The following is a 72,089-nucleotide window of genomic DNA, read 5'->3' as shown; positions in this document are numbered from 1 at the left end:
CAAATTCTGCTTTTTCATTTTGATAATTCCATCAGTGTCAACTTTTTCCACTGCTCACATTATTGTGTGATGGAGTTGAGCCTAGTCAAGGATGATTCTGCTTAAATTATGTAATAATTGCTTGAATTTGGCAGCACAAGCCACATACAGTTTCTTCAGCATCTGAACTTCAACACAACTCTTTCTCTTTAAGTTGTCATTGTTTGCCTTTCCTGATCTTCATTCTGACCTACCCCAGAAGTAAAAGAAACCTCATACCTGTGAATGTAAGAGTCATGAAAAAAAAGCATAATTTCTCAGCAATTACTTAAAACAGTTTAAAAGTTTTAAATTCACTGCTCCCACTAGCATTTATTACAGGACTGAAGCTGATTTCAGAATGCCAAGCTCCAATTATCACCTCTTCTTGAATAAGTTTTCACAAACCCACCAAGTTTAACAAAGGACTTCAGCTTAAGTAGCAATGCCTGTAACACGTTAAGTACGCTATCTGAATTTTTTGTCCATGGTATTAGAAATTGGCAAAGTCTTGTTCTTAATTCCAGCTCAGGGATATCTTGTACACTGCTGAGGCAGTGCTTTAAGCAGGATACGTCCTCTCTGCAGCCATGTTAAGGGAATGAGAAGGAAGAGGAGATCTGAAGCTACTCATGTTCTACATTATCTGCAGTGCTCAATTAATTTTGAGTAGGGAGAACTGGAATTTTAAATTTTTTCTCCACTTTCCATTTATTCCCCTCCCAAATCTTCCTTCTTCTGGTTCTATGAAACCATAAGAAGATATAACTGATGGACTGGTAGAATATAAGTAGATGTTCAAGTTCCTTTGAAAAGAAATCGTTTTTGCCTTATTTATTTAACTGTCATATTCTTGTACTTCTTGTTTTTGTTAATCTTCCTCCTATATTGTCATATTTAGCTTCTTGAGGCATAAGGGAAAGAACAGACCCAGTAGCTCTTGCATGGAGAAAGGAAAGCAACTTTCTACTACTTACAGCATTCAGTTCTTTGTAGCTTTTCTATTCAACTCTATTTTGTCATTCATTTGATTACTATGTTATGTTTGTTTTACCTGGTGTTAAACTGGGAAGTTTGAGATCCAGCTGTTTTTGGACTTTTCCGTGAAAACAAAGAAAGTAAATTGGTATTCTGGGAGTAATGTTTTCGTGCCATTATTCTAAAAATTTTTCCCAGGAACATAATTCTGTGAGTTGAAGTTAAGTCCACCTACAGCTCTGAAACTAGTGTCTCACTTTGTGATGGGAGGGCGGGTTTCCTGCAGATTATAGCTCAGGGCAGAATGCACACTTCCCCCCCTCATACGTATGTAGGAAGTTATGAATCAGCAAGCATAAATCCAGAATGCCTTCTTAAGGCCGGCTATTTCTCATCCTTATGAGTCAGTAGCACCTTTTCCATCCAGTTTGACTGTCTCTCCACCTACTCTTATGGAAAATAAAAATAATGTGAAAAAAAGGAATTCAAAGGATTTAATTCAAAACCTCCACAGTACTCCCACACAAAGACTGCCCTTGCCATTTTAGACATACAATCACACATGAGAAAACTCTGAATAAGGTAAAGTCTCGTATACTGTAGTTAGAGTGGACATACTGGCTACTTCAGAGAGCTCTCATGTTTCTACAACAGTCCCATATGTATTGGCTTTCTTCTGAAGACTATGTCTTTCTCATCTCTAGCTTAGCAATAAGAATTTTTCCTATACCCAGATTTGGAAACTGACAAACAAGCTGACCAACATGCACAGCAAGAAGACTTGAGCAAACTGAAACAATGGTGAGGCTACCTCTCCTAAGCTCTACAAACACCATTATCTCAAAGTCTGAAGTCATATCAGCACAGAAGTGGTTATGGTAGGAGATGTGGGGTCTGTGATTTGAGGGTCTGCCAGGAAGTGGTGGTGGAATAAAGCATCAGTGACGTCTACTGCAAACATACTCAGCATCTCTCCAGATGGGTACCATTATCCAACTGTGCTTGATGTAAATAATAATGAAAATCAATTATTTACGTGACTTGAGAAATACATGCCTAACACTCTGCCATGTGCTGGGTGAGGTCAAAAGAAAACTTTGCCACTATAACTACGTAAACATACAAGCTGTCTGGGACAGATAAAATGAAGCAGACCACCCAATGTGAGAGCTAGGATGCTTTGGAGCAAGAGGAGTTGCTGTAGATGCTTTGGTATTTTAAATGAGAACAGAATACACTACAAAGTATTTGGGAAAGAGTAATAAAACAAAAGTTTCAAATGTGTGTGGGGGTACATATGGTGCAGTGATAAGGTATGTATTAGTCCCATATTACCTATTAGATTCTTAAAGATTCATCAAAAACATGGTTTTGCATTCTTCTACATTTACTTCTGTGAAAAATAAAATAAAGAATCAGTGAGGTGGCAAAGCAGAGTTTTTATAAGGTCAGACTAAACAGTATTAAGATTGCACACAGGTTACTATGAAATTGAATTATCAATAATTCCTTTTATTCAGAACCGCTCCAAACAGAAGGCTCTTCTCTAGAACCAGGTCAGCAGCATGAGATGAGAAATCTGCTCTTGTAGATTGTTACTTGCACTGTGGAGAAATTTAGATGTGTAGTGGCTGAAGCAAAAAATATTGGAAACTGCAAAGCTGGTTTCATTTTTGAGGTACTTACAATTTGGTCATGAAGGAAATATTTGAACTCTTCCTTGCAGTACAGAGTTCTTCCTCTGCCTCTGCCAGAGTCCTTACAAATGGTGATGAGACAGACTTTGGCAATATGTCTTCAGACTTTTGTTATTTGTGTTAATCCGTGTGAACCTCTGTGCTCTCTCAGACACAGATAAAGGGAGCTGGGTTTCCTATCAAAGATTGCTAATTAGTCTAAAAAGCCAAGCTGCAGGTATCTGAGTGCTCCTTACTGGTGGATGGTCTGACCTTACTTGGAGACACAATCCATTAATAAATAAAAACAATACTTTGTTTCTGTGATAATGACAGACACAAAAAATTCTGTGAGACAAATAATTATTCTGCTATCAGAGATGGTGAGTGTTATGCAGTAAATAAGGCTTGAGGAAAATAACTGGAGGAAAAACGAAGTATTGAAGACTTACTGTTGAAATGGCAGTGGTAGCTCAGGCAAGGACAGATGATGCATCATGCAAATAACAGCAATATGCAATCAGCTGGCTATCATGTTGCTTGCGGTTGCTCAAGCAAATCATCTGACCCTACTTAACTTTCTGAGTAGGCTGTTTTGCTTTTTCACGTGTTCTTAGAATATAGTTTTTGTATTATTTTGTAGATTTTGAAAAATGGCGAAGTGAAATTCTAACATCTCATGTTATGTTGGCTTCTGTAACAGGAAGACAGACAGATTAGTTCCAGAGGCAGACATCTTCAGGGCCTCTGGAGCTAATGGAGTGAATGGTATCTAGTAGTTAGTGTTTGAAACAGGTAGTTTTCTCTGGCAAATTAGCTTTAGGAGGGTTGAAATCTGCCCTCTGGTTTCTAGTCTTGAGGAGATACTAGTCCCAGTGCTTCATTCATCCTTCCATGTCAGATGTCATTTTGTCAGACTGCCCCTCTGTCATCTGTCACACAGCAATGAAATGTAATGGAATAGTGGTGAGAAGATTCAACTTCTACTGCCATACCACCAATGTATGCCTCTGATGCTGTGGGCTATTATAATAAGCTAGGAGGCATTAGAAGATCTCTACAACATAATCACAGGGCTGCAGAATCTAATTTTTTTAAATTCTTTTTTTCCTCTGTGTAGTCTAATGCACACAGGGACACATGTAAGAAATAATATAAGGAGAGCAGTAGGACAAACGAAGATCCATCAGCATCTCTGCTATTAAACATTTTGATTTAGGGCCCTAGATTGCTAATCTGAGGGCCAAGACTTGGTGCATAAAATGTCAGGTTGCAAACCACTGCTGTATAAAGGATGCAAAACTAAACATTTTTAGCATGTGAAGAGAAAGATTAATGTCGTTGATGCTGTAGGGAAGTTTCAGTCTCAGACAGCTGTTGTCATTCATCCCACTGTTGTTAGCAATAGAGATTTACCTATATCCCCTAAGAGGAAAAGAGTCTGTTGTATGTACATGGTAATTAATATCGAAGTAATGAAGCATATATATCTCTCTTTCTTTTGTGAACTGGCTAAGAACACCTTGGAAGAAATGCAATTTCTCTATCTAGTAACAGAATACATTTTTTCTGCTAGCTGCCTTGGGAAGAAAAATGAGATCCAGCGCAATTAGTATGGATGCCACAGTTCTCTTCTAGAGACTGGAAAATGTTAATAATAAACAGAGATGTGTTAGTTTGTACCATAAAATAAAGCAACTGAACACAGTCTTCCTCCCTTAGACAAACAGTGTTTAAAAATGGTTGCAGCCACTGTCAAGAATGATTTCTTGTTGAGTGATTCACCGCCATAAAAAATTAGTTTATCTTACCAACAAAATGTTTGTTTCCTGTTATAACAAGAATTCAGTATATCAGCAAGAAAATTGAATCATTTCACTTGGCTGTAATGAACAGCTGACTTATACTGAAATCACATCTAAGTACAGCAATCAGATACCTTGGCAAACTGGAAATGATGCTTAAGGTGAGTAACAGAAACTAATAAATTCTGAATGAAAAATTGATTTCATCGAACCAAACCAAGCACAAATGCTAGCATCAAGAAATTGACAGGTAATGGTCTGTGCAATACACTGGGTGATGATCTGGAAAAAACAAGCCCATGAGGAGCTTGAAGGAACTGGTCATGATCCCTGCTTTATTCCTATCAATACTTCTATAATTGGATGACACCAAAACCTACATGTTTTGTCCAACTCTTGTTAGGGTTCTGGGAATCAAAGTTAACAAGAGGGAAAAAAAGCAATGCCTACACAAAATGCAAGAGAATAAAAACAGTGTCATCAGTCTATCAGTGGTTTTTAAAGCATTCATTTGAAACCCTAAGCACTGCATGAAGCTATAAGAGAGATAGGGAGAAAGACAGAGGGAGAAAAGGAAAAAGCCAAAAGGAAACACAAGGGAACTGGTGAATCAGTGCCTGCTTTCATTTCTCTTCTTGTGATGGCCTTTTCTGATAAATTTGTTAGGTCTACATGTGTGAACGATGATGACAGGGAGAGAGAACAACTACAGAAATCAAATAAAATCAGGGTGCAGAAGTAGGTGAAATTGTCTGAAGCAAAATGGACAGAGACAACTTTTTCTTATAAGGTTTGTGGTCTTCCATAAGCCAGATAAATCATCTGAAGGGCATTATTAGAAGAGACAAGACTAGCTGCCTACGAAAAGAATCCTTGTGTTACCTCCCCACTTTCCAGAGGGAGAGATGATGCTTAGGTGTAATAGTACTGTATGGAATATGAATATATTCTTAAGGATAGGGCAAAAAATAAGCAAGAGCAATCCCATCTGAAGGATAGTTAGGGGTTTAACAGTAACAGTGCATCCATGTTACACTTTAAGATATCTCCTGGATGGAGTCCTGTATTGTGCAGCTGAATGCTTCCAGTTTCTTGATGAACTCAATAACACAAAACATATTAAGGAATATAATGCTGTACTAAAATGAATAATGTGTTCAGGGAAAAAGAGGGATGCTGGATGGTTAAGACAGGTTAAGAAGGTTAATTCCTTCCAACGTGGAAGGAATATAGACCAAAGCTCTTCTTTTCAATGTCTTTTTACAACTCCATATTAAAAATATTGTCTTTTCTTAGCTGACTGAAAAAAACACCTTTAGCAACTTTCACTACCTGTTGCTTCAGACCTTTGTTGTGGGGAAATCTTGGGGACAGCTCTTCCCTCTCTCTCCACTGACCCTGTGCTTTGTTACGGCTCTGCTTGGTACTCCAGCCCTGTGGGTTGTGAGCAGGCAGACAGCTCACCTGGGGAACATCCCTGCTGAAAGGAGTAATCTAGAGGGACTGGAAAGAAAATTACGTGAGGAGAATTAAAGACATAGGAATAAAAATAGACCAGCACAGGCAAGACTGTTTGGAAGAGGGGAGTAGGGTGGACTTGTGGAGAGATGGATAAACTATGAAAATCACAGCATGCTGGGTAATATACAGATACATAGGAAGAAAGGGCACATTTTTGGTGTTTGCACAAAGACTATCTTTAACCTCACTATACTCCTGTTAAGTCACATGCTGGAAGAGACCAAGAAATCCTCTGTAGCCTTTACATAAAAGTTTGCAAAATCACAGCACAGAGAAGACAGCAGAGTGACTAATCTCTCAACACCACCTCAAATCTGTCTCATAACCAAGTTCCTCTTCTTGAAGAGATTTCTCATCTCATTGCATGGAAGAACTTGCCCACATCTGTGATGCTTTCTCTGGAACAAGAGAAACAGAAACAAAGGATGACAAACTGGTCAGAGCATGACCTAACCAGACAATCAGTTTTGTAAGCACAAGGGTAAATCTGAATCATTCACATGAACAATCAGCCCTCGCTCTTCAATATTAGTCAGTGACTAAGATCACAGCACTAAGACCACTAATGTTCTAAGAGCTGTTAAGCAAGCTGATTTGCACCACAGTCCAGTCAGTCTCAAAAAATGTTATTTCATTCTGAAAGACTCCAGGTTATTTCCTTTGTCCTAACCTTCCATATCATTGCAGTTATTACAGATCAGTGGTGGTCCATCTCTAGCAATATCCATTCTATCTCAGGGTTATTCTGGCTTTTCCCAAGCACTTGTTAGAACAGCATATGACATAACACATTGCCATGCTCTGTCACATGTGATCACTGGCTACCCTAACTGCCACAAGGATCTACATTTGAATGAAGTACACAGTCTCTGTATGGCAAAGAGATTTCCAAACTCTTCCTGGTCTTATCAGGGTAAATGAAGTTGAAATGATGGGGGATGTTGAAAAAGTTCAGTTGCCGTTGGATACTCACACAGGTCACTAGATACCAAGATCCATGCTTTAAAGTTTTGACCACTTAGGAGCCAAACAAGCATGAACATGGTAGCAGTAACATGCTCTCCAGGAACAATACATCTGAGTGTATCTTCCTAGAGCTGTGATATGCAGTTATGTTATAAAGAAAGTTCCATTTCAGGAAGTCACAGAAATAAAATTAAGGAATAATAAGACCTGCTTTGATGGAGTTACTCATCTTCTTTAATAGTGCATGTGTGATCCTCCAAGTCTCTGCCAGGCAACTGCATTTGGTAGCTACTTAGCATAGATATGACTGAAAATGTCCACTGTTGTTGGCCTACAGGCAAATTTTCTTAGCTCTTATGGAGCTTTATGGTTATGGACAGAGAGCCATGAGCTTTTAGTTCTTATTTCTGATGTGCATTATGTAAGACCAGATCTAAAGTGAGCTAACATCATGTGACACCTTAGTTGACTTAATACAACCTGAAAAAAATGTCCTACATTCTTGGGATTACTAAGAAGTTCTGGGACTTTCAAGAAGCAAAAAACAATTCATGATTTAATAGCTGGGTTCTTTGGTAGTGGTACACTCCATGGTCAGTAATGTCAGTCAAATCTGTAATAGATTTCATACTTGCTAGGGATTTAACTGGGACCTTGTGTTGTTTCTATGCCCTATGTTAGCACATATATATACTTGCAATGGAGACAACCTTGCTTTTACTGAAAGGAAGGAAAGTCAAAAGTTTTGCTTTCCCCCACTGAAGTTGTGTCAATAAAATCAATATAAATTAATGTAGGTAACTATCTCTGGATGTTGTCACTTTTTCTTTTGGGGAGCACAGGTCATGGAAAAACCTCAAGGTTCAACTCTCCAGTTTCCCCCCTACTTTTTGTTACTCTCTGGTCTCATATACTTTAAGGCTTAGCTCTAGGTCATTCTGTGATTCATATTCTTCCCTTTTCCATAGAAAAGTGTGCAGAACTTGGGTTCCTGGACAGGATTTCTTCTCTGTCTGCAGGCTTTCATGAAATGGATGTCTATATTTTGTCAGCAGCTTTCGTGAATGTTTGGCAGGACAGGAGTGCTGAGTTTGAAGACTGTTGTTTCTCTTACACACTATTGAGGAGGCTTCCTGTTGTGGTCTTCTGCTGTACTAAAAGTGGGAGAAGCAATTACTTTCTGATCATTCCCTCTTGGAAGCAGTCATAGAAATGTTCTTTTTTTATTGACTGTATAGGGGATGGATTACACACAGCCTGGGTATGTAAACCTGTGCTTCATTCACCAGAAGAGAGATTTCTTTTTGCTGAAATTATTCCAGGTAGGATAAAAGAGTTGGCAGGAAATGGCAATTGGTGCCACAGAGGTAGGTGCTTCAGCTTCAGGCATTTGGAAATGTGTACAGAACCAGAAAAGATGCTTCTCTTCAGTTGACTGTCTATTTGTTAGCAATAAGAAGAATCCAAATGTCCCACTTTCCTGCAATCATTTATGAGACAAACAGGTTACAAAAGAGAACAGGTTTCCTCATTGACCTGGGAAGATTTCCCTTTTGATTCTGAATACATTTACTGGCTTAATCCTAAGCATGACATTCCTAGGAGTAGCAAGGAAGTTGAATGTCACTATGTGCTGTAGCACTCATTGTCTAATACTACCTCCAGCTTTGGCAAACCTATGATGCTCAGAGAAAGGCTGTCCTCTCCTTCATTCAGCAAAACCTAGGACCAAGTAGGGCACTAAGGACAGTCAGGACTGAAATTCTTTTTCAGTCTACCATGGTATGACTGAAGCAAAGCATTAGATGCATTAGAAATCGGGTGCAAATAAGTAGCACAAACATCCTTCAAAATACAAACATGCTGGATGCTCATGAACTCAGGTAAAAAACATGAAATATCCAGGGGTCATGAGACTGTTATTGCTTTGTGATTTTTGTCTAGTCTGTCTGTTATCTTAGCTTTAGAAATGTTTAATAATATTCTGGAGCTGACAATGCCTTGATGGAAATTTAAAAACAGAAAGGGCAAGTTATCTCAACCTCAGAATATGCCAGCAGAACTGCACTGCCTTACGATCATCTGGCTGTCTATAAAATGTCTTCTATTTCTTTCCATTGATCTTCATGACCTTTTCTTTGACATGTTTTTAGGCATTCCTTTTTCCTGGATTTTCTTCAGCTTCAGATTCATAGCTTTTTAAACTCTCTTTTGCTGTAAGTTTGCCATTCCCTTCCTCTGGCTTTGCATTTCTATTTCTTTATGGCTCTACTCAGAGATTCCATGTCAGGGAACACATCACAAATACAAGCTTGCAGACCACAGTTACTGTTCCAAATATTATCTTCCATAACAAGATATGATAAGGTCGTGAGTAGCAATCTCAAAGCTTCTGTTACAGCTCAGCAGAAAGCTCTAAATACAGTACTAAAACTTCTGGCCACTCAGAAGGTTAAGTTAATGCAGTGGATGCAGATACCAGTGTTTTGAAGAAGGAAGCTTAGTAAGAATCTTTTACACCTTTGCACTGCAGCAGCAAGCTCCCTTTCATCATGCTCTGTTTCAGCCACCTTCAAGTTATAAATCTCTCAGGTTTCAAAAGTGGTTGCTTGTGTTTCATCCTCACCGCTTCATTCACCAACATCAATCTGTCTATATCTCCTAAAAAGTGAAGGTCAGGAAAGCCAGGGAGCAGGGGAGTTAAAGTTGTGCTTTAGCTGTGAATCTTCAGAGATGGAAAAGCAATTAAGTTTGCCAAATTTATAACTTGTATGAGGCGTTCCTTTTTTTTTTTTTTTTTTTGAAAGCTTTCCTACAACTGCAAGCTCTGAAAATCTACACAATTGCCATTAAAGTCCTCCTTCCTTCCTTCCTTCCTTCCTTCCTTCCTTCCTTCCTTCCTTCCTTCCTTCCTTCCTTCCTTCCTTCCTTCCTTCCTTCCTTCCTTCCTTCCTTCCTTCCTTCCTTCCTTCCTTCCTTCCTTCCTTCCTTCCTTCCTTCCTTCCTTCCTTCCTTCCTTCCTTCCTTCCTTCCTTCCTTCCTTCCTTCCTTCCTTCCTTCCTTCCTTCCTTCCTTCCTTCCTTCCTTCCTTCCTTCCTTCCTTCCTTCCTTCCTTCCTTCCTTCCTTCCTTCCTTCCTTCCTTCCTTCCTTCCTTCCTTCCTTCCTTCCTTCCTTCCTTCCTTCCTTCCTTCCTTCCTTCCTTCCTTCCTTCCTTCCTTCCTTCCTTCCTTCCTTCCTTCCTTCCTTCCTTCCTTCCTTCCTTCCTTCCTTCCTTCCTTCCTTCCTTCCGTCTTTGCTGGGGGAGAGAGTTTCTCTGTAGATGATCGATATAAACCAAATGTGGCAGCAAGGACATTTTCCCCTACTACTTTACTAACAAGTTTTTGGGATGTTTCTCACAAGAAATGGTCTATGGGATGTGTAAACTTGAGGCATCATAATAGCTCTCCAAAGCCTGAAACTAGGGCTGGTTATCTTGGTAGGATGGGCAATAAGATCTGACAAGAGCTGTAAGTTTTCTTGTACCTCAGGAATCTATCCATGGAGAGTTATTGCCGAGAAACTCAGTAACATCCAATCATTCAGTCTTCCCATTTAGGGAGAAAGAAAGACTGGTTTACTTTGTTTTACATTTTGATTTTCCTTGGAGTGGAAAAATAAATTTAAAAAAAAATCAAAGCAGAAGCATATCATTTCCTACAGAATAATTGGAAATATCTGCAAGTAATTCTGCTTTACTAGTTCTTCCAAGGGCATGTATCTGTTTAATTTAGTATGGCAGCTTCAATTAAACAATCCCTGGTAGCGTGTTGTGGTTAATTGCTTACTGTTTACCAGAGCCGTTTTTTCCTTTGAAAGAGGATCCTTCCTTTCCCCAAAGCATGCCTGGTCTAGATTGAAGCTAGTGCTTTGAGTCTGATTACTTAAATTTAAGTGCCCAAAGCAATAAAAAAAAAAAAAAAAGAAGTCAAATAAGTGAATTAACACTCCTGGCCATCTGTTTAGCAGGTGACAGACAGCATACGTTATTTTCTGACTTTATTAGAGAATTATAGCATGTTAGTGATTTAAAATGTGCTATTACAGACTTAACAATCACTATCAATAACTAATAAGGTTTGTACACTGGATAGAAAAAGAAATTTGTCCACCTGGAGAGTTCACAATAGACTTTGGATTTAGTGTGCTTTATTTCTTTAGGAAAAGAATCCACATATTCCCCCTTGTCCTTTCTCCTCCTGAAGCAGTTGCACTCCTAATGTGTTTAATTTGCACATCCATTTTTATTTTTTTCCAAATTAGTTGGAGAATTTATGGAAAATGCAAAATGTGTTGGGGAAAAAAAAGTCATGAAACGAGAAAGAAGAAATTGTACACTTGCCTTATTTTTAAGCATTCTTGGGATGTCTTCAAGATATATTTAAGGAAATAGGAAAGGCTGCCAAGATCAGGGAGCTGGGCAAAAATCCTGGAAAATCAGCCTTGCTGACTCTTCTGGAAGAATATGAGCAATGACTGTTGCTTCTGGGAATAACTGCTCCTAGTGATACATGCTCTTACACATTCCCATGTCACTTCAATGCTCCTGGCTTGCTAATGTCATGGCATCCCCTGGACAGGAACTGGTCACAAGGACTATGGCCAGTGTGCTGCCCTCAGACATTTGTTGCTTTAAGCAGCTGACAACTTTACCTATTCCTAGTGGTAATCCCATGGCAACTAGTTGGATGCTGGTTGAATGTTTCTTTAAAATGCACAAAATCATTTAAAACTGTGCTGGAGAGATTTTCCAGCTCATTTTCATTCTCTCTATATAAGAAGGGTTAGCAAAATTTCACAGGCAAAATTTTTCTTTACAAAAAAAATGGACTTTCAAGTTGAAAAACAATCTGTGACATCACCTTAAGCAGAGAAAAATCAGGTAAAATGCATAAATTCTACCTCCTCAACTTGTATATTTTCAAAATGAAACATAGAAAATTCTTTTCAAACTGTGGTTAATTTTTGTATTCCTTTAAATATAAGGAAGTTTGATAATCTTGTAAATATTAGATTTTTGGGGGAGGAGAGTGATTTCTGAGATCTGTGGGCTGTGAACCAGAAAATCAGCTCTTGGTGCATGTCCAGAAGGCACAGCTTCCATCCTCCTCGGTTCTGAAGTTTCTGAAAATTTGTTGTGCTCAGAACAGGTACTAGAGGTCAGTCCAGGAACTGCATAATACTGGTCTGGACTCAAACAAGGCTGGTGTCTACTCTTCACTGAAGACCATTGCTATATTCCCGAAGAAGGGAAAAGCTTTTACATTGGATATCCAGAGGCTGTCTCTTTCCAAAAGATGGTTTTGTCATAGCAGTTTTCTTCTGGTCCAGACCTCAGCAGCAACAGTCTCAGAGTTTTGCTGACAGCCATTAAGAGAAAGAAATGAATACAGAGGTTTACATAACACTGTATAGCAAACCTGTTTTTATTTATGTATCTGTGTTATTTGTGTGAAGTTTTGTTATTTATATTGTTTGTGTGAATACACAAAGGAAGAAAATAAATGCCTCTCCCACTTGCTACAGATTTAGGCTCAGTCTTGCATAGAGAGAGTCACATTTCCAAGACCAGGATCTGGGGCCTGAAGAGTGATGTAGATGCATGCAGAGCTGCCCTGGATCACACTGTTACAGTCAAGTGAAGGTGTTACTCCATGTGTAGCTATTCCATCAGGACAAATGAATTTCCTTAGGTTGTCCAAGTCCTCCCCAACAACAGTCACAACTCCAGGTTTGCCAAGTATCTTTAAAAAATGAGTCCTGTTAACTCTTGGGCAAGATGCATTCGTTATTTCTTTGTTATCTGTAACCTGCTTTATGTGATGGAAAGCAAATCAGCATAAAATACAAGTAGGGTTTAAGAAAGCTACATGACACTATGAGAGTTATGTTGAGAAAAAAACACTGAGATGTGATTACAAAAGAATTCCTCACTACCTGTCGGATTGTGACCATGGAAACGTGCTGATGCAAAGCCCTGTGATGTTCCAGCATGCTCTTTCAAGCCATTCTTGTTTGATCTACTTCTAGGAGATTCTGAAAGACTCTTTAGGTTATTTTAAACCCAAGGCCCCTGTCTAATTAATGTTAGCAGTGTCACAGAAACTGAACCAACACTCTGCCATTATTCTGATCAGAACCAAAGCTTCATAGACTTAATGTTCTTCTTAATGAAGTCTTAGTAATAAAATCCCACGTACACTGCATGACACTACTTCTCCTCTGTGTCTATCTAATGGATCAGTATTTTTTATTTGTCCATTTCCCTCATAAATTCTTGCCAAAATAGCAAGCTATGCTTTGTCATGTACTACAGGCTTTGAAATCAGCGTTCAGTTTCAGAAGTAGAGAGTGAACACATTCTGACAGAGACCTATTCCAAAAATAATGGAACTTTCTATTTTTCCTGTGATGAATTGGAGATGGTATAGGATGACATTCATCACATGTCCACAATGAAAGGAATCCGTAAGAAATTTTGGCTTTATTAGTTCCCTGGCTGTGCTTGCTGTCAAGCCAACCTCAGGTACTGTTTCAGAAGCTCTATCATTCATGACTTCCCTTTTCCCAGGAGAGAGCTCTCATTATCCTTCAAAAGAACAAAAACATACTTGAGAGATACAATAGAGGAAAAGCATAGCAAATGCTGAGAGATGTCTAACTATGTATATTTTTGACAAAACAGATTAATTGACATATTTGATAAATAGACGATCCTTTATTCTTGAGCTGTAATGGCAACAATAAAAAATACCCCATAGAGAACATTCACATTCCAATCTTCCTGTTTCCTGATGTCTTTGTTCTCTGTCATAGCTGGTGACTGCACAAGTCAGTCTGGCTTGCAGCCTTGCCACAGGTACCCAGGTTTCTGTTGACTGTTCTCCCTCTTGAGTTTAAACTGCTGCCAAATTTCAAGACACTTGTGGAGCCAGGGAGACATGACCCTGGCAAAGGAGCAACTCCAGAGCTTTCAGCAGCAGGGACAAACAAATCCCCTTGGCTTGCTGGTGTTAAGAAGCCTTGCAAAATCTTACCCTTTCTGTCAAAAGCACTACTTGCTCTTGTGTTCTGTCCTGCTCCTGTAGAAAGATGAACACATTTCAAACACACTTTGTTAATATTTTTTTCTTGCTCTTCCAAAGTCTGGAGGAGCTATTTCTTCCCAACGAATTTTGAAGGAGACTCAGAAGTTTTAACGGGTTAAATTTTGCTTATGCACTTGTAACACATAACTTCTTCATAGCAAGATCCCACTGGCTGGGGAGGAGAAACAATTGTCTCTCCGTCAGATTATCTAAAACCTCTACAGCTCCCTCCTGTTTTGCCAATAGAATTATACTGAAATATTTCCATGCTGTATCACTCTGAATGAGATTGTGTTTCCTGGGAAGGATTCATATTTCACAGTGAGTCTTGTCAGCTTGAATTAGCTTTGGGATGAAAAGAAAATATAACAGAATGGATGTATAGACAAATAAGAAGAATGGTATGAAAAAAAAACCAAAAAACCCAAAGCCAAAAAACAACCAACAACACCTTAGAAGATGATAGAGCATAACTGAGAATATCTCATAATTTCATTACTGACTTCTTTGTTAGGGTCAAACAACGTAATGACACCATTTTGCCTAGCACATACTAGGCCTCAAATAGCGTGTCTGATTGTGGTCCTTCCAGTTTAATTGGAGAGTGTACAGCAAAAGTCTACACAGGTGAGGTGGAGAAATCGATCTAAGAAAGGTTAAGCAAATTGGCATTGTTCAGCCCTGGAGGAATGAGGGTTTGGGAGACCTAAACCCAGTCTTGCAAAACCTAAATGGTAGTTATAGAGAAGACAGAGGTAGTCTCATGACAGACACAAGGAGACAGGACAAGGGACAATGGGATTAAATTGTTTCAGGGGAAATTCTGTCTGGTGTGAAGAAAGAGTTCTTCACTATGAGAATAACCAGATTTAGTAGTAAGTTGCTCAGAGAAGGTATAAAAACTGCAAGACGTGGATTAGGAGAGACCCAGGTAGCCTAATCTAAGGTCCTGCTTTTAATGGAATGTTGCACTGTAACCAAGTCTCTTGCAATCTAATTCTATTTCAGTCATTAGAATATAGAGAAAGATGAAAACAAAACAAACAAACAAACAAAAGACAGCAACAAAAAAAGAAGACTGTACCTCAATTTACAGGAAGAAAAAGATTAGTACTCTTTGTTGGTTAAGAGTTTTTGGCTGTGTTGGTTTTCTAAGCATTCTCTTAAGCAACACTGCCAGGTTTACTATAACAGTAATCATCAAATATATTCAACTTCTTAAATATCTCTGCACCTTCTTTCTCTGCTTTAGTGTGTTATCAGCTACAGTGTTAATGTTTGTTCAGATGTCTGCTAGCCCAGACAAAGCTACAGCTTTGACTAAATTGTGGAAAATCAGGAAAACCCTAACAAATTACCTTAGGGCATGTACAGATCAGCTCTTTGGCATGTTTTTGATAAAACAGCTCTGTATGCAGAATGCAATTCAGTCTAGTGCCTAGAGACCAAAGAAAGCTCTGGTTAACCTGAGTTCTGGGAGCAATGCCCATGTATGTCCTCACAGCTCAGCAGATGAATGTAGCAAAGGCCCATTTTATACCAGTTACGTTGCTGGTATCCAAGCTTAGGTCACCGAAGGTCTACTTTGTTCAGGGTAGGTAGGAAGGAAAAACAAACTCAGACACTGTAAATTTGTTGATTTCATCTTGACCAAGATTTCAGAGGAGCAAAGATAGGATTAAAGCTCAGTACCACTGATACTTGCTCTTGTGACTTTTAGGACAAAATTATCTTCTGTCTGTCATATAAGGTCTTATCTGTTCATCCAACTGTTAGGGTAATCAGCGCACTTTAGATTCAAGAATATAAATTCTCCAAGTACAAAACCTATACAAGAACACTACTGGTGCCCCTGAGACAGAAGTTGAAATCCACCTACTAAAACACACACACACACATAAACTGCTTGTCCTACTGCATGACTACACGCTACAAATATAACTTCCAATCTGAAACTGAGACAATTTATTGCAGACGTATTTAATTTTGCAAGTCCCAGTTTCATGTTCATTCAAGACATGACAGGTGTACTCTACTTTATAAGAAGCTTGGGGCTGTACAAGTTGTGCCAAAAAGAAGTAATTAAATATTTAATGTTTCCTGTCTGTGATGTAGTCCCCTTTTTCTTACTTTAGATGCTCCAGGTTTAGAGAGAGGTGAGAAATATTTCTGAGCCATCAGTAAATATTCTGTTGCTGTTTCTGACATGATAACATACACCTTCAAAGACAAGCTCATGCTGGAGTGCACTTTCTGCTTGCTGGTTTATCACCCTGGTGCAACTGAGATGGAGTCACTAGACAAATATTATCAGCATTCCTGGTACCGTGCCTGTTTCTTGTGATAAGTCCTTGAGGAGGAAAAGAAAGTACTCTAATGTTCAGGCAACAGCAGAAATAGGAGAGTTTTTTTAACGTAGATCAGACACTGATATAAAACCTGGCAAAATAAGAAATAAGTTCTCTGCTTTGTGAAAACAAAGGGGAAAACCCTAGGGGAAGTTAATTCTAAGTCCCTAGTGACTCTGGTTACACAGCCAGATGTGCATTGCCCAGGCTCAAATATGCCCTGAGAACTTTTCTTGTGGTTATTAATGAAGCAAGAAAATGCTATTAAAATACTCAAAATACAGTTAAAAGGGTGTTGAATGTCAGTAACCTGTAGAAGATAAAACTGAGAACATTAAACATTCTAATAGTAAGATTTCAAATATATTTCAGAATTCAGTTCCAGGTGCATTCTATAGTCAGTGCTATAGCAGGGTTTTCATGATTTTTTTTTTTTTTTTTTTTTTACTGCCTTCAAGACTTTTGGTAAGGAGAAAAGGAGATGTAAGAAGCTCATGCCTGGATGATGACGATTTGTTAGGATATAACCACGCAAAAGTAGATATGTCTCTCACGTGATTTGGATAGGAGAATGGGTTTACTATGTAGAAACAGGTGGCTCTGAGGCCTCTTACACCTTTGTGTTTTGTGTCTCAGAGGAAGGATTTACTTGGGATTGGGTTTTGTCTTGTCTGTAGGTCATGCATCCCCAGGACATGTGGTTCAAAGCTGTCAAAATAACAGTTTCTTTGATGCTTTTTGCTTATTTAAGGTTTGGAGCATAGAGAAAGACATGAAGTTTCTCTAGGAGGAATGTGCACCAGAACCACTCTAGAGCTGAACCGATGTGTGGGGAGTAAGGTTCATCTTCAGAGAGGGAGTAAGCTCCACTATTAAGCCTGTCCTTCTGCTTTTACAGGTCGCTTTATGGCCCAGGGGACCACAGGACCTGGGGAGGCCCTGTTCCCATCATCAGGAAGGAAGGAAGGAAGGAAGGAAGGAAGGACGGAAAGAGTATTAAAGATACTGGGGATGCCTTGCATTCCCCAGGATTTCCATCAGATCCTTTGCCTTGTTTGTTGCTAATTCAACCTGAGAAGGTCCTCTGCTCCTGCCACTGCTACATGGAAGAGTTCCTAGATACTGTTTCACCTCCTGCTCTTCAAACCCAAAAGCAGCTGATAGGTGACAGCTGAGGGGAAGAGAGAAAAGAAGCCCCTCTGCTGAAGTCCTTTTAGGAGCACTGCAGATCAGTGGGTTCTGTGGCTGTGAGAAACGATTTGCCCAGGCAGCAAAACATGCCTCTTATTCTTGAAAGAATAATGCTTTGTCTCCAAAGGAAAACTGCTCATACTGTTTAAAATTAAAGAAAAAAAAATTAGAGAATGAAAAATTATACATGAGGCATATGTAAAACTGCCTGGAAGATCAGAGAGAAAAAGGGCATTTTAAGATTAGGTGCTCCAATCTCAGTAAACCCTCTATCTATCTGTCTGTCTGTCTGTCTGTCTATCTATCTATCTATCTATCTATTATCTATCATCTATCTATCAATCTATTTATTATGCAGGCACATCTGAGGCAAGAGATAGCTATTGTAAGAACTACAGGAAACTGATTTTTTTTCTTTATGAGGAAATATTAAACCCCCCTTTTTTTTTTTTAAAAATAATAAATGTTTATGGGGTTATCTGAAACATTTGTCTTACTACATGCACTACTTACTGCTATTACTGTAATATGATTAGTTTTTTTATTTAAATCACTGGGCAAAATCCAACACATTCTAAAAATGCACCATGCCAACCAGCAATTAAAAAGACTGTCTTCAAACTAATACTAAACATGCCAACTCCAGATGCCACTGTGACCATGATGTGATGTAGCCTTTCCCCCATGTAAAGGACAGTGTGATTTTCCCTGGACAGCCGTATGGGACCTGCTGGGTCAAATGAGAGCAGTTCCTCCCACTAATGAAAGCTTGCTAAGGCAAGATGCAGCAGGACAGAAGCAGTGAGACAGAGGGGCACAAGGAAACAATGAGCTGATGCATCTTTGCATGAGAGGCAGCAGGGCTAAGGGCTTGTCACCATGGCTTCACAAACAGTTGAAGCCAGCAGAAACCAGAAGCGCAGCCAAAAGAGTCAGCCCTGCCCTGCTGTTTTCTCCAGCTGATAATTCCTGTTTCCATATCCCCTGTGCCACCTCCCTTAACCAGCTACTCCAGCCCAGTACAAGCACTGATGCAGAAAACAGCTATCTGAGCAAAATATAGTTATTTTTATCCATGTCAGCTTCCTGATTCTTCACTGTGCTGCCACACAATTGTTTCTGTTGGCAAAAGACAGGGGGACAAGAAAGGGGCTCAAGGGAGTGCTCTATATGGGTGGTGGAGAAAAGTCCTTTTTACTGGCAACGTTTTCTATTGCAGGCTGAAGCTGATGGTGAAATGGCACAATAAGTGTTGTAACAATTTTTAATTTAATTTTATTTTATTTTTTATTTTTTTTACAATTTAATTTAATTTAATTTTTTATGGGCAGAAAAGGGAAGGTTTGGGGGTGGATAATGAAACTGCTGGTAGGATGCCTTAAAGGAGCTCCACCCTGTGGAACACCGTAGACAGAAGGGAAAGTCATGAATATTTATTAAAAAAATGTAGCATGTTGAGGATATGCTTGGGTACCATGGTTAGGCTAGAGAAGGAAGTTTTCTTCAAAATGAATGAAGCATATGAACCAGACATGGCCAAAGTAGTGTAATAGAATAAGTTTAGATGATGAAGAAGAAGGAACAAATGGAAGGATAAGCTGAAAGGAGTGATAGAATCAAAACATCACTGCTTAAAATGGAGCACTGAATCTTAGCTTTTTAGAAGCTGAAAGTGCTTCTCTATGTCTAAGTGCAGAGGACAGCCAGGCTAAAGCGATCATCTGCAGACATCCCATATGAAGGCTGTATACTCTCTAACTATTATCACTTGTTGATGGAAATGTAGAAGTGATCTCCAGTACAAACCCTTGTTTGTAGGCTTCATTTGTCAGTAGGATCACAGTATAAGTCACACCTAACCATCATCTTCTTCACATTGTGTATAGATACCTAAGAAAGGTTTGCTCATTGGCTATACATTTATATTTTTATCTAGAGAAACACATCTAATAATTTTTTCCAGTCTCTGTGTGGTCCTCTGCTTTGAGCACTCAGTGGTTCTGGTGGAGATCTTTACTGCAGAAAGAGGGATTTCCTGAAACAAGGATGCCGATCACTGGTATTCAAGGAAAGGGAAGCACTGCTGATAGAAAACAAAAGAGGGCAATTATACTGCACACATTTTGGTACCTCAGTGTCTTAGTCATGTGCCCAGTCCTGGAGCAGAGACGTCCCACTGCCATTTTCTGATGTGCAAAGGAAAGTAAATATACCCCAAACATTTTGCAAGTTTCCGTAATACAATTTTTTATGTGTTAAAGAGCATTGTTCTGAGAAAGCTGTTCTCTTACACTTCTGATTGGGAGTCCGAGGCACAGATGGGAGAAAAAGATATGCTGGAGTCAGCCAGAAGCAGAATCCAATTCTTCTGGATCCTTGTCATGTGCTTTATCTGGTAAATCACACAGCTTCTTAAGGTTTAATCTGCAATTCATTGTGCATCTAGTCATGGCTCAGGGTACAACTACCTAATATAAAACAGAACCAGTTGGGTATCTCTATTATATGCAACAGTGGGATAATAGTTCATAGGAGGCTGAGTGAAGTACTGAATGCACAAGCCATGTCTTTTACGACTATTTGTTTGGCCTCATTGGAAGCAGTAGGACTATAAATTTGTAGAATATTCCTGGGTTCATTTGTATTTTTATTTTTTATTTTACAATGACAATTCAGATTTGAAAGACACTGGGTTTGTTTGCCTGCCAAAGGATTTTTCTTTTTTTTTTTTTCCACTGGAAATCCTTTCTTCATCTCCTCTGTGTGAAGCTCTGCATGAAAAGAACACAGGGGCTTTAGGTTAGCATCACTGTTTAGGCATGGGCCAGTGATCAAACATCTGTTTGTATGGCAGGCAGAGTGCTCTATAATTTATAAACCTAATACCTTCTCCAAGTGACCAAAAGACCCCAAGTTAATTTTAATCAAAAGAACATGCAGACAGAAGAGTAAAACACCTGTACAATTCTATTCTGCTGAGAGTGTTGTACAAGTAGTTTGGACTGCAACTCACTGGAGCCCATTGACTCAAGCGTGATTTTTAAAGGGAGGTCCTGAGCTCTTTTCAGCATGGTACTCATCCAGGGAAAGCAGAGTCTGGATGACTGGAGAGGCATTATTCTGAAAATGCTTTGGGTTACTTATCTATCTCCCCAAAAATAATCTCTGTATCATAGTACAAATCTTATTTCTATTCATAAACAGAGTTATTTTCCCATTGAAATCTTCCCTTGTGCTTAAGCACTATTATTTCTCATGGAAAACTGCAAAAAGCATTCAAATACTGTGATTATGAGGTAAAACCCATTTTAAGGGCAGAATGTCTTTGTACTGTTTGACTCAAACATCCTTGTTAACGTATATTTCATGAAAACACCGACTTTGTATAAATTCAGTATTTTTCTCACCATAGTCATCCCTGTCTCAGCATTCACATGTTCTCTTCTGTTGCTGCCAGTGCCACTGCTTTTTGTCCCTTCTGAATGTGCACTGGAGGCAGCAGGATGTTGTGTTGCCGAAGTATTTCCATGGTAGAAATGGATACACTGAGGCTTCAGCTGGCGAACAATCCTGGTACAAACAGATAACAGGTTGTTAAAATACAGAAGTTGGGAAGTGAAAGATGTTGCTAATTTGCTCCTGAGACTGTCAGTGCAACCTCACTAGCCACAGCCAGAGCAACTCTGGCATGAGAATTAGTTAGGATTTGTTTGCATTCTGGAAAAAATGTAGCATGGAAATTACAGGTACATCTTATTAATTTTCTTCCCAAAGACTTGAAAAGAAGAGACTGAAGTGTTAACACATCTGTATTTGTATATCCGAAACAGTTTTTGGTTGCTCAGACTGTACAGATAGAAGAAGCCTCAAAGGTGTCCCACCAATGATAAAAGAAACCTTTTTTCATCACAGCACTACCAGTGGGCCTGTGGTTGGCTGGGGCTAGTTTACTTCAGGGTGGAAAGTTACAGTACAAATCAAACTCCAAGACAGACAAACTTTTGCTATCGTGTGGTAGCCACCTACAAACATAGATTTTCTTAGCACTGGAGGCAAAGACATCCAGACATGTATCCAGGTCAATTTGTCTGAGTCCTGAGAGGAGATGCGAACAGCTGTTGCTATCACAGTGTGTGTTGGAACTCAAGAGCAAAATTGCCTTGACATAATAAGCTTTATACTTCTGTTAGAAGTCAGTGAAATTATGATATAAATCAATAGAACCATTAGATCTCAGCATAGGCACATTTAATTTTGTTACTTCTGAGTGAACAAATACACTGTATGTGTAACTAGTGTGGGATCTGTAATGTCAGTGGGTAGATACTGTTCCAATGACACAGGGGTTTTTTAAGATGCCAAGATCTTCCATGTGAAGCTGGTGGGAATAAAGATTATGCTTCTCCCCAGGTGAAAGGAGGTCAGAAAAGGAGGAAGAGAAATGGCTTGTTGGGTTGGGTTTGAACTGAAGAACAGACTCAGATATGAATGAGCAAGTAGATACTTCCAGAGAGGCAGGCAGTGTCCTACAGTGCACCAGTTCCCCTTCAGCCTTCGTTCCCCTCTCAGTATGTGTGGTGGGTGCCCTCTTGCTTGCCAAAGGCAGCTCAGGCAGCAAGTGGCTGCCTCCAAGACATGTTTCTCCTTCCGAGTTGCTCCGACATCCTTGCCTCCAACCACACTGATCTCTTTAAAGTCTCACTGGTCTGCCCAGGTGAGGTTTGTCACAGCAAACACTTACTGCAGAAGGGCTGGACTGAGAACCAAGTCACATCATGTCACTTCCCACTTCTGTGATGGAGAATGGTAGCTTGTGGTGTTAGTCCCTTGAGCATAGTTCTGGGGACTGGCCTTAAAAAAATGTTCAAAGCACTTCATAGCAGCAATTCTTTCTCATGCCCCCTCACCCCCCACCCCCAAATAATATAAAATACTTCAGACTGGAGCCTTACATTAAAGAAATAAAAATAAATGAATGTGGTTAGACTGCCTGTAGATTACAATGGCAAAATTATCATGGCTCCTATTCATAAGGCATTTGCAGTGTAATTTGGGCAATTTCTCACTGTTGGGAAAATCTGACTCTGCTAAGAATTATGGCTCTCCAGCATCGTGGGACTAACATTTGCACATTGATAAAGAACAGTAAAAAGGTGCTTTTAAAATAGCTAGTTAGCTTCCCATTGAGCATGTGTTACTGCCACTGAAACTTGTAGTATTTTGACCTTTTACTGTATGATTGCTGCTCCAGGGCATGCAGCCAGCATAGGGATTTTGAACACAATCCTGACAAACACTGGATGTGTAGTTCTTAATCTCAAATGTGATGTCCCCCCAAAATAACCCCTCAGAAGTCCATCTCTTTGAGTTTCTGTAGGGTTAATGTGATTTCATTGATGCATTTTATTGTCTCCTATCATGACCTTTATTGTTTTGAGAAATACCCTTAAGGTAAGTAATGTTCCCACACAAGAACAATATGTCTTAGCTATAGATCATAGGAGAGTAGTTCTGTAAGAGCGAAGCAGAGGCAACTTAAACCACTTTATATTTCAGATTCAAATCCACGTCCACTGGCAAGTGACAGCTTTCTGTGAAGTTGGTGTAAAGTTTCAGTTACAGGGACACTCCACGAAGGGAGAACTTCATGCAAAGGCAAATATCGTCATATACAAACTCACTGTATTCTTTCAGTACTTAGCATGAAGCTGAGAGTTTGTTTCAGGATCTGTGTCCTTCGATGTTTAAAATGATTATCCCAATAGTTTGTATTGGTCCTGGAAGAAAGACAGGCAGATTTTTGACCTACATGACAACAAATATACCAAATTAGGGCAAAGAAGGAAATATACAAGTTTTTCAGAGTACCTGGTAAAATATTTGCAGAATCTCTTGCATAGGTAGTGCAGGGAGTTTACCTTGTCAGAGGAGGGAAGTGGGATAGAGAGAAGCAAGACACCACAGACACCACAGTGCTAGAATTCTAGAGTTGAAATCCACCAATGCAACTTCAAAACATGATCTTCAAAAGGATATACTTGTATTCCTGACTAATGAGTTTTTAAATATATTTTTCAATTCCTCACTCTTTAATTCTTGTAGAACTGTTTTAAAAAGAGTATTTATAATGTATGTATTTTCCATTCAGTCTCCACTTTCAGTCTCCTAGGAGTCAGTGAGGCCAAACTTTTCTTCTTGCTTTACATATGGTTGGCAGTAAATGAAGCAGTTTCCATTGTGATGAAAAATCTCTGTATATAACCTGTCACCCTGAGGAAGAAGCACATTCTGTTTAATAAGAATTTCTTTCATGTGATCCAAGAAGAGTCCGTTTAGAACCTACGTGTGACCAAAAGCAAAGAGTGGAGGAATTATTTGATTATTTTATGTTCTGATGAAAATTTTAAAACACACCAAGTGTGTAAGCTTAGAAAGCTTCTTGATTTTGTTTTTCCGTATTGCTTAACAAAGAAAACACAGATTCAGAAAGTAATCATCAATCGCAGCAAAAAAAGAAATGCAATTAATTTTGTGGGCACTAAATTTTTGTCCATGACATGGAAAGTAATATAATAGCTTGATTAACATCGTAATAGAAAAGACTTTTAAATTAAAGAAACAACTAAATCTGACTATCTTGATACTTGAGGATAGGGTGATATGTTGAGGACATTAAAAGTTTATATGAGTTCAAGAAGCAATTGGATACATCTACTTCATTAAATAAAGACTGTATTATTACATCTACTTCATTAAATACAAAGAAGACTGGATTATTACTAAACACAACGTTTCTGGTTCAAGAATTCCCTGCACAGCAGATTTCTGCAGGTTGGGAAAATTGTGGAGAAGTATTACACAACCTGCTCTTAAACTCCCAACTGTGCATTCACGATAGGTTATTGCTGGGAATTAGTTATTTAACTTTTGTCCAGTATCATTTTGTTCTGATCTAATGCAGTGTTCTTAATTTCTATGGAGTCCTGTAAGATCAACTGCCTCAGTTCTCAAAACCCAATGGAAGAAACAAACTACCAGATTTGCTATTGTCTGAAGACAAATGAGATCAAAATGCTTGGAAAAATAATCATTAAAAATTCTACAGATCATGGCAGCTGATGAACCATGCTACTCCCTTGGGGAGCTGCATGTCCCTGAGCCCAAGAAAAACCTATAATGACCAAACACCTGAGAAAATTATTTCCTTTGGACATTTTGTGACCCGTCTCAGAAGCTTGTTGGAAGGAGAAATTCTGTTCCCACCACTGAAAGGACTGCATGCAAATGGAAATGTATTCAAAGCCACAAGAACAAATGTTCATCCTTTGCTCGCCGAAGCTGAAGATTCCATACAAAAGGAACATCTGGTTGATCCCACTAAACCATCTTCTCAAAACATAGCAAAGTTTTACATAGAAACTGGCAGATAGGTGGGAAAATATATATTAGGCTGATGCCTACTATAAACATTCACACAACAACAAAGTTAGGGAGGCTGGTATCAGCCCAGGAAGCAGACAATAGCTTCAAGTCTACCTTTTATTCTTTAAAATAAGTGTTAAACTTCTGTCTAAGACGACATCCAGAAAGTAATTCCTCAGAGCTGAATGGGGTTGGTTGTCTGGAAAGCAGGGAGATTTACTTTGCTTATTTTTCTTTTGTTGTCTCATATTCAGAGCTACGGTTTCTGAGATTTCTGCAAACTCAGCAATGAGGCAGTGATTTGCTGATTCTGTTCCATCTTTATTCTCATCTGCAACACAAGGATGAGTCATCAGTCAGTGCCCTTACAGGCAGACTTTGGAGGCCTGCTAAAATGATTTTATAAGCACTTTGATTACTAAGGAAGTATATGGCAACTAAAGTATTTTTCTGGAGGAAGTGACTGTTTGGAAAGAGATTTTTGTGTTGGTGTGGGGATGGGGCTAGACACAGAGCTAGCGAGAATTCCTCTGGTAGTCTTGACTATATAGCACAGCCGGTAGTCTTGGAGCTGAGGAGGAAATGTCTTCTTTAAGTCTGCAGTGACACAGTACCATGTAGTTCCTCTACTCTGAGTTACCTTTAAGAAACAAATTAAGAACTGCAAGAAAATGTTGGATGATTATGATAAATTATATTAAAAAAAAATCCTGACTTTTGTTTTGAAGGTTTATCAGAAATACTGGAAAGAAAACTGAATTAAGAACCGGGACTGACAAATGCAAAAAATTTTGCATTCAGTTACAGTATGGTTAATACGGCTTGTATCTTTTTTTTTTTTTTCTCTGCTTTTCTGGTGTTTTTGTTGCTGTTGTTTTTGTTTGTTTGTTTGATTTTCTTTTTCTCTGTCCTCTGAAAGCTTCTTAGCCATTTGAAATGTTTCTTCTATGCCTTTATTCTACTGTCAGGAACTAACCCTGTACATATTGCTCAAAAACCACTGAGTAGGACAAGTATCACATTAACAGAAGACAAGCACTTTGCAGGAAATGGTTTTCCAGTGCACTTTGCTGTGTGCACCTATTTCTATAAACCAACAACCCACTTACTGAAGAACTTGAATAGAAATGGAAGGCGACAAAACTACATTTAGATTCAGCTATACACAGCAAGATGGCCCTTGGGATTCTGATTCATGACTGAGTTCCTATGTGTAATGATATTGCAAATAATAAATAATCATTGCCCTGTCTAAGTCTGCCAAGGGGAATCTTATTTTTATTGAGGCAGAGGATGTTTTGCAATTAAAAACAATTACTCTAGGATGTGGAAAGTACTTCTCTCTTGAGGACAGTAAGGCTGCAGGCTAATATATGCCTCTCTTGAGAGACTCCTCACTGCCTGCTGCTGTAAGTACTTGGGGATAGGTGAAGAGAGAAAAAGAGGGGCAGGAGACTGGTGTGTGGCTAAAATCTAAATACATCCAATGGAACTGATTTTATGCATCATTGCAACAGCAGATCTCCAGTTAGTTTAACTCATTCTTCAGCATTTGAGTAGAGCTGTGTGGAAAAAGGTAAAGCCATTCCACAGATGATTTCAGTACTTTGCTGGTTCTGATCTGCTGTGGAATAAGGACTGCTAGTGTTGAAATCCTCTAAAAGGAAAAGAAGCTCAGGTCCCAGTGCAGATTGGTGGAACTTGTAGCCTTTTACAGCAAAGAGGTTGTGTGGCTGGAAGCAGCAGGCAACCATATACATTCCTGATAGAAACCTGCAGATTTTGAAGTTCAACCCGGTTGCGTTCTGAACTTTGTGAGGCTGAAAGACTTGTACAGAATATTTCAGTTTAACAGAGGCTGGTAATGTTGACAAGGTGGGATAAATTTTGGAGCAGCAGAAGTTATGGTCTATTTGAAATGCAAATAAACAGTCTAAATTTTTGCATGTATCAAATCAAATTACTTTGCTTTTAGGTCACTTGAACAAGAATTGACTCTTTTTTCTTTTTTTTCTTTTCTTTTTTTCTTTTTTTTTTCCCCCATGATCTAATAAAACACAAGCAACTGTTTGACTTAATTTTTGGTCACTGATTTTTCATCAGATATGGGTCTACTTCTATTTCCCTTCCCACCCTCTTCCCTGTACCCTCAGGCCCATTATGCCATGTCATGTTGGGTTACCTCCCACTTTAGCTGCACATTTCATGATGTGACACCCCATGATTCACAGAGACAAGAACAAAGTACTCTAAACAGTAGAGTGATTGTGCTGCTGTAGTATCTGGGGCATCTGTGGAGTGTTGGATGATGGTACAGGTTTTTAGCTTTCTGAATAAAAGTTGGATATATCAGCAGATATGCAATATCTGGTTATATGCAATATAGGCTAAAATACAAAGGTAATCAGTACCAAAAAGAAACTGGTGTCTGGAGTCCCAGCAGCCCAGGAAGCAGAAAGTAATCAGCTCAGCATTCTCCAGTGAGTGTCAGTGAAGCTTCTACACGTGGTTTCAAGGTGTCTGAATGGATTCAAAGTGAAAGAGAAAAGTAGAGAAGAAATGCCATTCAACCCATATTATTCTCCTTCTTAGACGAGTTGTTAATGCACGTCTTTGGCCTTGATGACTGAGCTTGTGCTTTAAGGCAGTTGGTGTATGAAACTTGCTCATACTACCAACTCATACTGGTGTTATTCACTCTCTTTGTTGTGGTCAGGCTTCTGAAGAGGGTACGATGACCCTTTACTGCCTGGGCTAATAATCATAAAGCAACATCTGCTCCACAAAATTTGCTACCTACCTGAGACTTAGATAGCATGCAACAAACTAATAAAGGGAGATTCAGTGCAGTACAAACTATTTTGAGTGGTTTCAATAACCGGAGGTCCTCACTATCATAATCTTGCTAATGTCTGGTAGATAAATCCAGTGTTTCCAGGACTTATTTCCATGCTGTTTAGGAAAAACACAGGTTGTTTTTTGTTTTGTTTTGTTTTTCGTTTGTTTTATTTATTTATTTATTCATTTTTAAATTTTTATTTATTTATTTATTTTTCCAGATATGAATTAGGCTGTATAGACAGCCTAATTTGCTTCAGAAGGAACAAGAGCACTTCTCTGTGAGGAAGGAAATATAGTCTGTATATATGTCCCAGTCATGGCAGGCTCCTTCCCTGTAGGTCTGCATTCAGTTGACTCGGCCAGAACTTCTCTTCAGCTATTCTCACTACAAAGAACAAAAGGTCAGAACAAAAAGAGTGGACAACTGCTAGGATTTCAGAAAGGCAAGCAAAGGCAAGTAAATAGGAAACAAGAAAGGACATTGTGATGGCAGGAGTTACTGTAATGGCCTACGTACATTACTATCTGCCAAACAGATATATGATGAAGTCATAGGCTCTAGGTTCACTCCCTAATGCTAATACAGAATTATGCTTCTTAGTTCCTCTTCCTCGTCTGAAACTGAGGTAATTACAGAATATGCAATTTTTTATCATTTGTTGTTCTGAGGTCTTTTAGGAGGACCTAGACCCCGTCCAGACAAGAAGCTGGGCTGTCTACCCAATGGTGGTCCAGACTCACTTAAGGTTCTGAACTGAAGGATAGAACAGGTTGTTGTTATTCTGATGATAATAATTGTACTAGCATTAAGTAACATGGAGTGCTGATTGTCCTTCCACTGTTCTTTCTATTGTTCTGCTTCAAGCACGGAGAACACATTGGCATTAAAGATCTTTGATTAGATAGGCAAGTAAAATCAGCAAAACAAAACTCTGTCAAGTTAATATTTATTTTGTAAATATTGCATTATCAGCAAGAAGGTACAGTCTGTGCTTTAACTGTAGTTCTGCACCCAGCTAGGTAAAGAAGTAGACAGGTTGGGTACAAACTATTGGCCAGTAAAAGAGCTATTGTTTTTACTGGAACATTTATCACTGTGCATAACATAATAGTATTACTGCACTAAATACATAATCTGGTGTGTACCAAGGTCTTGCACTGTGTCTTGGACAAGTGATTCTGGTCAAACATAATGGATTTCAAGGGATGTTACGGTCAATTAACAGAGTTCAGAGAAACGTGTAGAGAGTATGTGAGGTTATAAATCTCAGGTTCAAACAACTAGCGGAATCCCATGTTCATGACTGCACTCTAAGACTCACCTTTCTCCAATGCCATCCACAGTCTTATATTTTTGATGTGTCTCTTGACTTGCTTCATTGTGTTTCAGTTTAGGAGATGGTTCTTCAGAGTCATACAGCACCAAGTCAGGATGCTGTATAACCATAGCAATGGAGGGCTGCTTCTCTTATTTGCTATGCATAAAATATCAGGTTGAAAACATTTAAAGTAAGAATGAAGTATTTACAGCACTAGCATACATATTTCATTTAATTACTTGGAAGAAGTTTGAAGCAAAACTCGTATGTGCTGAGAAGCAAAGTACCACAGATGAACAAAATATTTCATGTATTTGATCCTTCTGAGAAACAATCAGCACTTTCTGGCCACTTCATAAAATTTTTTGTTTGGTGAAATATTTGTATTACCTTAAAAATAATTCTCAGCAAGACAGCAGTAAATGCACAACATGGGAGTGCCTGTATTCTCTGCAATTGTAGAGAATTCTTCCTCCAATTTGTTTCTTATGACCTGTCAAGATCAGAAATAGAGTGCTACCTTGAAAAATGGGCATATGGTACATTCTTAAAATTAAAATGCTTCAGAGCTTAAAAGACAACAGAAAAGACATACAACTGCTTTTCTGATGCAATATATTAGATATACTGAAATTAAGGAAACAAAAATTCAATGAAAAAAAATTTGAATTCCTTGAAAATCAGATTAAAATGAGGAAAAACGAATAATTTAACATTTATTTTTAAAGTCATGCTGTTACCAAGGCTTTCTAAATACAGCAGAGTGTTTCAAAACAGTATTCTTTAACAAGAATATGTACCTTTTCATAAGGGTGTCCTTTGATGAGTTATGAAAGAGAACAAGAATGGATGATAAACTGAAGTTCCTTTCTAAGAACCAAAATTAAAAAAGCAAAACAGAAGAATAAAATCATCTGCCAACTTCAAAAGAATTTCAAAGCATGAAGTTCCTTAAGCTTGAAACCTAATTCAATGATTTATGCTTAAAGATACAGTGAAGAGCTTTGAAATCTTGAGAAAACAGGAAAAAATGAGTTGTCTTTTCTGTGACTGATGTCATTATGTCCACAAAGGATTTCTAATTGTGATATCCCAGATGTCTGGGATGTACAAACATGTCACACCCAGCGATCTTTTTAACTTTTAGTTCCTTTTTTTTTTTTTTTTCCTGTGGAATTGTGTGAAATAAAACATTATTTATGACCAAGTTTCTCAACTGGGATTTGTCCAGCTCAGAAGTCTCTTTAGCAATGAGGAAAAAAAATCTCTTCCCCTCCAAAAATGGGAAGAAGGCACTTGTGCTGCATAAACAGTTTTCTTCACCCAAAGTGTGTGTGACTCTGGATTTTGTTAGTTGTGACTGTTGCCATGAGTTGTGCATTTGTTGATATTTACTCGAGTTGGCCTTGTTGCTCCACTATGAGCAGAGATTAGCTGCTACCCGAAGGCACACCAGTCATCTGCAGAGTATCTCATAGTGCTTTAATTCCATGTAAGCTTATTCTCTTCCCCTAAGTGGAGAGGGTACTACAAAAGGCTAGCTCAGACAAAGTACCTCACTTTCATTTGTATAATGATGCCAATGTCCTATTCTACAACTCTACAAAAATTAAACACATTATTGCCCAATTTGCAGCTCTGGACAGATCTTCATTCTTCATGGAATGAAGAACAGAAAACCAACCAAACAAAAAACACAAAGTGAAACAAAAACTGAACAAGCAGAAAAACCAACAAAAGCTTACAACTCCAATAACAGAAAACTGAGTCCCGGTGACCCAGGTTTTATGAAGGTGGGATGAGCTGAGTCCCAGTGGATGTGAAAATGGGGCTGTTTTTGTGGCAAGAGTGTCAAAAGAGCAGAAGTTATGCTTGTAAGTACAAACTTCCTCTTATGGATGGATGAAGAAAGAAGAGTTTGGGAGGTGTGGGTCAGACCAAGTGTTGCAGCCAGTTCCTACTGACATAGCTGTTTGGCTCTTTGCACCGCACCCCATATGCACGTATCAAGATAATGCTGTTTCTTTAATTATGATGGGAGAGCTTGAAATAGGAACTCTTTAGCTTAGCGTGTTTGCTGAACAAACACTGAAAGGCAGTGGCGAAGTAAATCATTGTTGCATGCTGAAGGGAAGCATAGCATTACTTATGAATGACTGCATGCATGGCTGCCTGACTCAATGAATGAATCACCCGGAATAAGGCTGCGCTGCTCTAACTAGCACAGAAACCTCTCGGATATTCATTTATAAAGTTCAGTCATAAATATTGTATATTCTACAAGGCAAGGAAGGAAGCACAGTCAGAGCTGGTTAATGTGTATTATTTCCAGGGCTGGGTACTTTGTGCTGTCGCGACGCTTGGCCCTGTGGGATCCCTGTGGGCACGCAGCCCTCCGGGGCCATCAGCGCAGACATCTCCAGCTGGGTTCACTGACCTGATGGGTTGTATCACACACATTCATTAGAAACAGCAGGGCCATTGGAGAAAAATCATACTGGGAATTCAGTTTTACACTGCAGGCTTTTAAAATCCACAGTCATTATTAAATAATTTAAATATTTTTTATGTTGGCTTCCAGTTTTAAATAAAACTGGGCAGAATCTAACAGGCCAACATCTGTGAGGTGTTTACAGCCTGGAAATCCTATAGTGTCAGACTATCCAAAACATTGCCAATATTGACAATGTCAGTTGATGTACCACAGGACAGTGTCTGTGGCATGACTTACTTAATTCTGAAATTCGATGTTCCATATTACAGAAAGAAATGATTTTGAGAATGTTTCAAAAAAAGACCAGCATACTTCACACTCTTCTGTCTTTGCCTGAAAATAGATTTGCTGCTTTTTGTAATCAGCACACGATGATCAAAAGTCACTCTATTCCTCTGGTAAAAAGAAACCTACTTTCAAAGCACAAGATACTGAAAATCCACTAAATTGCTGTGAAAATTTTAAGTGCTCCAGAATTTTTTAGTTCTAGTCTGATTTCAAGCTTCACGAGTGGAAACTGATCTACACTGATAAGCTCTGATGTACAAATGATGATATTTATTTTAAGATACCACTTCAAAAACAAACATAAAAGAAAAATTAAAACAGACTACAGATATATCACTGCTGGATAATTTTTAAGTAAGGACGGCGCAGTTTTTTGGCTTTCAGCCTTGGCAGATTTAGATATAATGTATCTGTGCTTTGTGAAGCATGTCACACACAGCATGTATCCTGAAATTAAATGACAGGGCAGTGTAAAGCATGTGACATGAACTGCAGAAAAGAGTGTGCAGATGCTGGTGAACTAAATTGGAATAAAATGTTAAGGCTAATAATGAAAGTTACATTCCTAGAAACAATCAGGCTAACATTATGGAGGCTTTTTCCCCCTCCCCCTCCCCCCAGTAGGATGGAAGTAGGCTGCTCCAAATGAAATAAACAGAGGATTAGGCTGAGATGAAAGAATGAAATGAAGGCAGGCAGACTGCGTTTTCTCTTGTGCAGCTACTTAACATGCTCTGGATAAACTGCTACTGAAGAACTCTGCAGCAGGATCAGTGCTATGTCACATACAGCTGTTTATATCAAGGCTGGAACAGGCTGCCCAGAGAAGCTGTGGCTGCACCAGTCCTGGAGGTGTTCAATGCCACATTGGATAGGGCCCTGGGCAACTTCATCTAATGCCTGTTTTAATGGCTGGCAATCCTTCCTGAAGCAGGGGGTTGGAACTGAATGACCTTTATGTTCCCTTCCAACCCAAGCTGTTCTAAGATATGATTCTGTGATATAGCATGTGGAGATGCTTTGCAGGAGAGCACTACTAAGATCACAAGCAATGCTGTCCCACGCTGGCAATGTTGAGATGGACACAGCCTTGCAAGTACTTGCAGAAAACCCCCTCCTTCATGATGGGATCAGGAACCAGGCAGGCCAGGGGCAGCATTCAGGGTAAGGAGTTCCTCTCACCGAGGGCCACTCTTGCCCCTACTATCCCCCTGGGTGAGGATGACCAGTGAGGATGTGCTTCAGGGTAGGTGTGGTTATAAACTTTCCTCCCACAGATAAGATTCTTGCATGCTAGGTCACCTTCTTCTGCATGATCCTAGACAGAAAGATTAGTCACTAAAAAGCACAGATGCTGACCACAGCATTTGCTGTAACCATAGCCATGGTGACAGCTCCTTACTGCTCCTCTGGGCACACATCTCCTCTGGTATGAATTGTGAGTATCTTGTTGATAATGGAGGTTGGCATTTCTCCGGACGTGACATCTAACATTTGCTTCTTGTAATCGGCAAGGACTGCTCTCACTGAACAGAACAGAGCGGCTGTAAGCCACATGCTGCTCAGTTCAGAGCCCAGAGGAAATGGATGCACTTGCAGATGGGAGGAGGCAGCAATGGCTTCCCAGTGTGCCTTTGCAGATGCATTGTACTAAATCACAGAATCGCAGAATGGCTTAGGTTGGAAGGAACATTAAAGACTGAGTTCCAACCCTGCTGCCATGGGCAGGGTTGCCAGCCACAAGATCAGGCTGTCCAGGACCCCATACTGGGCTCAGTAGTTCTTGCTAATTAACTTTGCCTACAGATGGGAGAGTTAGTGCCAACAGCAGCAGCAGAGTTGGCCTGCCAGCCATGCAGTGCAGCCCCATCATGGGAGCCATGGTGTAACAATTCAACAGTTCAGTGCAAAAAAGGTGCAGAGATGCCCATTGCTGCTGGCTGAACTCCCCTTTTCTTCTGGCTCCTGATGCAGGAATTTCACCCTGCTGCAGCTGGCCATGCTTTCCACTACGCATGAAGCTGGAGACCTGCACAGGGTTTCAGAACAATCTCCATCTTGTGAACACAGAACTACCATAAATGCTTTGTGGAAATGCAAGCACAAAAAGCAGTGGTAGTATCTAGTGTAGATGCTTTTAATTGCAAAGTAGAACCCCAGCGCACAAACCACTCCTCCTTGCACAGCCATGACTTAAAGGTTGACTGCACTTGTGAAACCTCCTTGCTGGGGCAACACATGAGTGTCAAGCACCTCTTGCTCCCCTGACCCCTTTGCAAGTTGCAGTGCTTCATTGCCTAGCTTTCCCTGCACACAAGCTGCTTCTGCTCACACACACAGCTTTTAGGGCTCTGCTGAACCGTGTCCCCTCTGATGGCAAGATGCATATCTTCCTCCTGTTTGCTTGGTGCTGTGCTGCCTGCTGTAGTGTGACAGTGCCCTGCCCCATGCTGAGCTGGGGGGCTGGAGGGAGAGAGCTGGGGTAGTTAATCCAACTTAAGCACTCTGAAATGCATCAGAAAGATTTGTTACAGTGATGGAACTTGGTGTGTTATTCAGATATAAATCTGCAGTCACACACCTCTGTTTCCCTGGAGCAAATTGAGAGATCCAAATCTGCAAACCTCCAGGTTTATGTGTGCCTTCAAGGTCTGGGCTTTAGACCTGAGCCCGTCCACAATTTTGGGGAGCACAGGGACACACAGCAGGCAGGCCCCTCCTTCTCCAAACCAGCAGGGTGAAATGCAGCTCCAGCACTGTTGCTCCTGGTTGTAAGTGATGTTTCTGTCCTTGGCTATTTCAGAATCCAAGTTTCCAGGTCACATCTTGAATGTAGTCTGAGTGTACATTTTTCAATTTGCTGTTTTTCCTCTGGTTTCTCAGGCAGATTGCTTAGTGCAAGTGAATGCCTAAAAATAACACAGCATTCAGGTTTTGTATTGTTGTTTTTGTTTCATTCCCCCAATTCAATTTATTGGATCTGCTTTCCCGTGACTGTACGTAAGCAAAGCACTCTTTCAGAGGAAGCTGGTCCTTTTTAAAGCTATTCACTTCTATGTAACCGAGTAGGATGAGTCATGTAGCAGGAAAAAGAATCATAAACACTGACTCTGGCAATACATTGCTTCTATTAGTAGCAATTTCTTTATGACCTGAAGACTTCTGTAGCAGCATAAATATTTTAAATGGTTGAAGCAATTCAAATAATCTTCATTTGCTCAGATATTTAAAATGCAGCAGTGGGTGAGGAAATCTTGGTGCCAGCATTCAGACATAGAGCTATAGCTCCAGCCATGACTGCATCACTACATGGTCATAACTTTTCAGGTGGGTCTACAATGCAGAAGTCAACTGTTGGCCAAAGTGCACAGAACTGGAGACCTCTGGAACCACAATCGTAAGCCATGGCTTGACCTGATGAGCTATAGGAACTGTAAGAGCACCTTGCCTCTTCAGGCTAAGTGCTTCATTCAAGGGGTAGAGCAGCATGCAGGTGTTTCTAAAAGATAGCTCACAAGACCATTATAAATCCTTCAGCAGACGCTTGTTGCTTTTGTAGTGACTGTTTGGTAAGTACTCCATTCCAAAATAGGGGGATAGAGAAATTTTATCTACACCTGTGATTCTAAAAACACAGGGCTGCTCTGGTGGATCCCTTGTGGGGGCAAACAATGGTAAAGTAACTTCAAAGAAAAAGAACTGGAATGCAAAATAAGTGCTTTGTTTGTGGGCTTTTTCAGTTCAAAGGCTTTAAAACAAGGCAGAGACTGGCCTTCAGGCTATCAGAGTGGTGTTTTCATGGCATGAAACCAAAGCTACGTGTTACGTGTAGGTGTAGGAAACAGAAGGAGTTGAGCCTTTCATATACTTCACTTTACCATACAAAAATAAAACTACTTTCCTTAAGAACATGTAAGTTTTGTTTCTGATTTCTTTGCATTCTATATAATATGTTTCTTTGATATCTCATTTGAATTTGATGTTTTGAGGGTAGAAGCACCTGGCAGCTGTGATTATTACTGAAAACATAGTAAGAAACAGTGCTCATAGTGATTATTTTATTTGCAGGTTATGTGTGGAAGAAACCCCTCAGGTCTAGACCTAGTGTGGATTTGCCACATGAGATAGGCCATGTCTGGTCTAGCTTATCTCATAAGCACCGACCAGGATGTGACCACTCAGAGGAAGGTGGAAACATCCCTTCTGAATGTCCTGTATATATCTTTGTGACATGTATTCCATGACTTTGTGAGAGATGACACAGACTACCAAGCTTCTGCCTAATCTGTTCTAATACCACAGAGAAATTATGCTTAAAGAGGGTGTTGTAGCTCAGTCTTGCTGCAGACACAGTCCAGTGTTATTCTATTTACTGATTCTTATTTTCTATATATTCAGCAAATTATTTTAATAACATTCTTTCCTTCAAGTTGTTGCAATGTAGAATTCTGCTAAGGTCAACTTGGAGCATTTTATTTTCAACAGGAAGAACCCCTGTTGTCTTTGTTCTTTTTCATATCTTAGTTTAATCAAATTAATTGTTTTTTCTTTTTGCTAATGTTACATTATTTCCATCATAAGAACATTACTGAATAGATTATTTCAGTTATATTCTCAGTTAACATCATTGCTAGAATCTAGGCTGTCTTGAATAGAGGCAAAGCCATAAGCTGTTCCTTCTTTCCTTTCACACAGTATGATCTGAAATTTATGTAGGACTGTTCACATGGATAGATACTTGGAAAGGTGAATCAGGGTTGAAAAATCTGGCCCTAAAGCTTAACCAAGAGATATATCAGATCAGTTCTCTAAAGATAAATGAACTATGTTATTATTTTATTAAGACAAATACTACTTTGGTTCATAGAATAAACAAGCTTCCTCTCAGTGCTGTCATATGATATTCATGCTGGAGTTCAGTTGAACAAGAGTGCATTCATTTCATAATAAATAACTCGTGGTTATACAACACCTTTGACCACAAAATGTTCTAAGGGCTGTGTTGCGCTCATACCACAGTTACTGAAGAAAAAGAAAAACAAATCCAAAGAAAAGTGAGGCATGTGGTTAATAATGTGAGCAAACTGCAAACAGATTGCGGATAGTCTACTACCAAAGGCCAATTTTATCAGAGAATTTGTTTTGCCCCTTATTTGCTTGAAGCAAACACACACTCAGTACAGTGACAAGGAAACTGAGTTTCAATGTATAACTGACCTACAGTCACAGAAACTGTAGTAAATAGAGATGGCTTTTAAACTTAAGACCTTCTGTCCTACAATCCTTTGTTCACAAACTTCCTCTCCAATGGTGAGTGCATGAAAACAAACAATAGTTTTAATCAACTTTTTCTGCTGGGGACAGAAAAGGTCCATGTTTCAAGGCTTGAAAATGCTGAAATCCCCGTCAGCACATTGAAAAGAGCTTAGAGCTCAGGGATCTCTTGACCTGAATTTGTTTCTAGGAATCTGCAGATCATGTTTATTCATCTGTTTATTAAATTTATCGTTTGGGTGACTACAGCGTATTCATGGGAAACATGAAATCATGAAAGACTTATGGTAGTTACAATGAACACTCATTCATCTAAAACATCATCTGGGAAGTATCTTCACAATAAATTGCTTCAAGATTGCAGTTGCCTAACCAGATAGTGCAAACAAAACTGTATAGCCTAAATGATATGTTACTTACCACTAATAGTACCCAGCGAATAACAGTGATGTGCTCGGCAGACAGACAATCTGCAGAATGGAATGTGTCCATCTGAGCCATGCAGTGAACTCCCCCCAGGGACTTCAGTCAGACAGGGAGTGCTTGTGAATGAGGGGTAAACAGGAAAAAGCCCTAAAGGTCACTGAGGGAATGATTAGTGATAAGTGAGGTGATATCATCAGTGACTTCCTCTGTATATTTATTTTCTAGATATGAGCAAAGTTAGCCCTCACTCCTCATAAAATAGTTACATTTTTGAAGCATGAAGTTTGTCAGGCTAATTCAGGTCTAACAGCTCTGTAGCAGACTGTGGATATAGCTGGATCAAACAGAATTTTAAAAGATTTTTTGTCTAACATGCTTGAAGGTGAATCTAAAGGGATGCCTTTACAATATCTAGAAAGAGCCATAGATACCATCAAAATGTATGTATTTATGTATATGTAACTTCAGCATAGGAATTTCCAACTTCAGCATAGGAAGTTCTGCATGAATGTGCGCAAGAACTTCTTCACAGTGAGGGTGACGGAGCACTGGAACAGGCTGCCCAGGGGGGTTGTGGAGTCTCCTTCTCTGGAGATATTCAAGACCCGACTGGACACCTACCTGTGCGATGTGGTGTAGGGAGCCTGCTTTGGCAGGGGGGTTCGACTCGATGATCCCTAGAGGTCTCTTCCTACAATTCTGTGATACTGTGATTCTGTGATTTGTAGGCTGTGTTCTATATTCTCTTTTCTATGAAGGTTAGAGCTTGGATAACAGCACATTCAGCTCACCAAGAATGAATTCTCTACACAGGTGGTTTTTTCTCATATATTTGCTCAGACTTGATTTACCTCAGCCAAGTAGGCTGCCACTTTAGTCCTCTTATAATTTATTTCACTGCAAAGTATTATTGAAATACCATAGAATCATAGAATTGAGTTGGAAGGACCTTTAAAGGTCATCTAGACCAACTCCCCTGAAATGAACAGGAACACCTAATCACCTCACCATATCCTAGTTCTACATGATATCTTTGCACCAAAAATGAGTGCTCATAGGCCTAATCTTAGTGTTATATTCTGCATTTGTAATGTTTGTATCTTTAGGATCTAGAAGAGTGAGGCATTTATAGTCCTAGTATATTCAGTCTAAGTCTCAACATGTCTAATCCAAAACTTCACCTTGTAAATGAACATATTTCTAAAAATGTGTTTTCCTTTCTCTGGAGCCAATATTAGAAAATTTCCTGTTTTTGTTTGTTTGTTTGTTTGATTTGTCAGCAGCATATTTCACGTACTGGTTTGCAAACCATAGTAGCAACATTTTAGAGTGATTTCTACCACTGACAGTTCCTTATGAATAGGTCTTAGAAATGAACCTCTTTTAGAACAGTTAATTATCACTGACAGTCCTAGTATATCAGACTCAGTTTTAATGCAGTGATCACACAAGATCAGCCACCTGAATAAATGGTACTCATCACTGGTGAGCTTGTCACCTGAAATAACCCTGCTCTGCTGTACTGTCACTTCCATACAAGGAAAAGAAAACAGACTGCTTAATTTCTCTTCTAGCTGTGAGGACTTTCTACATTTCTAGTCTTATTAAAAAGGTCTCTGTTTTTCTTTACTAAAAAATGAATCTTCTTTCCTTTTAAAGTTTGATCAAGTGCTTTTTGGTCAATGGAAATCTCTTCATTTACTGCAGCAACCTTTCATTTACTCTCCATATCCTTTCACATCCTGTACCATTGAAGTTCTTCAATTTTAGACTTTTTAATGAGAAAATGGATTTTTTTTTTTTAAATTCTTTTTTGCCAGTCACCTCATGCATACTGAATCTCCATCCCTCTCACCACAATAAGCAGGCTAGATCCTTGATTAGCCAAAGTAATAGCAGATTCTATCTTACCATCCCTATGTACAGCCTGTGAACTTTTGGGACATTGAGTCCTGGGGCGAAGGTGTGATGAACAGTGCTTAAAACAGATATATTTGTGTTTTGGTGAGATGTGAGCAGTTATTCACCCTGAGGTGGAAGGGAAGGCACCAGAAAAGGAGAGGAAGGTTGGACCCATATAGGAGAGTAAGGGGAAGTGAGAAAATTGAAGTAAATACAACCAGTATCACAGAATCACAGAATCACAGAATGACCTGGGTTGGAAGGGACCTCAAGAACATGAAGCTCCAACCCCCCTGCCTGGCAGGGCCACCAAAATTCCATGCTTACTAGATCAGGTTGCTCAGGACCCCATCCAACCTGTCTTTGAACACCTCCAGGGATGGGGCATCCACAATGTCCCTGGGCAGCCTGTTCCAGGACTTCACCACTCTCCTAGTAAAGAACTTCCCCCTAACATCCAATCTAAATCTTCCCTCTTTCAACTTAAAACTGTTTCCCTTTGTCCTACTATTATCGTCCCTTTCAAAGAGTTTATACCCCTCCTGATTATAGGTACCCTTCAGGTACTGAAAGGCTGCAATGAGGTCACCCCGCAGCCTTCTTTTCTCCAGGCTGAACAAGCCCAGCTTCCTCAGCCCGTCCTCATAGGGGAGGTGCTCCAGCCCCTTGACCATCTTCGGGGCCTTCCTCTGGACCCTCTCCAACAGCTCTATGTCCTTCTTGTACTGAGGGCTCCATACCTGGACACAGTACTCCAGATGGGGCCTCACAAGAGCAGAGTAGAGAGGGATAATCATATCCCTATCCCTGCTTCCCACCCCTCTCCTGATGGAGCCCAGGATACCATTTGCTTTCCGAGCTGCAAGAGCACACTGCTGGCTCATGTTTCTCATCCACCAGGACCCCCAGGTCCTTCTCTGCCTAGCTACTCTCAAGGACAAGTATCACTGTGTGGCAGTTTAGAACCTGAATCTAACAAACACTGCTAGCATTCAGTTACTTGATTTGGCTGAGAGTCAGTGAAAGGGATGTTACTTAGATTTTTCAAAAATTTGGCAACAGAACAACTACGTGTGAATGATGTTCCAAGGGAGGATGTAGAGCTGAGACAAAGATTTCATACAGATAATATTTGGCTCCAGACTTGCAAGATTTAGATATCGCCAATACAAACACCAAGACACTAACAGGAAAGATCAAACACACCCAATGAATCTTTATTACATTATAAACATTGAGAAAAGCCTTCTAGCCAGCTGTGCTGCTCATCTGCTCCTAGGTACATAAGAAGTTGGAGATCAAACTGAATTTCCTCCTCTCAAAAAATTCCACCTTAAAACACTTCTCTGAAAAGCTAGCCTTTACACTATTTCTTTCCAGTTTCCAGATTGCAGCTGTAATAGATCACTTCCCACATCTCTGTGCAGTTCTGCAGACTCACTAGCTGCTGCCTCTGGTTTCCCGTTGAGCTGAGGCTGAGCTGTCCCCTGGGCCTTGCTCCAGCACCACGCGTGGACGTGTGCCCTCACTGGGGCCCTGTAATTTTTGGGAAATTGGGCTGCTGTGGTGTTAAGCTCCAGAAGTATGGCTTTGGTGGTAGATTTCCCAAGGCACCTTCATGCTTTCTACATCCTCAGTAATGTGCACAGTGCACATGCCAAACCAGTGTATCCCATCTATGCAACCATAATGAAACCACTGTGTTCATCTCACTACTTAAGGAAAATATGGTAGGGCTCCAACTCCGCATTGGCTAAGTCAATTATCTCACACCTCAATTCCCCAGCTGGAAAATGGGACCTGCTCTCTTCCTCTTATATGCCTGGGAACCTCTTCTAAAACAAACAGTGTCAGATCATATTTTCAAAGCAAAGTGCCATAGTAACCACAGGAAAGATGTAAACACATTTGCAGAGTCTACCAAAACCAAGTATTATGTGTTGATTTTCTGTAAGCTGATGAAGGCAGGGAGAGTGAAAAACCAATGTGCTATGGGTAAGAAATCTTGAAATTTAGGTATTGAGAAAGTATTTTCAGCAGCTATCTGTAATGATCCTGATATACCCTTAGTTAAAGTAAACGTGGTGGAGGTGTCATATATGTCAGACTGGCAATGACATCATGGTGAGATGTGATGCAGTGGCTGCTACTGTTGCCTCAGGCTCCTGTCTGCGCCTGACTGCCTCCGACTACTCCTACTCTTTTTTCCTTCAGCCACTCACTTTTGGAGTAAGAAGAGAGGAAAATATTCTTAAACAAAGTGATTTGTAAATGATGCTTGCCCCTTATTAGAGATGGGAACTAGAAGATGATGACTAGGAAGTCACATTCTCCATGCTCTTCCTGAGCAAAAAGACAAAAAAAAAAAAATAATTAAATTGCCAGAATAGTCTAATGAATAGTTTGCAAATCAGAAATATATGATCTTCCAAAGCCCCATTTCTATGAACTTGCATTGCAGAAACTGTTTTGCTTTCTCAAGAGAAGGAAAAGGCTGCTTACAAGACCTCTTAGTAGTGTCACACTTCTGTGCTTTCTCTGGTAGTCCATTATTGGTACTCTAATTTACACACTGACATTTTCAGAGGCATTTTCTCTGAAATGTCTCTGAATGTTTTCACCCATTGTTCTCGGTGAGGTGACAGCAGGTGTGTACAGAGAGATCGGCCACATGGGAGGGGTGCTCTGAAGTCTGCTTTCATTCAGGAACAGGAGGAAGGCTGAAGTTAGGCAGGAGGAAATAGATGTCACCGCAGCTGTGCCAAATATCTAGTGCATAACATTAACACTGGCAAAAGAGGAAAGGAAATTTAAATGTGGGGAGGGAAGGCATCTCTAGGGAAAAGGCATGTTAAAATACTAAGAGGAACCCAAAAGGAGTCTGTTTTTGATTTGAAGACCCATAGACCAGCCGCCTGCTGAGAGGAACTGAAAGAGGCTCTTTTGTAACAACAGGGGCTTTGAGTATTGCACAAGTGGCTGAGAAGCATCCTGGGACATCCACGAGACTTCTGTGGATAAATATAGAGGAGGAGGAAGGTGTTGAACACTGTCTCATTACTTACAGAGAGAAGACAAGGGTAGTGAAGTGTGTTTTGCTGCTCAGACTATTAACCTGGTGAAAACAATGACATTCTCTGTAGTCTGGGAACTGATGCTATGAGAGTGATGGGGACAAGGAGCTGAGTTTCCTCTGTTCCTGGGTTTTATCCTGACAGCATTTCTCTTCCTCCCATCTTCTTACAGGCCTGGGAAGAAGCAGGGGCTTGACACTGGCTTTGCAGTTATGATTCCTACATGGGTATCTTGATTGCTCTGTGAACTTCTATCTGCTTTGAAGGCAAATGTGAAAGTTTCCCTCATTTTTCTGGGTCCCATTTATCATAGTTCAAACACTACCCCATTCCATATACTTTATCCTATGCTTTTATCCATTTAAGCATCAGAAAAATTAAATAGAAATGTAGAACTAACACTTTGGAAATCAAAAATCCATATACGCTTTTTTAATGGTATTTTCTTTATTAAAAAATGGTTGCTCATTTTCGGAAGCCTCATATGACATAAACTTCACTGAAGACCTACTTTCAACATATACAGTGCAGCAAGAGCTTACACTGACTAAAACAGGAGCTATGATAACACTTCTGTAAACCAGACCATGAATCCATAGAGTACTGTAAAACTTCCCATTACTTTCAGGAAAATAAAACCTGTGATTATCAGGCTTTGGACTTTTAAAGAATTTCCTCAGCTTGGATAGCAATCAAGAAGTGGCAAAAGTAAAAAAAACAAAACAAAAACAATTCCATCATAGCATTCAAAACATATCTGCTTTTGCAAGTTGCCATATGAAGGCATTTGTATCACCTTAGCAGTGAATCGTAATTGCTTTGCCCCTTAGTGGCTAGATTCCTTGAAGGAGGATAGCAATATTAATAGTACTGGCCATAACTGGAGCTTCTCCTTCTGCTTAGGAGACAGAATTCCAAGGCCAAGTTCTGCCCTCATTTAATTTCATATAACTTGACTATGGATGTTCAGTGGTATTGTGGTCTAACTGCAAAACTAGTGTCACTTATGCCTTGCAATTCAATTCAGATAGTACACAGCATCATAAAAAGCAGGTTCATTCTTCTACACTTTATAGGCCACAAACATTGCAGGACCTCCTGGTGGGGATTAGCTCTTTCATTCCCAAAGTGCTTACCTGGAGTGCAGCTCAGGAGGAATTATGAGGTGATGTTATTGAATGATTTTCCTAACTGTTCCAGTAGACATAAGTGAGTTCCTCTCTATACATGGAACTGGCGTAATTGGCTCATAACAATTACTGCTATTTTGATAAGGGACCACTGCTTTTCTCTCCTGAGGCTTCAGAAGGTGTAACTGTTAATCTCAGCTGATTAAAGCGTAATCTGTATACCAGCTAACACTAGTATATTCACAAGAGACTTGTAACTGGGAACAGAGTAAAAGTCAGAAATAGCAGAAGTTTTTGGGCAGAGCACAGTGCTAGAGTATTCAGTCTACAAAGATCATTTATTGGATTTGGTTTATGTTGAACAAATTATTGGTTGATGATTTTTTCTATTTTGAGAAGAAAAGATGACTCTATAACCTTTCAGGGCTTTTTCCTGGCGTGGAGACCAAGTCACATGGGCTGGCTCATGTCCTGCTTCTTCTATAGCAGATTTGGCTTGAAGAAAACTTTCTGCAATGAGTGAACAATAAAAGAGTGTGGACAGTCAAGGCCACAGTGTTCAAGCTTGTTTCTCAGCTCTGTTTCTTAACACTAAAGGCATCCTTCAAAGTCTATTGGAGCCCTCTTTTCCATGATCCTACAAAAGTGATTATTCATTGTACTGAGTTACTAAAAGTAACTGAGCAAGCTTATGAAAGTAAATCTCTTTCTGTAAATACATGGTAAGGGGGAAGGGGCAAAACATTTCATTAATGAGGCTCCACCACAGTCCAAGACAAAAACAATGCTAAACTTCTGATTGACAAGATTTTAAGATTTTCTGGTCCATCTATTCTGCTGTCTCAGTTTAAGGCAGGAGCAACAACGAATGAAAGGTTTAAGGCACTCTGTTGCTCTGTGTCAGGCTAGACTCTTCCAGAGTGTCCAAAAGGAAAATCACAGAAAATCGTGACTATAGCTTTGCTCATGTGTGGAGTCCGAAGGCCAAATGGATTAATGGCCCTAAGGCTCTAAACGGTTTATCAAACAATAACAGGACACATGCTATACTGATACCTACATATCTCCCTGCTGTATAAAGAGCTGTGTTCCATAACTGACAATAATTGTGAAGCCAGATAGCTACATTAAATATCATTACTCATGTTCTTCATAACACTAGCATAGAGGCATAGCGGAAAAGAAATGCACATATAAATACTGTGTACCTTCCCCTCACACAGACTTTCTATGAATTACTTGCAACTTGTAATGACTGAGCCTTGGGTGGGGGAAACACAGTTTAGTTGCATAAATGCTGTAGGCTTCTCTAATTAAACACTGTGGAACACTGGGATCTGTTAAAATAAATAAAGAAGAACATGAAATAGCTTTTTGAAGAACCCTTTTACACTTACACCAGATTCATCCAGGCAAAAATGTAGAAAGAAAATTAAAGACTACTCATTGAATATAAGTTATTTTCTGTAGCACTTTTCTCCTTCTCCAGTGGAAAAAAAAAACCAAAAACAACACAGATTGGTCTTTTAGAAATATTAGGATATATTGTCTGCTATAAGACTAAATAATTTCTGTGCAAAAGCATAGATGCACATCTATGAAATTGTACATTCAGTCCTTCCTCATGCTTAAGTGGATAGTACATTATTGCTGTCAATTCTCTCCTTACCCACAGGCAGTCTAGCTTTTTTAGCTCACTATCTAAAGGGGCATGCTTCTACTGAGATCTTTGTATCCTTACTTATAGAATAGTTCTATTTAGCTTTTCAGAATAGTTTCCCACTTGCCTTTCCTGGAAAAACAAACAAACAAACAAACAAAAAACACTGCATTGATGATCATTTATTACTCATTGACTATTAACTCATGAGAAGATTCCTTTGACCTAATCATGTCCTGTAGCTTGATTAAGTAAATACACACACATGCTGCTTCTGAGAGATACAGTACAAGAGCAGCTTGACATTTGCACTGTGGTATCTGAGACCCCACAAACAGTATGTGGAGCACCAAGTCACGACCCCTATCCCAGACCATGTTTGCTTTATGTCTCCAGTGACAGCAGAGTGCTCTGGTGAATATGGGACCTATCACAAAAGCAGTCCTTCATTTCCTCTTGGGGAAGTTTTCTTCCTTATTGCCATGAGATGAAGACAAAAAGGGCTAAAAGGTGTAGTAAAGCTTTTTAATCTCCATATGCATAAAGGCACAGTTTTGAAAGCTGTTAAATTCACCAGTTATTCTCAGGTTTTGTGGATCTTACTCAGCAAATAAATTGAGAGATCAAATCTAGAAGTAATTTTAAAAGCCAAATCAAAGGACAAAATGAAGACTTTCTGTACAGGAAGCTCTTTGAAAACATGTGGGTGTTACTCATTTCACCTCTGAATGTTTTTTATCTCCTTACAGACCAAAATGTTTTTTATGTATTTGGCAATGAAAGTGATGGGGTTGTGAAACAGCACTGATAGTGCACTTTGAGAAAGTCAGGAGAGTAACATTTTAGAAGCAAAGGAGAAAAGAAAGAGAAGGCAGATCTGATAAAACTGTGGTTCATACAAGTAACAACCAGAGCTGCACCACATCAAGATGAGAGAGAAATAGCTACCCTGATAAAAAGGAAATATTTTGGTCACCATCAGCTTTCCCAGGGCATCTACTAGCACAACAGACCTAATGAGTAAATCCACATTGGCATCATGAGTCATTTCTCTCAGCTGCGTGAGCAGAACCTAAAGACTATATGTGCTAGGCACCCTGGCCTCTCCTATTTCAAAACAGCAGAGAATATTTCAAGGAGCTGAATGAAATAATTATCTGATTGGGAAATAATAGGCAACAGGCCAGCGTCTTCTGGAGAGAATTATAAATTGATGCCAGATAACCCATGAAGAGAGGCTGTTTGACTCTGAACAAGAGTAATGTGGCATTTGCAGAACAAGCTAGGATATCAGCTTGCCTCTATTCAATTCAGGATACAGCTCGGCTACTAAAGCGTCCTGTGCAATTGCAGTAGTTACTACGGCTGTGAGACCTTGACTGTAACAGATGCTAAAAAGCAACCCTTGATTGTAATGAGAAGGTGCAGTTTTCCAGGCCATAGAAAACTTAGCAGACAAAATACAGATTTTACATATGCATATCCTCAGATTTAAGCAGAGATATAGCTAGATAGAACTAAACTATCTTTTGGTTAATTTATGAGGAAAGCACTAGCAAAATAAAGACAACCTGTATTTCCCACTCTCATTTAGTTTGTTTCAGAGCTAGTTTTTGACAGCTTGGTTGAATCTACTAGCAAAATCATCTCTCCAACACTGTGGAGTGTCTGAAGGATGATAGATTAATATTTTTTAGAAAGTTAATAATGCTGTAAAAGAAATCAGAGGAGCCTTTCTTGACATGCTGGGGTTAGTCTGGCCATGCTTGGAAACTGCTCTGAAGTTCCTCTTTATTTGTTTCTTCATATGTTTACTTGTTTAAGTAAATGCAGTATTTTGGATAGTTTGCAAGGAATACTGAAAAACTGCAGTATTAATATATACAGGAGATGACTCTGAAAAAAGAGCAAGTTACTCTGAGACAGCTGAAAGCAGAGAACTTGAGATTGTTCATATTTTTTCAGGCATTTGCTGAACCTTGTTATACCAAGTACAGGATATTTAAAGTAAATGAATCTTGCACTTGGAGTCTGAGTCACTGTTTTCATATTCTACATAATATTAACATTACAGAAACCAGACCATGTACTACGTGCAGCCTGCAGCAAACTATTTTGCCCCAGTGGAAGATGAACTTTTTGAGTTTTTCAATAATCTTTACACTTCTGCATGTTTTTATGGTGCTCCACTCCTATCCCTCATCATTATGAAACTAATTAAAAATAGAAGGGTCCTGGTGACAAGATGCATGCTTAATTCTGCCTACCAGCAGGAAATCCTATGATATGAAATATGAAAACAGACTTTAGGAGGTCACACTTTAAAATGGAAGATGTATTTTGTAAGATTAGTTAGTAATGTGAACATTTTTATTCTGCTCATACATGTACTTGGACTCATCTCATGCATGCCTGGGGAGCTTCATTATTTTTACCAAAGCATAGATTTGGCTTGGCATGAAATTTTACAAAATATCGCTAAGGAGATTTATAGGGAAAGTACTAGCCTGAGTTCAATAACTAATATGACAAGGACCATAGCCTTTTCACTAACAAGCTCTTTATTGCTAAATAAACTTATTCAGAAACTTAAATTACTTTGAGTGACAATGATAACAAAAGATTTTACAAAAGCCTCATGTGGCATGCACTATCCTTCTGTAAAATAATACAAAAATAATTAGCAGGAAGCAACTGAATACTTAAGAGAGTTGTAGGAAATAGATCTGTAATGTTGTGAGGCTAAATTCATCCCTAGTGTAGTTCCTCTGACTTCACTCTGAGTGGAGGTTAGGAAGCACCGTGTGACTGCTGGGAAATGTCACTTCTAAGCTGACCTGCTATGCCATGCCCCATTCCTGGGGCTGATCCTGCTGTAATCTGCCAGTTTATTACGATCAGCTGTGTCAGAGACTTGTAAGTGTTCCCTGGCAAAAAATAAACAACTGAAATGCTTGCACATGTGCACATGAAGGCATATGTAGACACCAAAGTACTTCCTTCCATTGGTTAGCTTACTGGTAGTGGCCTGCTCAACTATATACATATGTGAGTATTTTGAATTAAAAAATATTAATTTTTTAATTTAATTGTGCCCCCCCCCCGTGGTGCAAGTGGTAGAAGTGCCGCTCTGCTACACAGAGGCTCGAATTCCGGGGGCTGGACTCGATGATCTCTAAGGTCCCTTCCAACCCGCACGAAACTATGAAACTATGAAACTATGAAAATATATATATATATATCATCCTTGACAAAAATTAGGAAAAAAAAATTGAACTTAAAACAAATATCTAAGTTTTAACAGTCATTATTTGTTTAGTCTGTCTTGAGGAGAAACTAACAATTTACTTTGAGTTATTCTTTTAGAATGTATTAGAACCGGGCATTGCTCAGCACACTATGGCATTTGTGATCAACTTCTGAAATACCTGATTGCAAAACAGATATGGGAAGTAGGACTGAGAGCCTGGAAGAAGGTAAGGGAGATGCTGGACTGCAGGAAAAAAATGATGTGACAAAAAAGTAGTAAATGATCTTTTTTTTTTTTTTTTTTTTATGTTTTATGACTACATTTACATTTCAACTCAAACATTTTTCTCGTTCACCGAACAAAACTATTCTCTGATTTGCAATACCTGAAAGTGAGCTGTGGTGAGCAGCAAGCCTGAATCATCAGCAGGGGCTGATGAGGAATAAATGAGCTGCTAGTCCTCTGCTCCTTTTCTATCTTCCAGATTTTACTAGTGTTATTAATGTCAGTCCATAATTGCTGCTGATAATTGAATAAGGAAAAATAAAGCATTGCCTTTATTGAACATTTCACCACCTACTTTGAGACTCCCACCCTTGGTTTTCGACTTCCACCCACTTTTCCAGCCTCCACAGCCCCCAACTCCATCCTGTTTGCCCATACAGCTCTTCTATCATCTCCCCTTCCTGACAAAAATAAATAAATAAATAAATAAAAATCCCTCCCACAAGTACTACTTACTTATCTAGATGAGAAAAAAAAACCCTTTAAAATAAAGTGATATGTGTCCCCTGTGAATATCTGTGTGTATGTGCTACAGCAGAAGAAAAAGATGTCTTTCACAAGCAGACATAGCTGTGTCTCTGACATTTGATAAGAAAGAGATCTGTTTGTGTGTTGAATTCTAAAGCCATTTAACGATCAAAGAGCAATCCTGATTTTATCTTCCAGGGCTTCCTCAGTGGTGATAAGATTAATTCTTTTAATGTTATGTTAGACTGCTCTAACCATAAATAGATGTGTAAAAATACAAACACGCAAGACTTGAGAACAGAAAAGAAACATTACTTCAGAGGCAGAGACCATTTAAAATTCATACAATATATACTTACATACATATTTTAAATTTTTTTGCCCCCTTCGATTTCAAATCTTATGGGCTCTTTGTTTAAAAATTTTTGTAACACTACAGAATTACAAGATTATTGTTCACATATATGGGGAGTAAAAAAGTGTTACCAACCAGGATTTTATTGCTTTCTGCTTCTTCTTTTCATATCTCTTCATATTCTCTTCTCTTCATATTCATATTCTCTTTCTGTTTCTTTCTTTTTTTTTTTTTTCTTTTTTTTTTTCCTTTCTTTCTTCCATGCTGTTTTCAGATTTTCAGGCATCTACCCTACTGCTAATTCTGTCTGCCTTCTGGGTGATAGATGGGATGTTGGATGCAGGCCCTTCCCTGCAGGAACTCAGCTGGCACTTGCAAAGGCGGCTGTCCCTAGCAGACATCAGTCTGGAATGTGGCAGGGGATTCCCTTCCAGAAGTCAAGAGTGATGCCGGAAATGCTCATAGCTATTAATACTGGCTTTATTTTTATGATGAAAATTTGGCAAGTGTAATACAAATAGGTCCATTCCTACCCAAAGTGCTATTGTAAATGTTGGCATGGGACCAAATGGGTGAACTGAGTCTAGTAAAACTAACCCTGTTCTCTTCCTCTTCTCCCTCCCATAAGTATAATCAATAGAACAATTAATGCACTGACATAACTTAAAAAAATAATTCTGTTCTGGGAGCTCATTTACATATTCAGACGTGAAACTTAAGTCTGGTAAACTACAAAACGCTGAGGAAATCTTTTGCTCACAGCATAGGGTAGCAAACTCATATTCTGTCTCTCACAAGGAAAAATTAATATCAGTAGTATTTATGACTTGTTAACATGGTTACATGGCTGGCTTATTTTAAAAATAGTTTTATCTGATTATTTCTTATTTTTTATTTTTGCAGTAAAATCAAATTTTCATGTGTAAGAATATGCATGCATAAACGATGAGGAATTTACAAATCCTATGACATGCACAGTGTAAGATCCGAAAATCTGGAAATTGGTATGCTATTCTGCTTTTCAGCAGAGCTATTTTGGCAGCTGTTCTAGAAAGCATGGCATTTAACTTGCATTCTAATGATTCCTGCATTCCTGCCATTTTTGTCCCCACAGTAGCGCATCAAAGAAGCTTGTGGTATTTTGGAAGTCAGGGTGAATACAATATTTACTAACTAGATCTATTTCTAGAGACATGTAGCTAGAGGGTGAGCAATTAAGGATTTGTCCTATACTTGGATGGGAGTTTATGAGGAAGTCTAGATATTTGACAAGCATATACCCACAGGAATTAAGCAGAAACTTTGCACCTAGTTCCACTGTCACCTCTGAGCTGAGAGAATAAGAAAGAGGTGAAAGCAGTGCATAGAAATAACAAGTAAGTCCATAGTTCTCTGTTTGAAGATTTTGTGATAAGTCTAAGTCTTGGCTTTACTGAGTTGGATAATAGAGAGGAAAGGGATACTGGAGAAACTGAAGTACATTAAGTTACTTTTAGAAGCAAAAGAAAAGGAAGAGCTGGGATTGTAGGCAAAATCTTCACGTTCCTGAAAGAACAATTTCATTAGCATGTGCTACTACTTCCTTGAGTCCAACAAGTAAACTTCATCAGCTAACTCTTTGTTAGCAGCCCTAGCATGGGGACTGATAATGACAATTTTGCTCTGTAACCCTCCTTGCTCTTTATTTTAAAATCAGAGGAACAAGGATGCAGAGCTGTACCTGAAACCGCTCAGTTCAACCAACAGTTGAAATTACAGCCAGCTCGTGGATGGCCCATCTGGACTATTTGCTAGTTTCTTCTCCATGCCCTTCTGGACCTCAACCCCTCAATGTCCATTTCTGATGATGCTTGTTGATTCTCCTAAGAACCGTGTCTGCCAGCCTCATGTAGCAGAGGGCTTCTCCTTCCTTTCTCCTCTCTCTTGTCTTTCCTTGTCAGGCCCATAAAATTCCACCAGAATGGGCACTGGAGAGGCAAAAAGAACTACTGCAGATGAGCTGCCTCTGTAATGCTCTGGCCAAAGGCGCTAACATCTGATATATGGTGCCATGATTTAACCTTTTCATACACCCTCAGTGAGACCAGTTGCAGGTCTGATGACAGCAGTTTAAGAAACAGATAATAACACTGTAAAAGTGTGCAGAAGCCACTCAGAGGCAAGAAGGCTGTCTTGAAAAGAGTATTAAAAAGGGAAAAATTAGTTTATCAAAAAGTACACTGAGAGATGTCTCAGCTTCTGGTAATTAGAACCAGCATGGCAATGTTTGTTTCTAAAAGATTATTGAATCTACTAGAGAAAGACATAATAAGAACTGAAGTTTTGAAGCTCAAGCTGGATGAATTCAATTTTAAAAAAAAAGAGAGCACATATTGCCTAACTATGAGTGTAATTTTAAATTTGGAAAGAAGCCTCCAGGAGAAGAAATAAGTTATCTACCTTAGATGTCTTTCTTGAAGATTAAGTTTTAATCGAGCCCAAGTTATTGGCCTTGGGAGAAGTGAAATATAGTGGCTGTTGTTATATTCAGAGTTCAACTGTATGACCCTGAGTTTCTTCCTAGCAGTAAAATATATGAGTAAAGATGTTATATGAGTCTATGATTGTGTGATATATTTGTACCACCACCAAGTGATTGATTTAGATAGGATTGGTTGTGTAACCTGTTGGTTGGGACCTCTAGCTAGCTTTTGGGAGTCAGGCCTGTTCCTGTTCTTGTATATGTCTTTTACATTAGAACTTTCAGGTAACAGAGGGCTGGGTGACAGATCCTACCCAGATGTTGGTATTGGATGTTGACACTAGCTGCTGGACTTCACAGACAGGTTGCTTTTTACACACTTCAGGTCTTACTCTTGTAGCTGTTTCCTCAGGTCTTACTCTTGTAGCTACACAGAGCTCTTCAACTTAAAGAAAGGGATATGTAATCCCTGCCCATGGGTAGTGAGTGGCATAATAGCTTAGATGTGCTCCTAAGATAAAGAGACTATTAGTCTGACACCCAGATTTAGGCAAAGCTCCAAATCAAATCCTAATTCCTCAAATGACTGTGCTGACCACTAAATAATTGTGTATAAGTAGATATTGACATCAGCAGTTGTTTTTGTCAAACAAATAGTGGGTTGCAGCTGGAAATTAAAGTAGCAATGTCTATGGTCCTTTTACAGTCAGAGATATGATCAGTATGGTATCACTGGAGTTTGGAGACATTCAGCTAATTGTCAGTTATGCCTGCAACTGAGTTGCCCACACATAGGCTTCTAAAGCCATTTAGTATCTTTCAAGCATCTGAAACATCTGCAGGTAGAAGTGGATTATGACATATTGGGCATCCTTCTTTCTTGGAGCGGCAGCTGGAGGCTGGGAAAGATGCTCCACAGCAAATGAAATGGCACTAGACTCTACACTCATTAGTTCTGCCCTCCCTTTGCATCAAATCTTGTCTTGATTACTCCCTCCTGTGTTTCTATGTGTCTGCTGAATGTGATGGGAGCTTAGGCACCTTGCACACATGCAGGCACCTCCACATAGGGGTCTTAATCTGATACTGAAGCTGTCTGCCTGTAGTTCTAGTGCTCTATGTTATGGCCACAGACGCTAAGGCCATGCAGAATGTACCTCTATAGGGATGGCCGATTCTGCCTAAATGCCAGAACAAGTGACAGATTTATCACATGTGAGCAATTGCACCCAGATGGCTAAAACATAGGGTCCCAAGAGCTCTAAAGCTCAGCCTGGCCATCCCCCATGAGTTGAAAACATGACTGATGTAAAAGCAGTACCAGAGGGAAGGTTTTCTAGATATGTTGTTCAGGATGAACATGTCTTGCCTGTGCTGCAGCTTGGTTGTTCTGAATCTTGACCTAAATGTCCTACTTATATCTTCAATGTTACATTAAGAAAAAGATGATTGCTTTAGCCTAGACAGGGATACAGGTTCAATAGGCAACAAACCAATATTAAGACCATTTATGATGTGAAGAAATCCATTTCTATCATTAATGCAGAAAAGAGATTTTTAAAAGCCTGTTAGGTAAAGCAAAGGCCCTAATCACTGTTCCATTCTTAAGAATGGTTAACTATCTTTAATGAGATCTACCTCTGAATGGTTATAACAGCTACAGAGTCCTTTTCAGTGCATGATACTAAGGCGAGGGAAAAGAACTGGGAGTTTATAACAAAAGTTTTCACTTCAGTCAAGGAAAGATCACTGAGGCAGATAAACTGGTTAATGAACCATTACTGACACTAAGATCATCACAACAATAAAAACAGAAGAGTTTAAGTCTTCCACTGAGGATGGTTTTATTTGATATCATATCTACTACACAGTGACTGATGAGGTGAGTAGAGAAAGCAATTATTACAGAGCCAGCTGGGAAGAGAGTTAGCCGTAAGTAAGGAAAAAACAATGTATATCATTTTAAGCCAGAAACTTCACATTTCTTATGTCCTGCTATTTTATTCCTTCATTTTCTGCTTGCATTGGCACTGCTTGTCCTGCTCTGCTAAAATGCTTTGTATAATGTGCATCCCAGTCCTATTTCTTCTATACCAGAATCTTTCAGCCATTACTAAAATGCCCACTGAAGCACAACATTGTTTAAAAAGACATACAACAAAAGTATCATAATTTGCAGCACATTACAACAAGGAAGATGAGCCCTTGGTTTGCTCCTTACCCCTGCTGCCATCCCTACCTAGGCCATGATGTCTGTGGGTAACCCCTTATCAGTGGCTGTGCCTCCACATCACTACACTCTGGGCTGTTTCCAGAACTTCTGGAACCTTCCCTGGTTGCACTGGTAACAGAGGATAGCCTGTGTCTCCCTGTTGTGCTCCTGCAGCCAGGGCAGTTTTGCTGGAGCTTTGCCCCATATGCAGGAGGTGAGAAGTGCAGAAGGAACTGCATTACTTCTCTGTGGATGTTTTTTGTCTTTTGGTAGCACAGATATCTTCCCAGTGAGGAAATGACTCATACTCTGGACTGGATGCTGCTGAGCTATTCTCTGCCCATCCCAAGTCTGAGGGGGCTCTTCCCTTTCTTCCTGGTTTGTTTATGGGAAAAATGTCTCTCAGCCAAAATCCAATATAACTTCCATGATGTGGCTGTGAGAAAGGTACAGCTACTGAGTACTACTGCAGAGTGCTAGACAACATGCTCTTTATGTTTGAAACAATGCAGCCTTTTTCTGAGTTGAACAAACACTTTACCCAGCAATACTATCCTTGGCAGTACTACAGTGTTCTCAGCGTCTGTGGCCTGAGTGGGTAGATTAAGTTTCTCACCTGATTAATTACTCAAGTGGCCCTTGCCCAACCCGGATGTCTCTGCATCATTGCTTGCTGCAGTCACTGATGTTCTTTGTTGCTGCAAACTTTGTAAGAGTTTTGATTAAATTCTTTTTTTGCTGGTTATTCTTTTTGTAGTCACTGGTGAACCAGTTATTTTAATCTATTTTTTCACAAGGACAGTCTATTGCTGCAGGCCTCAGTATCCAAGCCAGGCTTGTCCTGCTTCAGAACTGTCTCTGTTTGCCTTTTGTTTCTGTTCTACCAGCTAGCCTAGAATTACCTTGCCCGTTATTCTCTCCTGCTTTTGGGCTGGCAATTGCTATCTCCATTGATATTGCAGTTGCTGCAATAAATTTGTGCTTCCTCTTGGTGGTGAACAGAGTTGGATATTTTCTTCAGATATGGCTCAAGTCACTGACTCTGCTTTCTAAAGTTTGACCAAACAGAAAATATTGCTCCAGATTCAGTGAGGGAAAGTGTAACCATTAGATGCTGAGGAAGGAAACAGCCCATTGAAAGGAAGTCTTGAGCAGAGGAACATATTTTCACTAATGGCTGTGTGCTGCTAGAGTGAGTCCTCTGTTTCTTGCTTGCTTCACTGGTGTCTCTGCTACTGATGTGGTGGCAAGAGGCACTTGTGTCAATATGGATGGGTGGTTGGGAGCCTTCCCAAACCCCTAGCAAGCACAGAAATTGCAAGCATGTTCTGTTTCTCCCATGAGATATGGAGAAAGGGCAGGCTTTGACGTACATCTGCAGGATGAAAGGAACAAGTGTGGGATCTCCCATTTGTTTCATGGCATATGACATTTATTTAATTACTCTACTTTTTAGCTGAAGCAGGCTGTTGTAAAAATAAATGTTAAGGCTTTGAGAGTGCCTGCACCCAGCTGCAGTGGGTGATCAGTGGCACCCTTTTGATGCACTGTGATGGGCCCAGGAAAGAAATGACAGCTGTGGGAAGCCTTATCTGGGATGTGGCATTTCATAGCGTGACTATAAAGAGGAACTTGTGTGCACCGGAAGACTTAGGCTCACTCCCCAACATCCCGCCACTTGATGAAGAGGCTGTGTGAAAGTGATCCTTATCTGCAACCTGGCAACTGCCTGTAGGGCTTTGTTGAGCCCCACAAACTGCTGCCTTGTAGGTACTGCAGTATCTCTTTGCTCTGAGTAAGGCACTACCTGGTCCTGAAAGAGTGTTTTCCCTAATGCCAACACTGAGGAGAAAATAGCAAATTAGCTTAAAGACTTGGGTTTTCAAAAATGGAGTAATGCTTCAGAAGGAGCATCTGTTAACTTTCTGGTTCATGTTCCTTCACAAAGATATCACTAGAAATCAGCAAGACAGTATGAGGGTGGAGGTCACCGGTAGGTAGATAATATCAAAGTTGGATAGATTGTCTGTCTCAAAATGTATCCTGTAGCTATGTTAAAATGTTATACTGTAATATAGTTTTCGTAACCAAAACAGTCCCCTCTTCATCAAATTTCTGTGGCAGAAAAGCAGAAATAGTTGCTAACCACTCCGCCAAAATGATAATTACTCCCTAGAGAACCACACTCATATACAAACATATGTGTGTTTATGTCTTCTGCATACTGCATATCACTTAACTGGTGTGTATTTTTTTTTTTCGTGCATAGGAGGTCTGTATATCTGAGTTAATATTATTTCCATTGGACTTTCAGAACTTGCAGAAGAAAGAAACAAATGACTGTTCATTACATGAATGCACAGAAGCTAGCCATGGATTTCAAATAACAACAACAACAAAAAAGTCCTTTCTCTGTATAGCAGCCACATATATCTTCCTGTCTTTTAATAACTTTCAGGTTCTCAGGGGACTGCGATGAGAATCCAGGATGGGCTCACTACCAGCTCAGGAAACAGAGAGAATGGATGATGAAGTGAAGAGATGCTCATCTTTCACTTCTTGCTAAAGGTAATTTGAGGGAACGGGAGTTTCTGTGTGGGAGAATATGTGATGCAAGAACAATCTAAAAATATTCCTTCTTGCTTCCATAGCAACTCCCATGCCAGCATCTCTTTGAATGTATTAATTCAATCCTTCAACCCCCTCTGTGGGCTTTGTCCAGTTTTCAGAGGTGTAAAATGATGTTTATGGTCTGAGTTCACAGGTGTGTGTGCCCTCAGACTGTTTTGGCAGCAGGGTACATCCTCTCCACCACTGGTAGAGCAACTGGCTTGGAGAAGGGCAATGGTCTTATCCTCACGCACATGGACAAAGAGACTGCAATTATCATCTGCAGACTGTTCTCTCCTTTGCACTCTGTCTCATGCTGTAGCTGACCCCAAAACATCAGAAGACAGGCCCTGGTAGCATTAACATAAAGCTGCAGTGTTCTGGCAGCATCACTCATGTTGTCTCTATTTCTTCTGTGACATAGCAGTACAATTCTGAAATCTGCACTTGCATCGTTTCAATATGATATCCTTTCTTGACTCTTCTTAGAGGTAAGGAAGCAGGAAAGGGGTGCAGAGCTGTCTGAACTGATTTTTTTTTAGTCCTAAGAGATGTGGCCTGAGCTATTCATGCCACTCTGTTGAAGAACTTCCAGATGTCTGGATTTAAGGAGAAGGTGGAAACAAAGCATTTTTTTCTGCACAAGTCTTCCTTCTGTCTCTGAAGAACATTTTACACCTCATGACTACAGAGGTGAGCAGGGCTGGCTACACAGTGACTGGACTGTGTGGCCCAGTGGGTGGCTGGGCTCTGTGGATTTCTGCTCCTTGCTGTGCCTTCAGTTCCATTGGAGTCACGTCTTTCTGCACTGTGCCTGATGGCTGCAAGGATACTGTCTAGCTCTTTCTTTCTAAGTTCCTAGCAGGGCCTTAAGTGAAAAGTATTGTAGCAAAACAAGACTTACTGCTTTCTAAAATAATTTGTCCCCAGAAACACTGTATTGTTTTAGAACATGTGTTGGTATTTCTGGAAAATCTTTGTTAATACTGATCTCATCTCTGTGAAGATCCTCATAAAACTTCTGTGTTTACAGGTAAACAATTTTAAACAATGCTGTGGGAGGAATTAGTCATGTTAACACATGCCATGCTTCTGTGAGACATGAAAGGGTAAAAGACAATCACAGCTGCTCATTTTAAGGACAGTGGAAGAGTGCCTTAGACTTGACACGATCAGATGTGTTTGAAGAGCACACAATAATATTCTTCAGGGTGATGACTATGAAGTGCAACCCAGTGTGATGGCAGTGATTATTGTGGAGAGGTGTTGCCAGCACAATCTCTGCAGAAGTCTGTGTATATAACTCTGAGATGATGGCCCCACAGGGCTAACAGGGCTACTGAAGCTGATGTGGCCACCAAATTGTCTTCTGTGGACACATGTATGGGACATGGCTTGTGATTGGTCCCTGAGAGCAGAAAGAACTGATTTTGGCATCTCAAAGACCAGACCCAACACTTTTCCTTTCTAATAATACACAAGTTCTTGCATGCTTCTAGAATGCTTTGAACTTTCTTTCAGAGTTCTGTTCAAAATCTTCTGCTTCACCAATTCAACATCTTCTCTTAGACCAAAGTCTTATATCCCGTCTTCTTGAAGGAACAGAGATTCAGCTGCTGTGGCCACATGGCTTCTGTACGGTCCTTTCCATTTCTCTTTTTCAGCCTTTCACTCTTGGATCAGATTAAGAAATTCTATTTGATCCTTTTACACTTTTGACTTTCAATCTCTTTGAAAGAGCCAAGGAATTCATAAAAGTCAAAAGTCACAGGTATGTAAGTTAACATTCTAAACTGTAACATCATAAAATAAAACAACAGCAAAACACTTTGGAAGATGCCATTTTAACTAATTCAAAACACAGCTGCTCTGCCATCTAGTGTCATTGAATACTGTACACTGAAACCCAGCTTCTATGATAACTGCTGAAACACATCTGCAATGTGCTTTCCTTTCTAGCACGTCTGAGGTCTAGTATGTGCCTGCCAGCGGGTTAGAGAGAGGGATATAAATCAGGATTAGGCCCCATTTGGAAATTCTCCCCTGTTAATTAAGTTTTACATAAAAGTACTATTCCTTACCTGGAAATGCAAGCTGCAAAGCTAGGCACATTAGAAGAAGCAGCAAGCTTTTCCAAATGGCTCATTAGATCAATGGAGGCCACAGAATAAATGCTTTATTTTACACCAGGAATACATCAGTCCAGTCAAGAAAATTCAATCATTTTAAATCTATCATTCAAGTAGATTATTTTGCCCCAGGCATTTTCGGCTTCATAATATGAACTCAGCTCCAGAAGCTAAAGCTTGCTTAAGGGTCTGAGTGATCTTCACTGGATGTAGGGGACAGAATGAAATGTATGGAACCTTGGGCTTTTTGTTTGTTCGTTTTTGTTTTTATCCCTCCCTTTGTGTGTGTGATAATGATCCAAAAATGAACTTACAGTAATCAATCAGGGAACTGTTTTGTCATTGTTGCTGTTGTTGTTGTTGTTGTTTTATTTTAATGTTAAAAAAATAAAAATTATAAGAAGAATAATATCGTTGTCGATTGTAAAGTCTTATGTAGGTACTTTAAAAGCAGTTAGAATTTTTTTTTAGTGCCAAATATCACTCTTTCCAGGGGTATAAAACACACAGAAGTGAGGCACTACTCTCTTACTCTGCCTATTTCTTAAAAATCAAATCTCCTTAGTTAGACATCATACTGATAAGTCTTTAGAATTTGTATAATTTGCCAGAATAATTCCAATTTTGGATCCGTGCTCAGAACTTCAATTAACAACAGATGTTTGGCTCCGATTAAAGGATCTGAATCTTAACTATGACTTTACACGTCTCATTCTGAAATGTCACAGCTCTTTGTTCTCATATCTAGAAGCCATGCCAGAGCAAACCAATACCGTCAATAACAGAGTTGAAAGAAAACCCACAGAGCACAAAGCACTACTTTCCAGAAACAGTACCAAAGTGGTTTGGAAGAGTTCAGATTTGGGGCTATAAAAGCCACAGTATTAATACTGCAGTGCAACAGTGGTCTGCTTAATTTAGGAGGTGGGAAGTAATACTGCCTTAAATCTTTTTTTTCAGGCAAGCTCATGAGAATGATACTTTAAGGAAAATAAAATGCAGTGAGGTATATCTCAGCTACTCTTACCAAAGGGTATCTGTAAACTTTAGAACTGAATTCCTAGCCCAGAGAGATGTTCATTTAAAAACAAGGATAAAGGAGAAGGGATATTCCTTCTTGCCACTTGCCCCGTTTGCAGGCTTCTAAATCCGTCATGTATTTGTACCCAGTTCACCCTAGTCTGAGGTACTGTAGAGGACACTAGAGCTTTCTGAACTTACCCTGATGAGCAAGCAGAACCCTATTGCACTGTAGTTGACTTGGAGAGATCTGAGTTTTCCCTTTCCCATGAAGGCTGACTGAAAGACAACTGGGTTTTCAGGTGTCAGATGGCAGCCAGTGACAGCAAACTTGGTTCAGTTTGCTCTGCTCTGATATGCTCTAGTTCTCAATAAAACAAATGACATCCTCCTCTCACCAAAACTGAGTCATGTTTTGTTTTTCTCACAATGGCCCCAGCTGTTACAAATAGCAAGCACTAATAATCCGTGGTTTAGACTGATTAGCATCCTATATCCCTTCATTTCTAAAATGGAATTTTAATCAGATTGTAATTCCTTGAAGCCTCCACGTCAGTGAGTACTTCCCTGGCCATTAATCAATTGAATTTTGCCCTCTATTAAGCTGCTTAAGTCTACTTCACATTACTGATTGATAACTTCCATTGCCTCCAGCATGTTGCTGACATACTGTTTTTTTTTAACATCAGGGCCATGACACTATTATAAGACTGAGAAAAAGAGCAGACGTTTGCATTGCTGCTGTTGTGGCTTTTCAGCTTTCCCATTTTAAATCCCTGTTTTCTTCAGGGATTTGAAAGTGGGTCATAAATTCATTCCAAAGTGAAATCACTTTTACTGGCCTAATCATGCAAGTACTCAATGTCTCTTCTGGGAGGCCAGGCTCTTAGTGTGGAAGTAGCTTAACCCCCCTTTTGCTCAACATCCCTGCATTCATATTTTCTGGACTTTGTTCTCTTCTTCTCCCCTTCCCTCTCCACCCCTTCCCCCCCTGCCCTTTGTTTGGTTGCTTGTTTTCAGTGCTGCTATGTGGAAGAACAATGTTTATCAGTTATCCTCATTGCAGAAGGGATTGTCATTTTGGCTAAGAAAAAAGAAATTAAGCCGTATGATTTGGGATCAAATGCTTACTGTACCAATACATTGCAAACTGATTTACTGGAAATGTGAAGAAGATGCATTAGTACCTCTAGTCATAAACAGCTGTTATGATTTGTCAGGTCAACAACAAGCAACCTGAGGGAACAATTCTGCAAACCTTGCCCAAGCTAAGGGAATTTAAGTCTCTGGAATTGGGCCATACATCAACTGACAATAAATGAAGAAACATAAAACATGCTTCTCAGGTCTAAGTTTATTTAGTTTAATTAAGTGTTCATGATTGAAGGCCTGATTCAAGCATGTCCTATTTCTTGTATACTCACTTTCTCTGAAGCAAAGCAGATGTTTTGCATGCTAATTTGCAGCAGTGCATGTGTTATGCTTCACTTCTAAGTTGGTAACATTTTCCAGCTATGGTACATCCATGCACTTAAGTTAATTATCCAAAAGGCAGAGCCATGGAGAGTAACACCTACAGTGTGGAATTTGGCCACCAAGAGAGGCAAGAGGAAGATAAATGCTTAGAACCCCAAGGTAGCACAGGGGGAGAATCACCTAGAGAGCATAAGCTGAGTTCTCCTCAGGTCTTGCTACTGATGTAAAAAAGAAAAAAAGCAACCCTCACAAACCCAAGCATTTCCATTATAATTACTACTGCTAAACCTAATTAACTCTCAGTATGTGCCAGACATAGCAGACCTGATTAAAGTCTCCAGTTCTGGTGTTAAAAGATAATCCAACGCCTTTAAGCTTTTATTCAGATGCTTATAATTTCACTAGAGCACCTGCTGTACAGCATATGCTAATTAGAATTTTTGAATCATAATTGTCTACACTGTCCATTTATGGAAGGAGAAAGGAAGGAAGGACATTTCACCAGCAGCAGAATGCTGACGGCAGCTCCCAAAGGAGTGGAGTACTTCTGCTCCTTGTAAGAGCTAGGACAATTCTGTCTTCATTACTGGAGTTTAGCTTCACCTTTACTGTATTGAAATTATGTTCCTTACCTTGCTGTGTGTTGTTCAAGTTGGTGGAAAACTGCTGTTTGTGGCTAATGGTATATTTTGGATCTGGTTGAGAGAACTTTGTGTCATTGCAGTTTAGTTCTTCCAAATTTGGAGCAAAATTTTCTAAGAAGTCCCTCATTTATTTTCAGAGACATTACACTTCACACTAGAGCAAATTGGAACAACCATGATGACCCTGATGTTATCATAGACTATGGTTTTGACAGAAGAGCTAGCAGAACAAGGTCGTGTGTAATAGGAAGCAACTGTAACCTGAGTTCATCAAAACAAAGCAATATAACATAAGCCAGATCTGATTTTTTTTTTCATTATCCCAAAGGCTTTAATACTGGGAAGGAGATGGACAGCTTGCTTGCCTTTACTTTAGGGCAGTCCTATAATTCATAAGTTCCTAGATTTGTGATTAGAAAAAGACACACAGTTCTTTTTGGCACTTTATTGTTTGCTAAAACTCATTAAAATGAAAAAATAAAAACTCCAGAACTAATTTTTCATCAACTGTAAAAAAAGAAATCTATATTTTGTAATAACAGATTTTGAGTAGTTGTTAATTAAAGAAGATTTGAATTTCTGTCCTGGTTTTGTGCTGTGAAATCATTGCTACAACTGAATCCTTTCTTCAGAAGTTTAAAGAAGAAGAAAAACGAAAAGTCTCCACAAAGATTTACAGGATAACTTTTCTTTTAATCAATATGTTTTGCTTACATGTTTGCCTTTCTCTCTGCCCACTGCTGGTTCTGTGTTTATTTGTCTTTATCTCTGTTGCTTCCTTTTCTGTGTTTGCCATTCTCTGTCCTTCCTGTTTTCTCTGTGTTTGCCTTTCTCATGCATGTTTTTAATGTACCTTTGCTTTTCTTAAAGCTTTCTGTGTGTTCATATTCTCTGAAGGTACAGGGTTATGTTTGGCAATAAGTAACTCAGTGACTGAGTCACCAGCCTCACTGAATTAATGCTGCATCTCTGTATCCTCCTGTCACCTTTCTCAGCCTACTTTTTCTGTCACTCCAAGGATTTGTTGAACTACTGTGTCAGGGTAAGAAAAACAGCATAAGCTTTCTCTGAGGTAAGCATGCTCCCTATTGCGATCTGGTTTGCTCTTTCTAGGTCTTGCATAGCTCATTGCCCTGCCAGAAGCCCTAATATCCTCTCAGTTTATCTCCAAATGAGTCCATACACTTTGGTGAAGCAACGTCCTCTTGCTTGCCCATAATAAACCCAAAGGAATGTGCTGGTTGTGGCTGTGCCTCAGGATATTCTTGATGAGTTTATGCCACAGGATGGGCACGAACTAGTCCCTCATGTTTGAAATGCAACCACAAAATTTTGCTGTGATCTTAGCCCTGTTATTATGGTTTTCCTTCCCATTCTGTGAGGCTCAGTTCCTCACACAGGTATTATTTAAAAAGCCAAGTGTTTTCCCCCCATTCATTTATTGATTTTCCATGGGTCATTTTTAGGATAAAATCTGGATATTTGGTTGATATTAATAGGAAATACATGATGTAATACTTTTGTCTTTTAGAGTCTGAGTGGTATATTGGAAAATGAGCTGAGCACCTTTTTCCATTTCCTATTGGTATGTTGTTCACAAACGCTGCCTCTATTGCCTTCAGGAAGTGAATGGATGTGTAGCTGAGCTGTCAGCTTGAATCAGGGAATGAAAATGGAAAAATAGAAGTGTTATAAGTGCTTCACACCTTGAAAAAAATAAGTGGTGTGATCTCCCCTTGAAAAGAATGTTGATTTCTTTTTTCCCCCATTTCCAAAGCAAAGCTTCAGGTCTGAGAAGGAACAACACAAAATATCGGTGACTTCTAAATGCTTTCTAAAACAAAGATTCTATTTAAAGATTTCCTATAAGGGAAAAAAACAAACAAACAAACAAAGAAAAAGCCCACAAGATTATTTTAGGAAGGTAATGGATATGTGGTGGTGGAGTAAAAATTGAAGGTCACTGATTGAGTGACATTCAGCCAGTAAGCAGTCCTTTTCACAGTGAAGTACAAGAACAGTAACTTCAAAGGTAACAAGTTTAAAACTGTCATAGAGATAAGGTGGAAAAAAATGACCTGTGAACATCACTGCACTGGAGACTTACATAAAGAATAAGCTGAGAATGGCTAGTATAACCCTAACTAGCCTAGTTTAAAAAAGGGCATATCTTTCAGGGAATATGGTCAATACAAAGATAAATCCAAAGTATACTGTTTGTGTTAGAATTACCTCAGATGTATTTGTTGATTTTGCACTCACTTCTGAGACCTTTAGTATTGATTGCTGTTGGATGTACTAGACTTGATGTACCACATCTGAAGGAACCGGGTAATTGCTGTTTTGGTGGGTCAGCATGTGAAAGCTCTGGGCCAAAGCAGCTGCAGCATGGAAAGTTCTGGAGGAGGGGAAATGCCACTTTAGATGATCGCTGGGGACTTTCATCTGGAGAACACGTGCAGCACCAAATGGCACTTAGGAGGGGGAGGAGAATGGGACATGAGGGCTTATTCCCAACAGATCTGCATCTGTCTGTGGGTGAACATGGGGTTCATGGGGAACTTTCAGCTTGACTTTTTTTCACAACTGCAAATTGCATCCCACATCATTAACTTCTCTCTTTTTAAATCCTGTTCTTTGCGCTGATATTAGTGCTCATCAGTTGGTGGAACATAAAAGGCTCTTTTTGAAAGTGGCTCATATGAAAATATTCTCTAATAAAGAAGAACGTGTCTAGGCTTAGTACTGTAGATAATTCTTGCTAGGATTAAGGTAATTACTATGTTATAGGAAAAAGTATTTTTAATAGAGCTGTTCTTTAAAGAAAGAGGAACCTTTTCTTCAGTGATGTTTTGTGACGGTTGAACTTTGCACACTTCTTGAGTCCCCAGATTAAAAAAGAAAGAGTTACTTCTCACTTTCATTCCTGTTAATTCAGTGTTCTGACAAGAGCCTTTACTGTTGCAATCATGTATTCTACAAAAAATGCCAATGGAAGGATAGCATTTAGACTATGACAAGTCAGCACAAGCTCCAGTATGTAAGAGCATAGGTTTTTTACAGGCAAACAGACAATTAGAGGATTTGAAAGGAAGTCAAGTGTGAGACTTTGGCATGAAGATGCAGTGCGCCGTCATTTCCAGTCTCACAAATCTTAGTGGCTGTGCAAATTAAGAACTGCTGTTAGCAGCTAATTGTTCCCACAAGTGAAGTTCCTGCTGCCGATTCAGGCCTGATGAGGGTCTTATGAGTGGGAAAGCTGGCTCACAATTTCTAGTTCTGACATCTGCTGTATGAAGGATGTTACCTTTGTGCAAACCTCACCTCTCTCACAGAGGCCGGGGAGATGGCTGCAGACTCTGGCTGAAAACTGCTCTCTATGTACCAGCTCTCTAGAATCATAGAATCATAGAATCACCAAGGTTGGGAAAGATCTAAAAGATCATCCAGCCCAGCCGTTCACCTATTACCAATAACTCCCACTAAACTTGATGTCACACATGTCCCAGGTTGAATTTTAGAGAATGTTTTGGAACACTGGATGTCTCCAGGTGATGTGAAGGAATCAGGGGACCTGCTGAGTTGCTGGCTGAGTGCACAGGATAGCTGAGCAGGCCCAGGCTTCACTCCTCCTGTAGCAAAAAACAGCCTGGCTGCTGTTTGCTAGCTGGTCCTTAGCAAAGGGGCACACTAATTTCAGGCTCTGGGTTTTCATTCCATTTTACAGACATGAGTAAATGCTTCCAAAGGGGATTAATAGGTAAATGTGATTGCTGAGTATATCTTCATTCCTCTCTCTCTGCAGTCAGCCTTCCTGGCTCCTTCCTGCAAGTCCCAGTCCCATGGTCAGCACTGGCACAACAAATCCAAGTTTCTGCTGCTTGGCAATGCAATTAGTAAAGTCCACATGCAAGGGGTCCTGGAAGACCCTGAAGGGTACTGTATGGTCCACACTTACCATTTCCCAGTACAATCTATAAAATGGATGTCCTAAGCAAGGATCTGGCAAAGCCCTGAGTCATGTTGGAGAAGAAGTGAAGAAACAGTTGAGATCTGTCCAGCCAGGATCTACCTGGGGAGTTTGAGTGAAATCTGTGCATGAAATGTCTAAGTCTTGTAAAGGAGGCAGATAACCTGGATTCTATATAGAGAAATGTGGCTGGTGAAGGACTTCACTTAACATAAGAAAACTCTCAAGTGATGTGTTTAATCGAAAATCTACTTCAGTTCTCAACAAGCTCCATTTCACTCTATGTTGATTCAGGAAGTTTAAATCCAGGAGCCGGGTGCCTCCCATCTGCGGATGTTCATGGCTCAGCATGGGAAGGATGAGGTGAGAGGGAAGTGGTAGGCAGTTGTGGGGCTGGAGTGGTGATTTTTAAAGCCATCCATTATCCATCCATTGTCACATGCAGTATTTTCAAATTCTGCTCCTCCAAATATCCTGCTACCTGCAGATATCACCAAGGCAAGTTTCCCTTAATGAGGCAGACGGTTGCAGTAAGTGTCTGTGCTCACAGGAGGGGCTTAGTGATTCAGACAGGCAGTGATGATCAATGAGCAAAGCAGTGCCGAATGTGTCACGAACAGACAAAAAGGTTGGGGACATCTGAATGAGGGAGCTCAGCTGTCACAGTCAGTGCTGCTGCCAGCTCTCATTCTGAAAATCACAGGGAAGCTGTCGTCCTCTTCCCTGGAGATTTGCATAGGACATTTGCTGCTTCAAGGATTTCTTCTGCCATTTCTAATGGAAACAGCCAGAAGAAAGAAGAGAGTCAGATAGCAGCACGTCTCTGCACTGTGTTGTTGCCAAGCAGATTATGTGCTGTAATCTGTAAGCAGTGAACTGTGTTTGAACGATGAGGAACCTCTTTCTCGCTTTGTTTTTGCCCCCCACCCCCGGGAGAAGTGATGTTTCCGGACAGCTAATGTCACAGCATGACCTGTTAATAACCTGCGAGAGACTTCCTCCGATCTGCCGCCTCCTGCTCCCCCAGGAGCCAGCAGCTGCAGTCACATGGATCGAATGCCTGCCTTGTGTGCGGTTCATTGAGAAAAATCCAAGCATGTGGCCTGAGGTTCCCCTGATGACTGTCTGGGGATGATGATTTCTACCATCTGTTCTGGCTGCCTGCGGCTCCCGGAAACACCGAGGTGTATATTGCTTCTGGCCATACGTGGGATTCCTAATGAAACCTCAGCTGCTGTCCAACTGTCTACGAATATCAGATGTGTTTGAATTATCTTTCCGCCAGGAGTGGGGGGGGGAGAAGCACTTTGTTTAACTCTTTAATCTGAACCGCTGCGCAGCGCGTGCATAATCATGGGGTATAAAGCTGCAGAATTATTAGCATCTGCATCCTGATGGCAGCTGTAGTGCTTGCACGTGTGCTGGGTCTGTCCGATTTGCAATGCCCAGGCTGGTTGTTTCCAAGCTAAATATACAGCCCTGAGTCAAATCCGTCTTGCTGTAGCTCACATGGAAGCCCTGTAATTATAGCATAGATTTATTTGATCTCTTCACTTCTGATTTGTGTCAAGGCACACTGCAGCCACACAAACTGTGTATCAGTCTATGACAAAAGGCTGCTATCAAGTGGTTTAAACACAGCCAAGGAATGGCAGCAGTTTCAAAGCCTTTTATTGAGACAGTAAGTCCCATCTAATTGATATTAATGTCAATATACGAAAGAGACTTTCATGCAAAAAAAATCCCACCTTAATAATGAATGAATAGAAAACACTTGTCTGTTGGGGTTTGACATTCTGTCTGTTATTTTCCCCATAATTTATCATTTAGAAATCTTTTCTTGCCATTCACCAAGTATCAAATTTTAGTGGACCTTTAGGGGCACTAAATCACTTAAAGAGCCAGCAGAAAGGATCTGACGTTGTTAGAATTGCCTACACTCTATCCATTCAGAATCACACTGTTTTCTCCATTGATGCTCACGCTATTTTCTCTGAATGAATAGATGCTCTCATTAAGAAATCCACTGAATTCTATGTGGTCAGAAAAAATTGTTTACCGAGTCAATGCTGGACTAGCAAAGCCGTTACACGGCAGCTGAATGGGTCAGAAACATCACTTACATTTCTTGCAGTCATTGTTTAGGCAGTGCGAGGCAGAGTATGAGATTCTTACGTGACTTTGCAGCAGAAAAGGAAAAGGAGCAGTGACCCAGCAGCAGGCAGCATTGATAGCCTTGGGTTGTTAAACGGTGAGGGAAGAATTTCAACACATGCTGCTTGCAGTTCCACATTTTCAGATGCACGTTAAACACCTCTGTAGCATGACATCATCAACCTATTTTTAGAAGCTGTTTCTCTACTAATATTTTTGATGCTCATCGAAGAATGCAAAAAACACCTCTTAGCAGTGGCGTGTTAAGGAAGGGGATGGGAGGAGGGAGGCAATTTTTTTTTTTGAGCTTGTTTTTTATGCTATGAGATGTAACAGAAATCTGCAAATGCATTCAGCAATGTAGGAATGGGAGTGGGAGGCAGGGTTCCCACTGCTGCTGGCATTCCTTTCTCCCCTCGACCAACTCCTGCAGAGATGTGTGCGTACCACTCACATATGCAATATCAGAGTAAAAAACTTGAAAGCAGATATTGCCAGAAAATTCAATAATGCCTCGAAAAATATTTCTAAATTTCTGCTGTATTGATTTTATATATATATATATATATATATACACTAAAATATGCAGGAGCTATATATGAAAACATTCCATACATTTATCATCTCCAACCTGGAATGACCCTAGCAATCTCATCTGCATCATCTTTTTTTTTTTTTTTTTTTTTTTTTTTTTTAAACTAGTGGCATTTAAAAAGCATGTGCCACTTATGTGCCACTTAGACAAGGCACATGAATATAGGAGGTGGTTTATTTATAATGCAGAGCTTCCCCAGGACCAGTTTTATTTCTGTGGTATGGATATAGGAGAATTTAACTGTGTTGTCAGTGTCTGGAAGAAAAAAAGGACAACCACCATCACCATGAAAATTAAAAAAAAAATATTTAAAAAAATAAAAAAGGGGAAAAAAACAACCAAACAAAAACAAAAAAAGTATATTTTAAAATTAGTTATCTTTCAGCCCAGAGCTTTTTAAGGAAAATCTGTTGTTTCTTCTATCTACATAGTTCTCTGTGTCACAGAATAAAGCCCATAACTGGTTTGACAGATGGAGACAGCTTGTAACAATGTACTTGAAGTTCTTAAAGACTATGATGAGTAACCAAAACCATTCCAAAAATGGCTTTTTCGTGAATCTGTCTAAAAATATGTCACAGAGAATCTCTTTTCACTCCTCTCCACTTCTCCCTTTCCTATCAAGTAAGTTGGGTGTTTATACTTGGTTGGATATATCTCATTATGCGTGATTTCCCTTCTCTGTTAGTCACATCACGTCTTGGCTTGCAGTCACATGTGACGTAAGGTACTGCCAAATGTCACCAGTAAATATCTTATGTGACTGTGAACTAGAAATAAAACATGGAGATCCCAATGAGAATCACACCATCAAATTCTTCTGCAATAGTCGACTTGTTGACTTCTGATGTAATTTACATTATGATGAAACATCTGAAATAGTTACTCTGAAATGGAAAAACATATCTTGCAATTTCCAGATCTCAAACGATGACTCTTATCACCCTACAAGGGATAGAACAGGAGTATTTCCTTCCTTCTGTCACTTGAAATATTTCCTTTAAGCCTACAGGGTCTTTAGAGGCGTTTGAGCACACATACTTGTTGGAAAACTTGGCCTGATGGGATTCTTTCCTGGTTGTTATTGAGAATCAATTGTTGCATCATATTCCCAGTGACCTGTACAACAAACTCTAACCAGGTCAGAAGCATTGCTGTGGAGAATGTTGCAAATGGGGGAGGAAAAATGGTTGCCAGATAAATATTTTTGCTACCTCAACAGAAGCAAGTCTGCATTTGCAAGTGTACTTGTATGTATTCCCCACCCAAATTTATGAGCATCAAAGCTTTTCTGTTGTAGTTTGATAATTTGCAATTCCAAAAATCAAAATGATGACTTCTATGACAGTTACTGTTTTGCTGGTTCTTTCAGTAAAATCACCTCTCAAACCCTTCTCACACACAGCTGTGCACTACTGACAACTTCAGTAAGAGACAGTCAAGGACTGCTTTTCAAGAACTGATGTGACTGTTGGTTGCTTGATCTTCTACAAGCAATCAGGTCCAGACAATACAAGCTTCTGCCATCTTATTTTAATCCAGAGATAAGCTTAGACCAAATTCTGATATGCTTGTAAGATTTAAGTCCTCAAATACAAGGCCAATGGGACTACACACACACACGCACACAAACTCACAACACACAAATACTGGCAACAAATAGAAGGCAGTGTGATATGAAGAATGATTTTAGGAATATCTTTGGTATGATTTTTTTTTTTTTTTTTTTTTGATGGTGATGTGTTATGGTTGGAATGAGGAGAAGGGACTGTGGCATTGTTTGTAGGAAAGGTTTCAGAATGGTGTGGTTGAGAAGGAAGGAATGACATCCCCAAAAGCTGGACTGCTTTACCTCAGAGATTCTTGCCCATGAAGAGAAAGCACACAGTTTCAACTTCAATAGATGCAGTTCTTATTTATTCTTGGTACAGTTGATAGGGTGACTCACTCTCTGCTAATGAAAGCCTGGTGTTTTTCCTTAAAGAAATACATTTTGAATTCATTCAAGCAAAACAGATTTTACTTGCTGCCTCTGTTCTGCTATTTTCAGGGTAGGATTAGAGGACAATGTTAATAGGTAGAATTAAAGAGACATGTTTGTCCCTGCATAAGCATAAAGTGAAAAGCATACAACTAAAAGACCAGTGAACTAGAAAGGATGGCATACAGCGAGTAACAGCAGGTGTACAGGTCTGCTTGTCTTGAACAAGGTGCAATGTGATAGCAGTCTCAGTGTTCACAAGGACCATGAATAAGAACACTGAACAAAGGAAGAAGAAAACACAGCCATATCCTCCCCTAGTGTGAAACGCCAAAGCTCTGCAGAAACAAAGGGGACCCTGCTTAACTGTCTTAAGTATAGAATTAATCTTCTCTGTGCTCTCCCCATCTGGGTCACTGCCAGACAGCCACGTAGGTGTCACCCTATCCACTCTTTGTGATACTCTCCCTGCTCACAGCATCACCGCTCCTTCCTGTGACTTGCAGCAAGAGGCTCATGCTGGGAGAAGCTCCCCTCTGCTTGTGCCCTGCAAGCAGCAATGTCCACCCCAGGGCTCTCAGCCTGGGATCTGCTCATGGGCACATGTAAAGGGGCACAGACATACACGTTTCACATAAGATTAAGCAAGGGCTTTTCTTTAAAATTATTATTATTATTTTGCTACTGTGGAAAGCATGCAGATGTAGAGGGAAAAAATAACAAGCTAAGTTTCACAGATTTTTTTTTTTTTGGGGGGGGATGGGGGTTGGGGGGTGAAGTCTCTTTACCCAATCTCCTTATCTTTCCAGTGTGTCACGGAGCATCTTCCCCTCTGCTGCCTACTGCCTTGTTTGTTCATTTCTGGTAGCAAGTCTGAACACAATCCTGCATCTGCCATAAAAATCTGCATCTCTTCCCTGGAGATGCTTATGGAATATCTCTGTGATAGTTCCTGATCTGCACCACCTCTGCAGTTTTAAATAATGCAGTTAGCTAGCTGTGTCAACTTTCACATTCA

General features: G+C 39.7%; 1 long non-coding RNA gene across 3 annotated transcripts; it reads right to left on the bottom strand.

The window, feature by feature from the left end:
- Window positions 1–28,028: 28,028 nt before the first annotated feature.
- On the bottom strand, window positions 28,029–50,039 carry LOC107311352 (uncharacterized). 3 transcript variants are annotated; one of them, XR_001554020.2, is made up of 5 exons: window positions 37,690–37,807; window positions 34,577–34,904; window positions 29,604–29,706; window positions 29,217–29,369; window positions 28,029–28,279 (listed from the first exon to the last, which is right to left on the bottom strand). It is a non-coding gene; the product is annotated as an uncharacterized LOC107311352 (long non-coding RNA). The 3 variants fall into 3 exon arrangements; XR_014942943.1 differs by lacking the exons at window positions 34,577–34,904; window positions 37,690–37,807 and adding an exon at window positions 49,955–50,039; XR_001554027.2 differs by lacking the exon at window positions 34,577–34,904 and having other exon boundaries at window positions 37,690–37,818.
- Window positions 50,040–72,089: the final 22,050 nt, after the last annotated feature.

The sequence above is a fragment of the Coturnix japonica genome, chromosome 1 (genome assembly GCF_054131305.1).
Source record: "Coturnix japonica strain WE chromosome 1, WE-NBRP24, whole genome shotgun sequence".
Classification (NCBI taxonomy): domain Eukaryota; kingdom Metazoa; phylum Chordata; class Aves; order Galliformes; family Phasianidae; genus Coturnix; species Coturnix japonica.
The sequence above is the reverse complement of the archived record's forward strand: the minus strand, read 5'-3'. Positions and strand labels throughout refer to the sequence as shown.